We start from the raw sequence: 71,145 nt of genomic DNA, 5'->3' as shown, positions 1-71,145 counted from the left end.
CCCCAACGCAGACTTCAAAATCGATGTACCTGTGGAAATCCGCTTCGCAAATATACATGCAAGTAGGGGTTATTTTTGTTCCCACCTTCCCTAACACGGACTTCAAAATCAATGTGCCTGGGGGAATCCGCTTTGTCAAAACATGTAAGTCGGGGAATTTTTTCCCCCCGAGTTGTGTTTCGCTAACACGGACTTCAAAATTGATGTGCCTGGGGGAATCAATACAATGATCGTTTGGAATTGTTCCGTTCACATATTTTGGTAGTCCTAGGCATCATCTCATACGTACTAGGACGTTCATCAAATTTATTTGTAACGAAGAACATAATCTATTACAAAACTTCGATTCATTCTGAAATAATATTCTAAGTGGTAAACAAGTGGAATGCATAATATAATTGCGTAGTTCTACGTCGAAAATATGCGGTCGTGTCCTAGATACAACCCCTTACAATTTTTTGACATAAGACTATAAGACTTTTTCATGAAATAGTTTTAACGTTGATAATTATTTTAGTTCTGGAGACGAATGAACTGAAAAAGTTTAAAGCCTTCAGCCAAAAGAAGAAGATTTTAGCTCTGAACGAATTTTGATGGCATGTGTTCCAATAGGATCGGTAATTCTCTGAAAATTGTCGGTACGTTATACATTACGCCGTATTCTATTGTTAATAAACAAGCCATTCGTGATTTAAAATTACAGTATTCACAATTCATCAATCACCTAGCGACCAAACAGTGAGAAAGTACCTGGCGAACATGGACATACATGTCAGGAAGTGGAAGTCCCGTCCACTGGTCTCGGAGCTGCAAGCAATGACGCAGCGGCTGAATAGGATGAACCTATCTCACCCTAGATGGCAACGGCAGGCAGGGCACTTCGTATTTTACTTCCCCTACGAAGGAAGTGAGCTTCGAAGCGTAGTTTATTTCACACACCAAGTTCCCCAAGAAGGTGCTGCTGTGGCTGAAAATCAGCGAGAAGGAGATGCTCTTCTTTTGCTCCGGACTGCCGTGAACGAGGAAATTTATAGTACGAAGTGCCTGCCGGAAGTTGCGTCGTTCATCAAGAAATATTACCCTCCTTTTCTTCCTTTGCTTTGTCCCCTTGCTATAAATAGTAGAATAAGTTGAAATGTAAATACACTACAGATATACGAATAGATTTAAGAATTGAGTTACAATTTCCTTATATTCCATCCTTCTCCTAAAATATGTCACCCTTCTATATATATATATATATATATATATATATATATATATATATATATTAGGCTGTTAAAAAAATCCTGCGGTATTTCGAGGTGTCGTTGTAAGCGCGTAGTTCTTGTTGTATTCATTGAGTCATACTATAGCTTGTTGGAAAGGTATTTTTGCGCGCTATAATATAGTCCTTGACAGTGTTTTGTTTGGTTAAGTCGTTCGTGAGTTATAGTGTCGCTAATATGGAGCAAAATAAAGAGAAAATCCGACATATTTTACAGTACTACTATGACAAAGGCAAAAATGCATCTCAAGCTGCCAATAAAATTTGTGCAGTTTATGGACCCGATACAGTTTCCATTTCCACCGCACAACGATGGTTTCAACGTTTTCGTTCTGGTGTAGAGGTCGTCGAAGATGCGCCACGCTCCGGAAGGCCTGTCGTCGAAAATTGCGACAAAATCGCAATTAGCCGAGAAAGACCGGCATAGTAGCTGCCGTAGCATCGGCCAAGTTGACGCAAAAAAACATCTCTGACCGTATCGACGCATGTGAATCGCTGCTGAATCGCAACAAAATCGACCCGTTTCTGAAGCGGATGGTGAGTGGCGATGAAAAGTGGGTCACTTACGACAACGTGAAGCGCAAACGGTCCTGGTCGAAGCCTGCTGAAGCGGCCCAGACGGTGGCCAAGCCCTCATTAACGGACAGGAAGGTTCTGCTGTGTGTTTGGTGGAATTGTCAAGGAATAATCTATTATGAGCTGCTTCCCTATGACCAAACGCTCAATTCGGACCTGTACTGCCAACAACTGGACCGCTTGAAGAAGAGGCTCATGAAGAAGAGGCCATCTTTGATAAACAGAGGCCGCATTGTCTTTCATCAGGACAACGCCAGGCCACACACTTCTTTGGTGACGCGCCAGAAGCTCCGGGAGCTCGGATGGGAGGTTCTTTTGCATCCGCCGTATAGTCCGGACCTTGCACCAAGTGACTACCACCTGTTTTTGTCCATGGCGAACGAGCAAAGTAGTCAGAAGTTAGCCACAAAAGAGGCCTGTGAAAATTGGCTATCCTTGTTTTTTGCCAATAAGGAAGCGAGCTTCTATAACAGGGGTATTATGAAGTTGGCATCTCGTTGGGAACAAGTCATCGAACAAAACGGCGCATATTTGACTTAAAACAGAACTAATTTTATGAACAAATGAAAATTCAAAAAAAAATACCGCAGGACTTTTATATATATATATATATATATATATATATATATATATATATATATATATATATATATATATATATATATATATATATATATATATAGTTTTAAAATTATATTTAAGAATTCGGCTCCTTTAAACTTAAGTAACAGAGCCTGTAAACGTAAACCTGTAAACGAATTATTAAAGAAAATCAAGAAATACCATAAGGGTGAAGACGCGGTGTTCTGGCCGGATCTGGCGTCGGCCCACTACTCGAAGCGATCGTTAGAGTAGATGGAGCGGCTGAATATCGACGTGGTACCCAAGTCGGTGAATCCGCCCAACGTCCCCCAGCTGCGTCCCATCTAGAATTTCTGGGCAAACCTGAAGCGTAAGATCTACTCTAACAATTTTGTCGCGAAAACTGAGAAGGAATTGATAAATAAAATGAAGAAAGAACTCGAAAATATGTCTACACGTATGTTTTCGTCCGCCATATCGAATGTTCCGGTTAACTGCCGGAAGGCCGTTCGCAAGGGCGTAGATTCTTTTGCAAGTAAGCTAATATACGAGGGTCGTTCAAAAAATAAGTTTCGGTGTCTTTGAAATCGCGGAAAAATAAAGTTAGGACAAACAACAAGGTGATTTTCGTAATCTAGGTTTTATTTTTTATTTTTCTACATAATTGCCGTAACGTTCGAGGCATTTTTCATAGCGTAGCACGAGTTTTTCTATTCCGAGTGCGAAGTGCGTAGTGCAACTTTTCGAAGTACGATGTAACTGCGTCACGAATTTCTTCAGTGTTATCGAATCGTTGACCGCCGAACGCCTGTTTCATCGCCGGGAATAAGTGATAGGCGATAGGCTAGGGGCGAGGTCTGGGGAGTAAGGAGGATGCTCGAACACAGTCCATGTGAATGTTGTAAATGGCTCTTGAGTTACGCGAGCGGAATGGGGCCGCGCATTATCGTGGATGAGGAACACTTCTTTCGTCAATAAACCTGGCCTTTTGTCCTTAATCGGTCCAAAACTTCACAATAGTACGGTGATGAAATAGGCGTTCGGCGGTCAACGATTCGATAACACTGAAGAAATTGGTGACGCGGTTACATAGTACTTCAAAAAGTTGGACGCTACGCACTTCGTACTTGGAATAGAAAAACTCGTGCCACGCTATAAAAAATGCCTCGAACGACGATTATGTAGAAAAATAGAAAATAAAACGTAGATTACAAATTCACCTTGCTTTTTGTCTTAACTTTATTTTTCCGCAGTTTCTGAGGCACTGAAACTTATTTTTCGAACGACCCTCGTAAATACCTTCCATGGGAAATTTATCAAATTCAATTATCTGTCTTAGTTTTTTTAACACTATCCGAAAAAAGTCCATTTTTTAATGCAAACGTTACAAAATCTTCTTAAAGTTCTACGTCAAATTTCCGTCCGTGCCTCTAGGCTCAAACCCTTCTTTTTTATTACAGGTGAACGCCCCCATTCGTGTCCACATTGTCCCAAAGCATTTATAAATTCCTCACTGCTTCGAAGACACATTCGATCTCATACGGGTTGGTTAATTTGTTCCACTGTAATGAATCATTCATTAGGATTTTTTTCAGGTGAACGTCCCTTTCCTTGTCCACATTGTTCGAAAGCGTTTATGGATCCTGCAACGCTAAAGCGGCACACTCGACTTCATACGGGTTGGTAAACATGTTTCACTGCAGTGAACCATTCCCCAGTTTTTTTTTTGCAGGACGTCCCTTTGCGTGTCCACTTTGTCCCAAAGCATATGCGCATTCTTGGCCGCTTCAAAAGCACATTCGAACTCATACGGGTTGGAAAATTTGTTTTACTGTAATGAATCATTCACCACGATTTTGTTTTCAGGTGAACGACCATTTCCTTGTCCACATTGCTCAATCGCGTTTACGGATACTTACACGCTAAAGCGGCACATTCGAGTTCATACGGGTTGGTAAAAATGTTACCTTACAATGATTAGTTCAATAGGATAATTCCTCCGCAGGTGAACGGCCCTATCCGTGTCCACATTGTCCCAAAGCATTCAAGAATTCTTCGGGGCAAAGAAGACACATAAATACACACGGTAGTGATACAAGCGGCTTGGAGCAGGAATCGGAGGTGATCGTGAAGGAAGAAATAACTGCTGATGCTGAAGAATCCATGTCGTCGCAAGCGAATGAAAAATAAACTGAGTGAATTAGTGCATAGGATGAATTCAGAAATTTACCAAAAATGGTTGAAATAACAAAAAAGAAAGCAAATAGTTCGGGGTGTTCACATGCTTCTGATATGGAGATCTCTGACTCTGATATAAATGACACTCCATTAGTTGTTCAAACGGGAGCTGGAAAATCGCTCAAGCGCATCTCTACTTCGGAGATTTTTCTTCCGAAGAAGAGTCATCCCATCAAAACCCCTATAAAAAACCGCAAACATCTCTTTTCAACACCCCTAACCATCCACTTTAACGCAAGCCTCGATCCCGTATTCATCATCTGTTGCTTTCGATCTCTTCGTTTCCGCACCATGCTCTCATCATTCAATATTCGTCCTCGTCTTTCTCCACCGTCGCTTCCGCCCCACGTGTCGACGTCTATCCTGCACCTGGAACTAACTCGTGGGTTGTATTCCTTAGACCAAAACCAAATGGTAAAGCATTAAGAGTCATGCAGATCATGATAGTTCTGGACTGATATACCTCCGTAACTGAAATTTCGAAGCCTCAACTGAAGGTAGGTTTAGAATTCCCGTAAACGTGAACGCGGATAAACACTTTTTTGTTAATAATTCATCAGTCCATATATAAAACGCGAGGAAAACACCTTGAAACGAAGGGAATAAACATTTTCTAGTTGAAAAACATGATTAAACACAATTCATATTGATAAAAGTGGATTCATTCAATATTTCACAACGATTCTGAATTTCCACCGTGGAATCGAGATGGTGAACTCACCATAGTTCACCGACTTCGGTGAACGTGAACGTGAAAACAGTGGTGAATATAGACGTCAAAATATTTCCCCGTTCATGTTCACGTTCGAATGTCCCAAGGCAATCTGAAAATTATTTCACCATGAACTGTAAAAGGATATGTTTAGCAATTTTAAGTTTTCAATGAAAATTTAGATATGGATGCAATTTCATTCAATCGGATCTCTGCGCAGGTTGAAAAATTTCGTTGCTTTGGGTTTATTCGTGAACAACTGTATATTTTATCCGAATTACTTTATTGAAGATCGATGTTTATTTACTCATGTTTACAGCCGAACTTTTAATATGAACGTGAACAGGAGCAAAATCATTCTATTCACCACGATTTTTTGAGTTGTTTGTTCGCAATGTAGTTCACCGTGAAATAATCGTACTATTCCACCACCTGTTCAAGTTCACGTTCACGGGAACTCTAAACCAGGCTTAAACAAACTGTGAGTTGTCGCGGCTGAATGGAAGCACGTAAACGAGATTGTTGTCGACCAGAAATTTAACCTAGAAAACCGTGTGTATGGGTTGGTAAATGACTCGACTAAGCATACCATCGGTACTTCGCGTACCTGCGGGCATTAAATTCGTGGTTCTTAGCTTCCTGTCCAGTAACTCCTATCCCTACCTCCCTTTGGTGCCGTACGGGTAACCATAGTGAAGATGACAGGGAAGGGGGCCTATCCGAGCGTCTGTTCACCATGGAGGTGCGGCTCAAAAACGTCTGATCCCCATGTCAGGGGCGGCTGTGTACGCCGGTCCTCCGATGAGACAGGGGGTTTGTGCAGGACTTGCAAGCCATCCGTAAAAATGAAACGCACAAGAAAATTCCCAAAGAAATTCGAGTCAGGACAATCGGACTAGACCCACGCAAAGAACACGGATTAGAGATTGGAAACTCGGAACATGGAACTGCAAGTCTCTCAATTTTCTTGCGAGTACCCGAATTCTTTCGAAAATATTGAGAGCTCGCAATTTCAACATCGTAGCGCTGCAGGAGGTGTGCAGGAAAGGTTCGATGGCCCGATCGTTCCAATGTGAGTATACCAGAAATGCAGTAGATGCAAGAACGGTTGATTGGCCGGTGGCCGATCAACGAAAGAATGTGCAGATTGAGGATGCGGGGCCACTTCTTCAATATCAGCATTGTTAACGTCCGCAGCCCTCATCTAGCTCCCGTGCTCCCGTGGCCGATTGGTTAGCGTCATGCCTAATATGCCGGGGGTCCGGGTTCGATTCCCGTTCTGGTCGAGGGAACTTTTCGTCAACAAAATTTCTTCCAACTTGCACTGTGGTCACGACTATTCTAGAGCTTGCCACTCAGAATGCATTTAAGGCGTGATATTTGGCATATAAATCTCAACTAAGTACTAATGAAAAATACTCAAGTAATACTATGTTGAGACGGCGAAGTTAGTGCCATTTAAGAAGAAGAAGAAGAAGCCCTCATCTAGCTAGCACTGATGACGTCAAGGAAGAATTTTACGCCCAGCTAGAGCGTGAATACGATCGCTGCCCAAAACATGACATCAAAATCGTCATCGGTGATTTGAACGCTCAGGTTAGCCAAGAGGAGAAGTACAGATCGGTAATTGGTAGGTTCAGCGCCCATCAGAGAACCAACGAAAACGGCCTAAGACTTATCGACTTCGCTGCCTTCAAGAACATGGCCATAGGTAGCACGTTCTTCCAGCATAGCCTCCAATACCGTTACACCTGGAGATCACCACAGCAAACAGAAACACAAATTAACCCGTTGTGATCGACGGTCGGCACTTCTCAGGTATAATCGACGTCAGAACCTATCGTGGTGCTAACATCGATTCAGACCACTACCTAGTGATGGTCAAACTGCGTTCTAAACTTTCAGTCGTCAATAACATAAGACACCAGCGCTCACCACGGTACCACCTACGACGACTATAGGAGCCGAACGTGGCTGCAACATACTCGCAGCGTCTTGAAGCTGCGTTACCGAGGGTAGACGAACTGGATGCAGCTCCCCTCGATGAATGCTGGAACACTTTAAAAGCAGCAATTAGCAACACAGCAGATATCGTCATCGGGTATGCACAACGAGGACAACGGAACGAATGGTTTGACGACGAGTGCCGAGTGCTTCTGATCGAGAAGGATGCAGCACAAAACATGGACGATGCTTGAAGAGGACTCACAAGCGCTTGGTGTTTTCGAACATCAAGTGCTCAGAACAATATACGGTTGTATACAGGAAAACGGAGTTTGGAGAAGGAGAATGAACCACGAACTGGCGCAACTCTACGGCGAACCCAGCATCCAAAAAGTCACCAAGGCTGGACGAGTGCGATGGGCAGGGCATGTTCTGAAATTTCCGGACAGCAGCCGTGCAAAGATGGTGTTCGCATCGAATCCGGTAGGAACAAGAAGAAGAGGAGCCCAGCGAGCGAGGTGGTTGGACCTGGTAGAGCAGGACTTGGCAAGAATTGGTGCAGCCGGGAGTTGGAGAACTGCAGCCATGTATCGTGTTTATTGGCGAAAAGTTGTGAATCATTTTTTTTTCTCTATTATGTGACTTTCAACTCATTTCGGATGGTTCGTCACTTTTACTTTCATTTTTTTGGAAGAATGTCGGGAGTGAGAATTGAACTCGTGATCTCTGCGTGAAAGGTATGGATGTTACCACTACGCCAGATCGCCTCCGGGTTGTGAATCAGATCTGTTCTCTGAATGGGATGTTGAATCATCGTAAATAAATAAAAATCGTGTTTACGTTCCTCTCGCGAATTTAAAATTGAGGGTGTAATTTCTTAAATTGGACTGACGATGGGCTGCCTGCCGGAAAAAAACAAACTGTCTAGTTGTGTCGTACAGTTGCAAAATCGGCCATCTCAAAAAAAAAAAATACAGGAAAGACGATTTCCTGTAGCGTCATACCAGAATGTGGTAGAAAATGAATAGGATTTGACCGATTTAGTAGCGTATTATGATTTCGAACGCGTGTTTTGTAGACAATCGCCAATAAGCCAATAAGTGGAAGAATGGGCCCTATTATAGGAACCGTGTCGACAAAAATTTTGCTCGTTAGCTCTATTTTACTTTTATAGATACCGAGACTAGTCGATAGCTTCAACCGAGTGAAAGATATCGATGCAACCATATTTTTTCGAATTGTTTGGTTTGCTTGTTGCATATCTTTAGAAAATCACAGTGGAACCCCGATTATCCGCTAGCGGATGATCCGCGGTGCGATTTATTCGCGATAGCAAGTTTCATAGTAAATCTATAGACCTTCTCGGAATTTGTCACTGAGTGGTAGACTCATGCTCTTTTGTTTTGGTCATGGCTTTCACATTATCTGATCACTGGGGTACACGACCTTACAGATGGGTAGTTTAATGATTTCAGTATTGATAAAACATAGTTTTCAGGCTGAAATATCTTTTTTAGCGCTTGCACCACATTTTTAGTCTTTGATGGCATTCGTGATTTTTGTTGTTCGTGGTAATCTTGTCAGACTGTTCCGCGGATAATCGGGTTCTACTGTATTATGTTTTGATTTACGTCCCTATTTTCCTTTCGGAAACATTTTAGAAACGCCTGAATGTACACAATTTGCAACACATGAAATTATAGCTCGGTAAGAGATTATCTTGAATTACAAAATACGAAATTTTGCTTGATGTGATTGTATTGAATTCTCGATTCGATTCATAAAGTAGAGTTCAATGTATCTAAATTTGATCAGTCTCTGGAGAAACTCACGTCGTTTTTGCAGTGTTGGTAAGTGGATCAGTGCGCAGCGTTTTTCATATTAGGTCAGATAATGGTCGCTGCGCCACGGAAAATGACGAAGTGCTCATCGGACGAAAGTTTTCTTCGTACGTTTCAGACGAGCGATGTGAATAGCGTGATATGGCGCCCAAATAGTGACTCCGTATTCCAATATACTGTAATTTTGAGCAGTTGCCAACTTATGTACGAAGTTCAAAAAAAGTAGAAGGGTCTGAGCCTAGGGGCACGAACGTAAGTTTGTAAGTTGTGGGACTGTGAATGTTAGGAACAATTGTTTTTTTATGTAATGTAAATTTACAACCAGATGGCGCATGGAGTAAAATGATGATGTTTGTTTTTTTGACGTAGTACTACGTCTTTCATTTCTATACCGGGGTGTAAAATCAAAGTTTCGAAAACGAAAGCGTTACGCCGGAGACCGAGATTTTGAGCGTTAATAGCTCCTAAACAACTGAACGAAATGGTATGATAAACACTTCATTCGAAAGATAAAATGTCTACGCATTATATACTTGTTACTTTTTCATCCAAAAACTTGTTTCAATAGTCTTAAAATTGCTTTCAAAACAGGCTATTGAAATCACCAATCGGTATATAAGCGAGCGCCGCTCGTTTTGTGATTTTTCAATCAATCGCAATTGACAGGAAAGCTTCTGAATATTATTTTCCCCATCAGTAGATAATTTGGAGTCGAATCTAAGGAGAGCGTGCTATATTAGCTTAGCATATAATCAACGGCCCTTTTCAGGGTTCCAAATTTGATGTATTAGAGTTCAGAAAAGTTTTTTACAGGCCAAACTGGAAGGAGTATGTTCGTTTGGATACCATTCAGCATCGAGAAAATTCCGGAAAGATCTAATCGTTGCTGAAAAATAATCTGCCAGTTCCCTGGGAATTGAAAAATACATTCATGTGAAAGGGTCTATTTTAATGTTTTCTAACCTATAACACTGCGACCAAATATTTTTTTATCAAATGCTATTAACAGGTGGTTATCGAATTAGTATTAACCAATGGTGGACTTCGAGTATGGAGGAAAATCTGGAAAGAACTAATCGTTGCTGGAAAATAATCTGCCAGTTCCCTGGGAATTGAAAAATACATTCATGCGAAAGAGTTTATTTTAATGTTTTCTATCCATGTAACACTGTGACCAAATATTTTTCAATCAAGTGCTATTAACAGGTGGTTATCGAGTTAGCATTAACCACTGGTGGGCTTCGAGTATCGAGGAAAATCTGGAAGGAACTAATCGTTGCTGAAAAATACTCTGTCAGTTCCCCTGGGAATTGAAAAATACATTGATGCGAAAGAGTTTATTCTAATGTTTTCTATCCATATAACACTGCAACCAAATACATTTGGTTTTGTGATTTTTCAATCAATCGGAATTAACAGGAAAGCTTCTGAAAATTATTCTTCCTCATCGATAGAAAATTTTCGTATCCAATATTGTATGCCGCCGCTACGGAAAATGTTTCGTATCGCGAAAATTATATAATTTTCAATCGATTGCTCAGTCGCTGAAAGTTTCAAACTCAGAGAGTTCATTCCCCTCTAGTTTGCCTTCCAAATTGCCATCGTAAACCACACCTTCTCTCGATTCAATCACGTACAAAAAGCATACTTAAGCGATATTCTGGTGGTGAAACGCATTCATTTTTCGTGAGGACATCGACAAGACAACATCGTTACTGAGCGAGCTGAACGAGGGCGAGGGCGAGGGATCGAGGGATTCATTACCTGGTCTGACTTGACCTGAAACGCATTCATTCATTCCCTTAGAATTGAAAATTTCGTTCAAGCGAAATAGTTTATTATGTTTTCTATCCATATAATACTGCGACCAAATTCATTTGGTTTTGTGATTTTTCAATCAAGTGCGATCAACGTAAGACCACGTCTTTCGGCAATTTATTAGAGGTGCAATGAATCCTAAAAAGGAATTCCCGTTCTACGCGCACTGGCAAACGATGTTTGCTCAAAAATTTCTCAAACGAGAAATTTGAAAACAATTTCTCGCAAAAAATATGTAGACTGATTTGATGCAACAGTTATTCTGTCTATTGGAAATGGAATACAAATCATATCACAATACAAGCAATGTATTATGTATTAGACAACTTTCGTGTGATTGCTTTTTTTGCTGAATATTGTGCCTTCAACATAACGCTCTCGTTTTCGAAGTCCCCCAGATATTCATATATTCATTCATCCAGAATTGATTCAGAAGCAACTAAAAACGAATGATCACTAAATCAAAGATAGTCCTACGTCACCCTTGCGGTTATACCACAGATATAACCCACTTTCTGTTTTTGGTTTGAAATTCGCTTGATTTTTTTAGAAAAATCAGATTTTTCTTCAAACATCCCGGTTTCAAGTATCCTTTCTAATTCAGGGAAAATAACACCTCCCACTTTTATCACACTTGATCTATAGTACAATTTTGCCGGAAACAATAATCATCTATACGGCTAGAATTATGTAGCCTCCATATCCCCCGTGGTGGCCAACGTTACACTGAATGATTTTGGTATCACCATTTTTATATCTTTTTTTATTTATCATATAACATAATGAAATAAAAAGTACACCTTGTGAAAATCAATGTGATTGTGGAAAACATCCTAAAGATCTATGCTGACACAATGAAATGCTTATTATTATTATTATTATGTTTGGTCTCTCGAAGAGTAAATGGTTTTACAAATACAGTTACATGAGACAGTGGAAAACGAACATCACATCAATACTTTCGAATTTAAAAATCAGTATGAAACGAAATCTCTCATGATAGGGCTCGGGGACGGGCAGCGCTCTTGCAGCACTTCTTGCACTTCCTCGTAGCCGTATTTTTCCAATAAAAATATATCAGTCCGACGTATGTGACGTTGCTAGAGAGTAGCAAAGGAACAGTATGTGTGTTCATTACGAGGATTAAGATGATACTCACACGGACTGTACTCAGGCTCACCGCAGCACCTGCCGCCGGAGGCTCATCAGTTGAAGTCGGGACCTCTCCGGACAGGGATGCTACAGGGAAGGTACTCATTTAAATTTCCCAGAACAAACCGGCATCCTTCAAAAACGACAGAAGAACCTCCTCACGAACAGAGTCATTGCTGAGGACATCCCTTATTGATGTTGAAAGCTGATAATGTTCTCGCAGGTCATGATATTCCAGGCAATTGATTAACATATGTTCGACTGTTAGGCTAGGCGCAAATTGAGAAGCGTATAGCGCTCGTAAGCGAACGCGAGACTACCAACACGACTCATACGTGCCACAAACGTAGCGTGGTGGAGCGCATATTAAGTCGCAGTTTGGTGTAAATAGCATGCCACTCGCATACAATGACTGATTAACACAGAGTTGCGCGATATATTTATTTACTAACACAATCACCCGACCAGTACAGCCATACAGTGTCAAACCCACGGCGCTATATGATTGTTCACCAACACAACTACCACAACCGGCATGACCAGCACGAGAAACTGTGGTTCAGCCACAGCGTCGCGCTAGTCGTGTCTCACGAGCGCTCCACCATCTCGCGTCATCTGGCCAATTTGCGCCGTTCTATCTGTTTCATTAGCCACAAAAACAGGCGCTATATCGCGCCAAGTTACTCGCGCTATATGCGTCTCAATTTGCGCCTTGCCTTAATCTGGTGTCGCATGTTGTGCAAATTGGTGGATCACATCTGGTGATCGTGTGAGCATGGGTCACCCTTGTGTGTCTGGCACGCAACCTGGACAGGACCCTTTGTTCCCGTCTGTTGTCCCTATCGTTCCATCGAGTCAAATCGCCTTTAACTTTACTTAACAACCCGGTGGAGCTTCTCCAGTGTCGCGTAAAGTGAACGATAGCTTCGTTTTTAAAGTTTTTGAAGATGTCAGCCGCAGGAACGGTGTCCGTCGCGAATGCCTGTGCCGACCTACCAGCTGCCGCCAGCGTGTCCGCCCGCTCGTTGCCATGAATATTGCTGTGACCGGGGACCCAACACAAAGTTGTCATCGGTGTGCAGTTTATTTCTATTGCCTGAATGAATGGGTGCCGTGATTTTCCCGCTTCCAGAGCTGAGAGCACCGAAAGCGAGTCGGCAAAAACGACCACTGGAATATGGGCTGGGACACGGCAAACAGCATGTGCTATGGCCGTGGCTTCCGCCAAAAAAACCGAGCACAATTTCGGCATTTTAAGACATAAGCCCCTTCCGATGCCGCTGACTCCAATGCCGACTGAATCGTTGCACTTGGATCCGTCGGTGAACACTCGCATGTGGTGGAGGAATCTTGTGTTCACCAGTTCCGCGAACTTCGCTGTTGCCACGCTAGAGCTGGGGTTTGCTCCTAGTGTTGATGCCAAGCTGGTGTCGATATTGATTCTTCTCTCGAACCACACGCGGTGTAACCGGGCAAGCTTCGGAAAATCAGTTCCAACGAAACTGCGATAAATCTCTTTAGTCACCTGGAGCAACACACAATCGTTCCCTGTGGTTTTTTCAAGATAACTGAGAGCACGTTTGATGATGGTAACTGCAACGATCCAGCGGAAAGGGAGAACCCCTGCCTCCACACAAGCATCTGTTGCCGGGGTACCGGGCAAAAGATTTGAGCAGAGCCTCACCGATCTGTTGTAGAGTGGAGCAAGTACACTTATCAAGCCGCTTCTATTGGTGCACGTTGCTTCCACCCCGTAGAATATGCGGCTATTGATGAGAGCTCTGCTGATATTCAGCCCGGTATGCCTGTTCCATCTGGGATGACGCGAGCTGATGGTGCGTAGTAGTCTTAGGCGGCTTTCGCATTCTTGTTTAGTTCTGCGGAAGTGCGGTGCGAAGGAGAATTTCCGGTCGATGGTCACACCAAGTATCTTAGGTTCACGCCTGAACGGAATGTTGACGCTTCCCAGTTTCACCGGAACACCAGTTGCCACATGGTGTGAGTTGCAACAGTGCGTTATCGCGCACTTCTCTGCAGCAATTGAGAAACCGACTGATTCAGCCCAGCGTCCAATCGCGTTTACCGCGGTTTGTATTTTCCTACGGACTAGACGAATGCTTCTTCCAGACACAGCAATGACGATATCATCCGCATACACAAAGACGTACACATCCCTTGGTAGACAATGGAACACGGAGTTGACACTAACCAGGAACAGTGTAACAGCAAGCGCTGAGCCCTGAGGAACACCATTCACTTCCACAAACTCGTCGGATTGACATCCTCCAATCCCTACTCTGAACTTGCGGTCAGCTAGGTAATCCTGCAGAAAAAGCCCAAGTCTACCTTTAATGCCCCAATCGCGTAGCTGACGAAGGACTCCCGCACGCCAGACGGAATTGTACGCCTTTGCAATATCCAGGATGGCAATGTCGACGTGCTGGCCTGAATCGATGGCGCACCAGATCGTGTCGCTAAGTGATCCAAGATAAACACTAGTACCAAAACCCTGCCGAAAAGCAAACTGCCGATTGTCTAAATATTTGCCGTCTTCCAGGAACTGCATCAGTCTACGATTCACCATACGCTCCATAATTTCTCCTACACAAGGTAGTAGACTAATGGGGCGGAAATCGCTTGGAGACCTTGTCTGCGTTTTCTTGGGAATGGGAATGACTAATGCCGTTTTCCACGTCGTTGGAATTATACCGTTGTTCCAAATTTGGTTGTACAGGTCCAGAAGCACCCTCTTTCCTTCAATCGGTAGATGTTTTAATAGGTGTTAGCTGACGTTGTCCATCCCCGGTGAACTGCCTTTGGCCGTCGAAAGGGCGTAATGAAGTTCAGCTCCAGCAAACGGCCTGTTGTGATGGGAAACTGTCGTTCTACGCTTTGTTTACGTGCTATAAAGCGCGCAGGGAGTGCTGTGTCGGCTGATAGCGAAGCAAAAAATACTGCCATCCGGTTAGCAATTTCAATCGGGTTTGTGATGGCGACATTCCACGGTTTTCCACGATGGTGAATCCAGTGCTCCTCCTTTTCCCGGATAGTGCATTCACTCTTCTCCAGAGCTCAGCGGTCGGTGATTCTGGGGAAATTCCGTCGAGAAATGATCCCCAGCTATTCTTTTTTGCCACTTGGATGGCCGTCCTAGGCAGGTTTCTCAGTCTGCGAAACTCTTCCAATTTAACTGTGTGATCACGATGGTTCGTCGGGATCTTGCGAAGAGCTCGGAGTGCCTTACGACGAGATTTGATGGCTATTTCCACCTCTGGACACCACCAGTGGACAGCTCTCTTCGGGGGGGAACCACTTGTGCGAGGAATATGGTTGCTCGCAACACGAACGATGATGCTCTCGAACTCATCGGATAAAATCCCTCGATCCATCTCACTCAGGTTCAGCTTACTTGCTATTTCACTTTCATAGCCATCCCAGTTGGCCTTTTCGAATATCCATCTACGTCTCCGGCTGGTGGCTGGCGGGCATCTGCCGTATCTCACCATTATGGGATAGTGATCACTGTGGCACTTATCTGAAAACGTTGACCAACTAAGTGAATCAACCAGTTGGTGGGAGGAGATGGAGAGGTCAATGGCTGACGTTGATCGACCCCGTGAGAAGGTGATGCTACCGTCGTTCAGAATTATCGCGTTCCGGTTCTCTACAATATTCGCGATTTCTAACCCCCTACGGCTATCTCTAGAGGATCCCCATAGCGTATGGTGTGCATTGAAGTCACCCAGGAGCAGGAATGGTGTGTCGATCTGATCTATCAAATGGTCAAGCATGGCGCAGAAATTGGGCTGGTTTTGCGGTACATAGATAGATACAACCGTAATGGCTGCCGGAAACAACATCTTCCTGGCAATTGCAATCAGTTCGGTGTCCAGTTGTACAGGTGTGGACGGGATATCAGAACGGACTGCAATACCAACAGACTGAAAAATGTTCTCCCCGATTGCCGCCTCCCATGAATAGCGGTTACCAAACCAACTCGACGGATTCGTATCGCCACGAATATGGGTCTCTTGCAGGGCCAGGCACAGTGGATCTGTACGTGCAATAATGCACTGCAAGTCTCCCAGGTTATTACGGAGGCCATTCAGGTTCCACTGAATGGCGAGCGTGATGTTGGCACTGGATGACGTTGACGAGGGTTCTGGAGAAACGTGAGTAGAGGCAGTGGATGTGTTCAAGTTATATAAACATGAGGAACTTAGCCGGGAACAACCCGGGTTCCCCGCAGCATCTGCCGCCGGAGGCTCATCATTAGTACACGGTACTTCTCCGGACAGGGATGCTGCGAAGGTGGGTGTTGTATGTATTTCGTTGTTCGTTACATTTATGATTTTCTCTCTGCTACAGTGGATCGACGGGTGAAAATGAAGCGGGTAGTGAGGATTGACGAGTGGAATCGGTAAGTTTGCTGGTATTGACTCTGTTGCACTGGCGTTTTCTGCTGCTTGTGGAGGTACTGAAAGCAAACAGACAAGGCCACCAGTCGTGTTCGTGGAGGAATGAATAGGTGAACTTACCCGGGGGCAACCCAGGTTCCCCGCAGCATCTGCCGCCGGAGGTTCATCGTTAGAAGTCGGAACTTCCCCGGGCAGGGATGCTACGGGGACTGGTGTTATGCTGACTACATTCGATGTTTCTTTCTGAGTTGAAATAATTGATGATTCGTACGTTGGGTCAAAATTTACTTTGGTTGTTCTGAATTGCGTTGTTGTTTGTTGTTGTGCGCTAGCTGGATATTCTGATATTCTACTGCCGGCCGCAGAGGAGGCTTCACCATCAACGGGTTGAAGCAAGACGTCCCGGACGGATTCACCTTCCTGCTGCGCTTCTTTACGAAGTGAGGATGGTACTTCAAATTCCCATTCCTCAAACCGGTTGCTGATGTTGTTATGTTGCGTGCTGTTGTTGTTTATAATGTGAGACTTGGGGTTTGGCGTAGGCTTATGACTATTTCGATTTTGCATTATTGGGTCGAACAGGTGATTTGAACAAATCTTGGCTGGTTTCGGAATCGGTTAGATCAACTTCTTCCACGGCAATGTGGTTAGCTGCTTGTCTGGTCATGTTTGGGCTTCTTGAATTATTCGATACTTTTTTCGGAGGTGGTGACATGCCTGATGTTTGTTGTTTTGAATGAGAATGTTGCTGAATTGTGCCTCGTTTTGATTTTTTCCTTATTCCTTCGTGTTCTGGTTCACTGGTCTGTGAGTTCGACCGTGATCTACCATGAAGCGACGTGTCGATGATTTTTTTCATTTTTTGGCTTTGTAGTTCAAGTTTTTCGATTTTCGTGTCTCTGTCTCGGATTAGTTCTAGTAATTCATTAATTTTGTCATCCTTCTCCTTGTTTTGTTCGATGATGGTGTTCATTTTCTCTTCCATCGCTTGTCTTTGTTCTAGTTACTTTTCGAGTTTTGAGATTTCCACTTGTTTTTCTTTAACTTGGTTTGAGAGAGCGTTCAGTCTGGCGTGATCAAGTCGGGGTTGCGCAGCTACCTGTGCGTAGGTACTATTTCCAGCCGCTACACGTTTTCTCGCATCCACATACGAGAGGTTGTAATCTATTTTCGTACGGATCACTGCGACTTCAGTTCTATAAATTTCACACTGACGACTGCTAGGTCGGTGACTACCTTTACAGTTTCGGCAGAATGGTTGTTCTTCGCACGTTTCTCTATCTTCATGTTCGCTGGAACAATTGTAGCATCGTTTTATATCTTTAGGGCAGTTCAATCGTGGGTGGCCGTACTCGCAGCACTTAGAGCACAACATTGGGTTCGGATAATAGGGACGAGTTCTTACGCGAAGAACTCCTACTTTCACTGTCTCCGGGTAAATCGACTTATTGAATGTTAGAATGATGGCTGGGGTATTCTCTTTATTGCTTTTTAATATTCTCCTCGCTTTTAAAAAATTGATGGAGACACTTGTTGTTTATCACACACTAATTTTTAATTTTTAAATTCAATGGAGACGCAAAACACTAGGTAGCTCTCTTCTGTCCTTGGACCCTGTTACTTCAGTATGTGAAGTAAGACGGTAGCAATAACTTCACTCAAGTTTACGTCGCAATGATTCCATATAAGGTCTCGCCGGGTGGCGGAGCACTAACTTTAATTATCTCGGGTGGCTGAGGCCGACTTTTGAATTCAAATCGATGTACACTTTGGATTAAGAGCAGTTTAGCAGAACGACCGTTTGGTATGGAGGCTCTACATGAACTGAATGAAATGCTTCAATTTTGTATACATTGTGTTTGATTGTACCACATGTTCAGGGTGGCCGTCATACCCCGTTCTCCCCTACTTGTACTTGTACGATTTAGCGTAAGGCTGATGTCACATTAGGCGGATTCGCCGCCGCGGATATTGGGACGGTTTTTTTCTCGATATGAATTCGCTTCCAAAACCGCCCCGCTCTGTGTGACATGGCTAATTCACAATACACTGTAGATCCTCCGCTGCGGTTTCACTCGCGGAATCCGTGGCGGCGAATCCGCCTAATGTGACATCAGCCTAAGAACACACTGGACGGCTCTCCCGCGCGGATTTTGCAAAGACAGACCTCCGCGGGACCTCGATAATGAAGTGTGAATGCGATAAAACATATACGGGGAGGCGGGTGTGTGCAGTTCCAAAATCACTGTTGTACGGTTCCTTGTCGCTGCGGTGGCCCGATGAAGATGATGCGCCGCAACGGCTTTGCGAGAGTGTTAGCTGGTGTTAGTGTTTATGCGTGTTTATTTCAGACGTTTGTGATCAACTTCTCTCTCCCTCTCGTTCAGGTAAACATCCACTCTTCCGTTTTTCTCAATTCTGTCTTTATATACCACCCTTCTAATCCGCTTACTGTCCCAATAGTTGTACCTTGTACCATATATTCGTCTTGCATTCGTCTATGAAAATATAATAATGGAAGATAGTGAAACCGTCGGAAGCCGCTGAATGTGTTTTACATGAAGCTCCTGCTGCGACTTGTCATTGCAAAAATCGCGCGGTAGAGCCGTCTAGTGTGTTTCCACGCTTATTTGATATGGATCCCATGAGCAGGATTATTATGCGGGCGCTACACGATTCGTCCAACGTTTCATTCGAATGTTGAACTCAAACGTTTAACTCGATGAATCGACAAATGTTCTGACGAATGTGCTGCTACACGGTGAAGTGAATGTTTGATTCAATGCAATCGGTCCAAACAATCGGCGAGTATTTGGATAGAATGTTTATTGTTTTTATTTACCATCAAAACATTAGGGAACTGGATGACGATGCGAGTATTGAAATTGCTGCCGTAGCAATTGTACTGATATCGGGCTGTAAATTTAAAATGCTTGAAATCAACATTATTAAAGTGCAATATTTTGCCGAATATTTGGAGTTTTATAAATCAATTTCATTGTTCCTTCATCTAAAACTTGTAAACAAACCAATCTGTCAAAGATAGATTCGGACAAATCGTGTAGCGGTGTATTGAATTTCATCGAGTGTCGAATCAACGGATGACAAAAATCCTTTGACTCGTGCCACTCGCGTTGGAAGGTAATCCACAACGAACGGATTACCTTCCAACGCGAATATTCGACACTCGACATTGGAGGTTCGTAGCTCGTTAGTCGACTACACGATCCGTCGAATCATCGAGCGTCCAGCATTCGAGGGTGTTCGTAGCATCGTGTAGCGCTGGCTTTAGTTGGAGCAGATGGCAGAATTTGCGAGCGTAGTGTGCATCAAGACGGGTCTATGGTACTTGGTGAGGCCGTTGCGTCACTAAGTTGGTTAGAGGAGCGGTATATGAAAACACTACGGAAGAAAGCAGAAGGGGATTTATTTGCTTGTAGCGTGAAAGAGACAGACTGATCACGAGCGAGCTTCGGCACTAGCGTATTGTGTTTTGTTTACAAACAAAACACAGTAAACTTCCAAGATGGCTGAAGAGTGGTTTTAGCAAGTTGGCCCACCTTAGGATATACTTCTAGGCGCCTTGGTGTGCATGATAGCATGCAATGCCATAACTACTTTTCATATTGTGACGTCAATATTTGTGTTTACACTCAGTTGCCTTCCACATCCATGTTAAACGCTTTTTTTCGGAAAGTTTCTTATCAATTTGTTACGTCACGTTGTGAGTGGTGGCCGTGATATAATCTAAAGTGACCAGATGGTCAGAGGTCTAACGCGGGACACAAAAAATAAAACGTTATGTATATACGTTATGTGAACATAAACCATAGTTTAGCGAGTCTAAACTGATCAGTATTATTTCTTTCTGAGTATCGGCACTCAGTTGTGATTTTTCGGTGGTTTAGATTTCATTTACGCCCAAAAATCACTCGTTCAGTCAGAGCATTTACGCCTGGCAAGCACGATTCAAATTCTACAATTTTCTTCAAATTACCGAATGGAATGCTCGAAAATTCCAGTTAATTTTTCATCGATTTTAGTGTTAACGTATGCATTCAAAAAAATGAACTAATTTCGGATGGCGATGAAAGATAATTTATAGGAACAAATTTTCTTTAAATCTTACGTTTATTAAGTCTACAATAAAAATGATTCAAGGCTATTGATTCGCTGCAGCAGCACTGTCAAGCAACTTGATGATTTCTCCATACTGCAAGCTCCACCCCACAACGAAAGAGTTGGACACCCTGAGGCACTTTGTGTAAATCAGATATAGCCGATCTGGTATTAACAATATCATCTCTTTGCCGCTCCTTAAGCCGGGAGATTGAAGCAACCGGTCGAACGGTGGAGAAGAATCTGGCCAAAATGAACATTTTTATGCGGAAGCGTCAGACGAGACCGGCCGTATCCGAGCAGCAGGCAATCACCTTGAAGTGCTGATGAAAAACTTCTTTCCGGCGAAAGAAGTGAAAAACTTCTTTTCATACTCATAATGAAAGACGAGACGTACTTGATGCTAGAATTCAACGAATGGCAGGAAACCGGGTACTTTACGTTCTGATTTCGAATATATCATTCACATCAAGTCCTCGAAGAAGGTCCTTCTCTGACAGACGTGAAGGGAATGTCCAAGCCACTCTTCTCTCGAGTCATATGGTGAACGGGGAGATATATGGTACGAAGTGCTTGCCGGAGTCGGGAAGGTGATGTGGTCTTTATGCCAAACCTGGGATCAGCCCATTATGCCAAAAGATCACTGGAGGATGGATCGGCTGGAGATAAACATTGTCGCAAAGACCACCAACCTTCCCAACATTCCCCAGCTGCGCCCGATAGAAAACTTTTGGGCGAATGGCCAAAATAGAGAGACAGACGACCACCAAAACCACGAAAAGGTAAAACAACACGCCGATATACATCTTTTCATCGGCCATGATTCAAGTTCCGGCCAACTTCCGTAAGACCGCTCGGCGCTTTATTTACGATAATTCATCAAACAACTCTGCCTCTTCCTGTCGAGTATACACTAGTTCTTCCGGCTTATTCAAAACGCTAAGTCCTGACCGAGCTAGGGGACCAAAGATGAACTTTTCGTCTGACTCACATTGGTCCCTGCGGATCAATAAGGGACTTTTATAAAAATCATTTTCCAATTTTGTTGCTGTCGCTTCTCTAAACAAAAAGCCCAATGTCGGTGCCATGAAACCAGCTCAATGTAATAATCTTTGGATGCATTAGAAGCGCTCTTGAACAGTCTGTCAAATAAAAGTTTTTTTTCAGGTTCATCCATTTAAGAAAATCAACATGATCTAATTGTGATATTGAAATATATTTATATCGCGGGACATTTTCGTTTCTTTTGCCAAATGCGGGACGTTTCGCGGGACGGAATCTTACGCGGGACATTTTGTTGAAATGCGGGACTGTCCCGCGTAACGCCTGGTCAGTTTAATATAATCACATCGAGAGGAAATAAAAAACGTGATCGTAAACGTACTAACTCTTTACTAAAAACCCGCGTTATACATATTACAATAGGCACATATCTGAATAGCCGATCACTACTGACTCGGCTTCCGGTTTAGCTTCTGACGTCTATCGTGTGGCAGCATGTAACTGTCACCGATGAGCCCAGCAAGAAAGTGATGGGGCTGCACGCAGTACTCCCAGCACTTCTGTTCCATTGCCGCAACACAATTAAAAACAGATCTTTTCGTGGAGTTCCCGCTGAATATACATAGAATGTTACAGTGTGCAGTGGATATTTGTGAAATGATGTCGGAAAAGATGAATAAAAGTTATGTTCTTGTGTGTCATTTTCAATCTCTCACTTTCATAGAAACAAACAAATTTTCGTTATTTTCGCGATGATATGATGATATTTTGAAGGTGTATATGATTTGAGAAAAATAGTTTACAATTAAGCAGTGTTTGCCAAATGATCCACTCATTGAAAAAATCGCTTTCGTTCGTTCAAATATGATCTTTCAGGAAACATTTCCCCCAGCGGTATTCTATTGTTGTTATGTGCTGCAAATCACGACACAAAAGAGAACGAGACAATTCTGCATCGGCTCGCACTTCATTGCACACCAGCATGCAACCAAAGCTATCATATACGCTTTCGGTGCAGAAAGCTTATTTTCTTCTTTGCCTCTAACATATGCATACCGACCCCTCCATGCATCATGAAACAGCAGGATCGTACGGACAACGCAAAGCGAAAGATTCATATTCAACTAATGTAGCAGATCCTGATTTTTAAGTCTCAGAGAGTGCAAACTATATGATTATTTAGCTCGATAGAGGCTAAGGAAAGGGTAGTCAGATTATATTTTCCATTTTCAACGCCTCTATCCCTTGAAATGTGTATATTCATATAGACCGCATAGTTTTACTAGCAACACCGCTCTCTTTCCCCATTTGTTGCTCTCCGCAAATGGTGACCGAATGATGACGTAATTTTTCTTGTATCATTTATTGCTTTGCACTTGCCTGTGCAGTGGGTTTCGCTATAGTAGAGCGGGACGTTATATGCGGTTCAAACTTGTATGCAGGCTTCGAAAATGGTATGCGATGTTTGATACAGATCGGATATGCAATCAACAGTCTTCGTTCCTCTCTCAGTTTAATCACTAAATATTACACAAGTGATTGCTGACATTCATACAAGTATCTGAATGATCCTCTCATATTTGGTTATATGTTCGTGAGAGTTTTCTTGCATGACACATTGTGTATCATTCGATTTTGATCGAAATCCAAACACTGCAATTAAGCAACATCATTGAAAATTCTGCTATTTCCGAGGACTAAGAATACGACTGTTCTCTGGACTGTTCTACTCCTTAACCCCTTCCCGTATTATTTAATACGTCACACATCAAGCGATCTCACTACTCTGCTGAGTGTTCTAGCGCCCTATGTTATGCAAGTATCCACGAGTGAGACTCGATGTTGTACGGGAAAGGGTTAAATGATGGAAGTAAGTCACAATACAATTATCATCTATTAAAAAGCAATCAGTTACAAGATTTCATGAGCATTTTGGCTCATGACATCATGAAATTATGAGTTATATAAATATTGTTTCGTTTCTTCCATATACATTCCATATTGAATGCTATAATGACGACACAATACTTTGTTTAACAATCATAACTCTGCCTACTGCTCCACCTCATATGTACTCATTGATATGGATCTACAAAAAATATATGGTGGGACAGTTATCAATAGGATATCAACATGGGACAATTGAGCTTGATATTGTTTTTTTAAAAAAACTGGGAACAAACTATAGCTTTTTTGTGTTTTTCAGGAAGACATAAATACATAAACACAGGCATAAATACATTGTTGTATGAAGAAAAGTAAAAATTGTCGAAAAGTAACATGGGACAACTATACGTAGAACGGTAGTACATTTGTGTGTAGTGTATTCCAAGATGCTAAACTATAGGTGCTTCGTTCTTGACACTTTCAGGACAATACGTGAGACGAGTAGCGAGACGTAGCTTTCTGAATTATTTACTTTTTGTTTGGTTGTGTGGTTATGGTTTCATATCAACTCGCTGAGGAAAACAACTGAAAGAAGAAATAAACAAATATATATTCGTGAAAAATAGTGTACTATAGCTGCAATAAGGTATTTATATTATATATTATTCAATACTTTTGGGGGACAGTGAGGATTTGATGAGCTTGTGAGTGTGATAAAAGTGCTATAAGTCTAAGAAATCTGTTGTCCAACTCCTCCACAGATAATCGTTCATCTCGCGGTTATCTATCATGCCAAAATTATATTGTGAATATTTTATTTACTTCAGATGCCGTTTTATTGTGCTGTAAAAGGATGTGGAAACAAGGTTCTCATAACGAAAAATAACCCGGACATTGTTTACCACACTTTTCTCCGAGATGGAGATAGACTTCATAAATGGATACTTTTATGTGGCCAATCGAAGGATTGGAAACCTCAGAAAAATCAAGGTATATGCTCACGTCATTTCCATAGCAGCAGCTACGATGACCGACATCAAATGCGCCATGAACTTAATGGTACGAGGAAATATAGGATGTTGAATTCCAGAGTTAAACCTTTTTTCTGCCTTATATGTATCAGCCATTCCATGTCGAACCGATATAGTGATTCTCCGATTTTCGTGGAAAGTGGTAGATTTGTTCTTAATTGTAAAATATTAGACCCGTCTTTTTTTTGTTTTTTTTATTAGGGCTGTGTGGTATACGTTGCAAATCGTGAATATTGTCACTGGATTAAGGGCATTGTAGTGATGTAGAACGTTGAACTTTTGACTAGTCTGAAATCGATCCACCGCCGCAACAATAAGAAATTTCTCACCGTGCAATTTTTCGAAATGTCTGGTATACTCATCGGCAGTGCGGAAATACTCTCGGCATACAAAGCAGCAGCGCAAAGAGGGGTCCAAATTGTGTTTCAGCATACGTTCCACCGTAGTCACATAACGAATTTCCGATAGAAGTCGATTCGCCACTACCATCTCTTAAATTTCCTTCAAAACTTTGTCGTTTTGTATAATTGCATCTAGCATACGCTTGTTTTGCTTTTTGGAAGTAAACTCTGAAAAATCAACAAATATAATCATTCTTTAGCGGAATAAATATATCAAACCGACCTACCAGCGTGATTGTTCTGTTCGTGCTGCTCCAGTAGGTTTGGCAACCGCTCCATGTTGAATTTAAAATTATTTGGTCGATTACCATTGGCATGCTGTTGGATTGGCTCATTACGTGTTATCAAATCGTGGTTCATCAGCACCCAGCCCAGCTCGTCCATTTTGACACGAGTGTTGCGGCGCAGTTTTATCTCTCCGAAAAGTTTCTCGCGTAGTTTCCGTTTGATGATGCCTCCGTCCTTGATCAGATTGTGCCGATAAATGCGTACCACGTACGATTCTATTTCATGCTTTTGTCCTGGTGATAAAACAAAAAAAAATTAACACTCTTTTAAATGCTCAATAAAACCACACACGATTAAAACGCTGCTTGCTTGGAAAGAAAAGCATTGATTGCGCGGCTAGAAGGTAAAATATACTCAAAACATCCTTCTGCAATGTTTTTAATTCGACCGCTGATTGTAGATATCTGAAAAAGTAGAGAGATGAGAAATATGTTATACGAAAGAAAATTACCGGCCTACAGTAAAGCACACGCAGCTATTTTGCCAACGAATGCATTTGTCACCAAAAGATATGATTTATTATGTAAACAAATTTGTTTTTTCACGAGCAATGGCCGAACAGCAATTTTGACATTGCCGTCCACCTATAGTATAACGCCTTGGTGTATTCTAAATTCGACTCTGTTTCAATCTCTTCAACACGGCTTACAGTGACAAGGTTAGTTCTTTAGCGAGTAAACATTTTTTTTGATTACGTCATCCGAGTCGTCAATGTAAACAGTCGCCAGTTGTAATTTGTTTTCCGACTTACGCGTAAATGTTCCTGAAATGAAAAATCGAAAATGGTTCAATGCGCTGTGAGCGGGTGTATAAATTATGAAAATGACATTATCGGGCTAAAAAAGAGATTCTTTCGCTTTCCGAAAAACCGAGAATTATGTTCTTTGTGGATAAATGTTTTATCAAATTATTCATGGTGTTAAATATAATCAACTATATTATCAACGCACAAACTTACAAAGCACGAAAAATAAAAAATAAGAACACATTGTTTACTTCAACGACTCAGATGACGTCACTAAAAAATGACTGATACGGAGTAGCTAGCCTTGTCTCTGTAATGGGCACCTTACACGATCAAACTGATTGACAATAAGTGTCTTCAATATCGTGACAGCTAGGCTTTCGACATCCGATCTAACCTCAATCAATATTTTGCCACCTTACACGGTCAATATCGCCCTCAATCCGAGACAACGAAAATATCCGCGATGGCTAGTGGCGACATTCGTGTTTGGGATCCAAACTATTCTCCATCAGATTAGAAGGCTAAAAGGCAATTTTCAATTGGTAAAATTTGAATGAAAATATCTACTTGGTATTATTTAATTAGTTGAAGCGCGTAGTCCTAACTCTAACTTAACCTATTTTCTATGAATTTTCAGATATTCCTACTAAAATTTATTATTATTATATAACGTCAGTTTCAGATACAATTTTTGTATGAGATTTTCTCACCACTTGCAGAAAAAAAGTGATTTGCATTCACATAGAATACTAATTTGATTTGGAAAAGTTAATTTTCATTAATAATTTACACTTTAAAACTCGTTTTTCCTTCTCAAAAACACATCATAATACTCGCTTCACAAATACAGACTGATCCTTTCAGTTTCAGGGATGCCAGATTATTTTAGATTGCGAAAATATAAAATATATTATCTGCAAGCAAATGTTTTTATTCGATAAATAAGACTATGACAGTAGAACCCTGATTATCTGTATCTGTATCTGTACCTCGATTATCTGTATCTGTATCTATTTCTGTATTTATAAAATATAGTTTCTATGTTTAAACATCATCCCGACTATTCGTGGATAATCGGGATTCTACTGTAACTTCAATTAACACGAGATTTTTTTTCACCTGTGATTTTCCCAGATCTTCTCATTCTCCAAATTTTATAGCGGAGTGTGAAGAAACACACAACTTAGACCCCGCTCGCTAGCGCAAAAAATGACATTCACTCTCTCACCATCACATTGTCAGTTTACTTTGAGGTTTCGATTTGTATCGCGAAAAGTACTGTATTTTGCTATTTTAGGTACAGTAATTTACATTTAATGCGACATTTTTCTAATTGGGCAGACCTGTATGCGACACGTTTAGTTAGACATTTTTGTAAACATCGAGTTCGGGCCCAAATTATGGCCCCACATTGAAATTCGCCGCCAGACGTCGACGCTGTACCACTCTCATCTTCAATGTCCAATTACAGGTCAAATCGCCTCGAATGCGACACTGAGTGGTTCCGCGGCATGTCGCATTAAATGTAAATTACTGTATCAGTTTTCCAAACCAAAAGGTTTCATTTATGATTCCTACAATTTCAGAAGTTTATGAATTTTAATTGCAATCGCAAAAAAGACTAACAAACATTAAATGTCCGCTTGCAAATCTGGCAACTCAGTCTGGAAGTCCGTGAGGTAAAACGTCATCATCATTTATCCATATGAAATGTCACGATATTGATGCCCGAAAATCAGAAAATCCGGATTTCTGCGTTGTCGGCCATGTTCAGCTGTCATTATGCTCTCAAATGTCATCATATTGTCAATAAATTTGACCGTGTAAGGTCCGCTTAAGCCGTGCTCTTCAACAAATGTCAAAAACAATTCTCGCGTAACTTTTGAAAAGGTCCTATGTAACAAATGTAAACAAATCGAGTTAATGGATGCACGCTATTAGTTTTCAATCATTGAATGCATTACAAAAACAATTGTTCACGTATCTATCTTCTTCATCTTTTTATCGCCGATGCAAAAAATATCCAATGTACAGAATCGGATTTGAAGCGCCCGGCTGTTACTTCAGACGCCTCTTTCCTCCGACGCCCGAAACGTCCGAAGTAACAAAGCAGTCAAAACAATACGAAGTCGTACTTCGGTCGTTTTGAGTTTTTGTTTCTTACAGCTGTTGTTACCGATTTCAATGCAATTCGACGAGTGATAACAATAATAATTCGTCTTTAGAGTGAAATGCTGTTATTTGGATTGTTGCTTAGAAGTTAGTTTCAAATTTTTGTTGTGCAACATAATATGTCCAATGTGCAAATGCGGGTAGACAAAACGTCCAATGTAACATTTTTCACTCCTAGTCTTCAACTTTAATCTTAAATCACAGAACAACAGTTACGATTGGTTTTTCAGAGTTATTCTTGACTGCTAGTGGTGAAAGTAGCGATAAAGATCGGAATATTTTAAGACAATTCGCGGAATAATGTTTGGGTCTTCAACTTCGTTTTTCTCGAGTTGACGAAAATGTTACATTGGACCTTTTCAAAAGTTATGCAAGAATTCTCTACTTCGGTTCGCGTTGACGGTGGAATTGTGTCGACATCTGGATACGTTATTAGTTTGTATGAGACCAACTATTCTCTATCAGATTAGTCAGCTCTGAGGCAGTTTAAAATTGCTAAAATTTGTATGAAAATTTTCCCTTGCCGTTATTCTGAAACTTCTTGCCGTGTTTTGAAACTAATTTAAACTATTTTCTATGAACTTTCAGTCATTCTCACCAAAACTTGCCATTATAATATAAAATTATCTTTAGATACAATTTTAGCAAAGTGACTTGCAAGCAAAAGTGATTTTCAATTACATAGAGTACTAATTTGATTTGGGAAAAATAATTTTCATTCATAATTTTTATTTGAAAAGTGTGTTCATTTCTTCTGCAAACACATATTGTCATGCCTACTTCCCATTTCGTAATACGAAGCTCAATGCCGTCAACGCGGATTCGACTTTCTTTTCATTCATGCGAGCAATTTCATTTTAGTCGTTTAGTCATTTACCATACACATGCACTAGATACCGAATATTATTCTGGGCTTCGATGAGGCCACAGTGTGGGTAAACTACATGACATACCCCGGAATAAAATTGTGTTTGTGTGCTTATCCGGCAGAAGTCAAACAGCAGAGAAAATTCACTCATCGTTGTTTGTCTAGTATGACTATCGTAGCAATTAGCATCAGCCGGGCGTAGTTTTTTGTCCAATATTTAATTTGGATGTGCGGTACGTCTTGAGGTCAAGTTCGCTCCTATTGAGGAACTTTGAGTATTTTTGAACTTTTATTGTATCAGCCTGGCTTGATGATCATGGGACAGCGCGTATCCAGGACCGATTTCGAGTGGACTTACACAGAGGAGCCTCACGCGAGCCGACGGAAGATTATTCTGCAGAAATATCCTCAGATAAAAAAGCTTTTTGGATACGATCCCCAATTCAAATGGGTTGCCAGTGCTATGGTGCTCTCGCAGTTCGCAATGCTATTCGTGATGAAGGATCAGTCGTGGAAAATGATTTTCCTAGTGGCGTATTTGTTCGGTGGTGTCATCAATCATTCCCTGATGTTGGCTTGTCATGAAATCGCCCACAATTTAGCGTTTGGTCACTCTAGGCCGATGGCCAATCGATTGTTTGGATTTTTCTGCAATCTTCCCATCGGATTGCCAATGTCGGTGAGCTTCAAGAAGTACCATCTGGAGCACCATCGATACCAGGGAGATGAAGTGATCGACACCGATTTGCCTACGCTAATAGAGGCGAAATTGTTCTGTAACACATTCGGAAAGTTTATCTGGGTGTGCTTGCAGCCACTATTTTACATTTTCCGGCCCTTGATCGTGAACCCTAAACCACCCCAGAGGCTGGAGCTGGTGAACGGCGTTATTCAGCTGATATTCAACACAATCGTCGTATATTTCTTTGGCTGGAAAGTTATGGTTTATTTAGTAATTGGGTCGCTGCTGGCTATGGGATTGCATCCAGTCGCGGGACACTTCATCTCCGAACACTACATGTTTGCTAAGGGCTTCGAGACCTACTCCTACTATGGACCGCTGAATTGGATAACCTTCAACGTGGGCTATCACAATGAACATCATGATTTCCCGGCTGTCCCGGGCCGTTTACTGCCGGAGGTTAAACGAATCGCTCCGGAGTTTTACGATACCATCCCGCAGCATACCTCCTGGACGAGGGTCCTATACGACTTCATCACGGACCCTGCCATCGGACCGTACGCCAGGATCAAGCGAAAGGCACGAGGACTTGAATCTTGATTTTGAAACAGGTAAATATGCAATTTATCTTTAGCTTTTCCTTTGCGATATGCTTCTAAATTGTTGAGACTAATTCGTATGATACCGACTCGCGGTTAAAAGATAACGCCATGCAATCGGGGGCGTGCAGTTGTGTTGGTATACTAGAAAAATCCAGTTTGTTTCATGAACGTGATGTTATGATATCATGAATTCATCAGAGATTGAAAAATGGAAATCTGATATCTATACTGCCGAAATCTTACAAAGTGACGTAAGCGCCAAAGTTGAAGTTTTTCTTTTTTTTTTTGTTAGAGAAATAGTCTCAAAAAACTGCGAGGTTTTGCAAAAATGTAAAAAATTACCCCGTAAAAGCTTGAAAACGGTATACTAGTTTTCTATGGTGACTCTATCCGGCCGGATACCGGATATTGAAAAAATTTTTTTATTAACTTAAGATAAATTATAACACAATAGCATATACACATCATTCACATGTGTTTGAAAATAATCACTGACATGTCAAAATTATTATCAACTCGTATAATCAAAGTTTCATTCAGCTCCATCGCTTTCGTTTCGTTTAACGTTTCGTTGAAGACGGCAATGAGTTGTTATTCTCAGAAGATTCGTATCAAGAATTTTTTGTGAGATGACATTGGTTTAAATGCATTTTGACTGTTTGTTAACGTTCGAGAACACCTAAATGGTCTGACCCGAAACTCGGGTCTAAAAGGGTTGCAGTCAGATAATTTTGATCATCCTCTTTTAAGTAGTTGAAACGAACTCTCCAGCGCTTAAATTTGTTGTCATACGAAGTAAGTTCGGTGTTCTCTGTGCAGTCACGTCCTTATCCAAATACTTTTTTGATGCAGGAATCACCTCGAAGATATAAAAGCCCAACGCATTTCTCCACCAAGCGTAACAGTTGTCGAGTCTTCAAATTAATGAATTTGTCGCCAATCATAATAATTTCGATTTTTGGTGAAGTAAGTGTATCCCCTCTCAGATTACCATTCCTGAAGACAGTTTTAAGTTAGTTCTCAATTTCAATGAAAATAATTGATTGCTGATTGCATGTAACTCTTACTTTTACTCGGCCAGTATTCGAAATATCTCGATACACTCACAAAAACCCATTTATAATAATATAAAGCCATTATCAGAATAAAACTGTTCTAAATTCCTTGTAGAAAACATGATACACTATTAAATAGGATTGAGTACTTATTCTAAACGAAAATTCCATACTCGTTCAAAATTTTTATTCAAAATGTGTTTATTTCTTTCTTACATTTAACACTTTATTTACTCCATTTCCACATGCCTTTTCTCTCAATTTTGTATTTGCTAACCGGTCTCGAAGCTGCCCGGATATCCGGTATCCTTTTAATCACTAGTCTTTTATCTTCAAGCATCAAGGGTCAATGCTTCTTGACGATGTTTACTTTAGGCCATGTTGTGTGTCAATGTGTGTTTTTGAATGAAAGAATGAAAATTGGTTTATTTTTCAATATTCCAACATCGTTGGAGGTATCCGGCTAGCAGCTCGGGGGGGTGAAAAACCTAATAAATTAAAAAAAAACAAAAAAAAATATGTCACTACTACAAACAAACATATGCTAGAGAGAAGTGGAGAAGTACAAATATTGCAGGCGTGAAGTGTTTTCGTTTGCACGCCAGCCACACGTCAAAACCACGCTCACGACACGTCAGCTTGGTGTGAACACATCGGTAAGAACACACACGATTAATCGTAAGCATTACACACGCCCCGCCCAAGTCACGCTGACGCCCCGCTGCAGTGCGAACAAGGCCTTACTCGTCTGCTCAATTCCAGTTTCGGATGAATTGTAACTGAGTGTTGATTAAAGCATAAATGTCGGATTTGGTGAACAGCTGCACTCTTTTAAATTCTCCATCGAAACGCATCCTGTAACAAAACACAAAACATCCCCGAGTAAACTGTTTTACATCGGATAATTTCGGACGGCATTATCTTATTCAACACGAGTGGTTCCAGTAAGCTTCATCCGAATTCGTGGAACAATTTACTCTTTATCTTATTTATTGGTAGACCCGAAAACAATTTTAAATTGCTAAAATTCAAATGAGAATTGCTACTCGATGTCCTTTCAATATATGAAAGACATACTCCTCATCCTAACTTCACTTTTTGACGTAGAACTACGTCTTTCAGGGAGGGTGCCAAATCAGAAAACAGGTCACGTTTTTATTAAATAAATTTAACGTTAATAACTATTTTCACTGTGAACGAATTCTCAGGATTTGCATACATATCAAATCGGAAATTCTTTAAGACTTGTTTGATATGTTATACATTACATCAGAAAGATGTTTGCATCAATTGATAGGAAATATACGCGTCTACCACAATTAATAACATGTTATTTTTCATGAGATGAACAATTGAATAACTGTAAAATGTCAAGCGTTATATAAACGCTCTAACTGCCAAGTTTTGATTGGTCCGATTTACGGTTTCCTTAACACAGACTTCAAAATCGATGTACCTATGGAAATCCGCTTTGCAAATATACATGCAAGTAGGGGTTATTTTTGTTCCCACCTTCCCTAACACGGACTTCAAAATCAATGTGCCTGGGGGAATTCGCTTTGTCAAAACATGCAAGTCGAAGGGAATTTTTTCCCACTGAGCTGTGTTTCCTGTGTTTCACACTGTAATATCATGTCAATACATTGCGTTTTGACCCGACAATAGCAAAGGCTGTGTCGGCTTTGCTCATGATAGCGTCTCGCAAGTGAATGTATGCTTCCTCGCGCCGATCCTGTTTATCGTAAAAATGGCGCGAGTAATACTACGATGAGAAGGCGAACGTTAGGAATATTATCATATAGAGTTTACTATTTCTTTTGCTCGGAATGCATGTCTTTTTAATGAATTAATTCTATATATATATATATATATATATATATATATATATATATATATATATACAACATTGTTAATTTTTTTTCGAGGCTTTGTTGTAAGGAACTAGTTTTGCATTTATGGACATTTATTGTTAGTACTTTTTGTAGATGGCTAAAACCCGTATGACAGCCGTGGATAATGGCGAACAAACCTAAACTAAAATTTTCGTTTATCATCTCCATAACAGACTCAAAAAAACTTGCTAGCAGTCAGTGGGGGAGGCGCGGGTAAGACGGAAATGGGGGGTTAGATGGACAGATGGTTGATTTGTATAGTTACATAAGGAATTCAAATTTCTGTTAATGAGAACTCCTTCTTCATGCTATTCTATGATATTTACACCACCCTATGACAATGAAAACTGATCAAAGGTGGAGAAGGGACACAAAAACCGAAAATCAAACATGATTCCGCGTGTAGATGTAATTTTTGCGGCTTCGAAATTAAGCATTTGGAGTGGTTTAATTTCAAAATTCAATTCGTCGATGGTTATATTTCAATTTGTGAGTTAACAGAGAAGCCATATTAGGTATGTACGGAAAAGTAAATTCATTAGTGAGCAAATTATTGAAATAATTGTACTGGTGGGGTGAAACGGACAATTGCCAGTAGGAGTGAGATGGACTGCGAAAAAGCTGTTTATTCTATTCTTAAGGAATGCCCTGCGTCTATAAATGGAAATCAAATCGCCGAAGGTGGACTGTCTAGAAGCTTATTGGAACCAGAAGCAAAATAGTTGAGGCTCTGTCCGTTTATACTGCTGAAAAGCATAATATCACTTCTAGGTGGATTAACACGATTTCTTCATCATTTCACGGACATTCGTGATGAGGTCCGATCTTGGTTGAATAAAATTATTCCTCTCACGAGCAATAAACTCCTACGCTCCATATATTACAAACATGTCCATACTCCCCCCACTATACAGTTTCGGACAATAGAATAGGACCACAGCTCAATCCAAAACAGAAAGTGACAAAACTTTGAGAAAAAAAATTCCATTTAAGTGCATCAAACCATTTACAAATTGTAAATTCCATTCTTCGAAGAAATCAAAATCATCCGTAGTTAAACCAATTGTCCTTTATTTAAAAATGCGTTTTAAGCATACTTACTGACTAAAATAACGCGACATAAAATAGGACCGCTTTAGAATTCATGGTAAAAAAAATTAAAAAAAAAGGAAATTCATACCGTGATCGATTTGCAGGGTTAGTACTTGGTGGTATAACCCTTATTACGCATCACTTCTCGCACCCGGTTCGGCATCGACTCCACCAGCTTTTGGCACGTTCTCAGCGGGATAGCGTACCACACCGCCTGGATTCTCTCCCACAGCTGCTGCTTGTTTTTTGATTTTTCGGTGTACACCTTACGTTTAACTATTTCCCATAGGTTCTCTATGGGATTGAGATCAGGGGACTGTGCTGGCCACTCCATAACGTCTACCTTATTATCCTGGAACCACTTTTTAACCGTTTTAGCGGTATGTTTGGGGTCGTTGTCCTGCTGGAACTGCCACTTTAGGGGCATCTCCCACTCGGCGTGTGGCAGCATTACTTCCCGAAGTATCTGGGCGTAGAGATGCTGGTCCATAATCCGGGCGATGGACCCGGAAAAGGAGAAACTATGGAGAAATGTGCTGTGGTCGGATGAGACCAAAGTGAACCTCATCGGCTCGGACGGAAAGAGTTGGGTCCATCGCCCACTCGGCTGTGCGTATATGCCCCAGTATACAAATAAAACATTCAAACATGGAGGAGGTAACATCATGGTGTGTGGGTGCTTTTCTTGGTACGGGGTGGGTCCCTTGTACTGGATAGACCGGATTATGGACCAGCATCTCTACGCCCAGATACTTCGGGAAGTAATGCTGCCACACGCCGAGTGGGAGATGCCCCTAAAGTGGCAGTTCCAGCAGGACAACGACCCCAAACATACCGCTAAAACGGTTAAAAAGTGGTTCCAGGATAATAAGGTAGACGTTATGGAGTGGCCAGCACAGTCCCCTGATCTCAATCCCATAGAGAACCTATGGGAAATAGTTAAACGTAAGGTGTACACCGAAAAATCAAAAAACAAGCAGCAGCTGTGGGAGAGAATCCAGGCGGTGTGGTACGCTATCCCGCTGAGAACGTGCCAAAAGCTGGTGGAGTCGATGCCGAACCGGGTGCGAGAAGTGATGCGTAATAAGGGTTATACCACCAAGTACTAACCCTGCAAATCGATCACGGTATGAATTTCCTTTCTTTTAAATTTTTTTTATCATGAATTCTAAAGCGGTCCTATTTTATGTCGCGTTATTTTAGTCAGTAAGTATGCTTAAAACGCATTTTTAAATAAAGGACAATTGGTTTAACTACGGATGATTTTAATTTCTTCGAAGAATGGAATTTACAATTTGTAAATGGTTTGATGATCTTAAATGGAATTTTTTTTCTCAAAGTTTTGTCACTTTCTGTTTTGGATTGAGCTGTGGTCCTATTCTGTTGTCCGACACTGTATGTCCATATCACTCGCATCGAAAAAAAGTTCAACTTTTTGGTCTGTTTTAATTTCAGTAAAAAAAAAACATTTGACCGATATTTCAAAAAATAGTTTATTGAATTGTAAGAAACTGCTTTCAAGTTTTGGGAAACATGAGTTTCCAAAGATACAATTGAAGATTTTCTTTAAATGTCTGTCTTACCCTCACTTCCCCTATATGTTCATTCATATAAAAACAATACAGTAAGATTCCTGCATTTTTGTTCGGCCTAGTCAATCGACCATAGTTTGGGGATTGAGCTGGACAGCACATGACATTAATCTTGTTATCAGATGATAGAAGAAAAAGGAGAGAAAAGAGAGAGAAGAGAGAAAAAGAAGAAAAAGAGAGAGATAGAGAAAAGTGAAAGAGAAGAAAAAAGTGAAGATGAAAAAGAAGGCAGAAAGAGAGGAGAGAGGGAAAGGAAAGGAGAGGGAGAGAGAGAGAGGGAAAGGAAAGGAGAGGGAGAGAGAGAGAGAGAGTGAGAGAAGATAGAGAAAGAGAGAGAGAGAGAGAGAGAGAGGGAGAGAAGATAGAGAAAGAGAGAGAGTGAGAGAAGATAGTGAGAGAGAATAGAGACAAGAGAGACAGCCCAACAATCACAGGGCAGATGGAATGTGTAACTATGAGGAAAGAAAATTATTTGGATGAGTCCTGAAAGATATAGGAGATACACAAAACAAGTTGAATATAAAATGAATTCAAAGAAACATAAAAGTACATTCACCAGTCCAAGTTTCCAGGGAAAACGTTATCATACAAATAATATAGATTAGTAATTTGTCGTTCAAAAGTTTTTAAAAGAAATCCACACTTTTGGTTGGTGACTCGTTGATGTCTCATGTGAACAGCTTAAAACTCATGAGATAGCCGCTATCTTTATTGCCTTTCGGTATTGAAGAATGAAGTGCCAACGATTTCATTTATCTATCGGTTGGCGGCGGACAGTTTGTATATTTCACTGATTCATCCAGCGAAACAATACATCCGTGCTTGTCGGTTGTGAATCAGTTTAACTGCCCTATGCTGGATTGTATTTGTGTCTCAACTGATAGCGCATCAGAAACTCAATCAATCGGTAGCAATAACTTTCGTAAATGACACGCAAACCAACCATTTCAAATTGTTTGAATGAAACAAGGCGGAATACAACAGCGAGAATGAAAGTACACAGCCCGCATGCTAATCAGATCCAACTACGTGTGGAAGAAGGAAAAATGCTGTCGTGACATAGTCCCATTAAGTTTTGATACGTGGGAATGACACAGAACATCGAATGGTCATTGATTACGATTATTACTAATGATTGACAATGTTAATTCTAATTCATCAGATCATTTCTTCTAATTGTTTTGCACATAATTTCATATCAACACAGCCTACATCACGGATTGATTATTTTTTCGAATTTTTTATACTTTCAGACCACATACCTCGCGCGTTATAGTCAACGGCACCCGTGTAAGTAAGATTTCTATGTTCAAACAAACCATACACCAATGAGGACAGTGATGGCATATTTTGTTTAGATGGAATTTGAAGTCACAATCAAGCGCGGTTAGTAAAATGTTAGAATATACTGTTTGTTTTGAGCGTTGATCGGCGCCATCGTTAGAAAACGATCCCACGGGAAGCGTTTTTGTGTAACTATTAGTATTTAATTTCATAGCATTACGGCGGCTTACGGTTCCAGCATGTTCTGTTGTTGTCCATTCGTTGTATAAAACACAGCAGCTGTTGTTACCTTTGCGCACGAACAGTTTGATAAGTCTTCGCAAATATTGCCGACCGAATTGAAATAGACGAGGAAACACTAAATGTAGATTTCTCGTTGTGGAGAATCTAGCTGTTGAGTCCTATGAAGTGAACTTGATGTTAACCAAAACCGGAACTGAACTAACGATTTAAGATTGATGTAATAAGAAAACCAAACAAGTCGTTGCTTAATAGATATCTATATTCGAAATTAAATGGACAGATGTAACAAATATACATCGGAGGACCGATTGATTGATTTGCACGAACGAAAAAGAAATCCTTCACTCAGTTATGGCAGTCGTCTCGGGAGTATTGTTTCCGGTGGTTTTGGATGATTTCGTATTCGCGGAAGCTTTTCTGGATGTTGGCGTAATCCCTCGGTGGGTTTTCATGTGAGTACGAAGATTGTCTTTCCGGCTAAAAGCCCGACTGCATATCTCACAGCTGAACGGTTTTTCGTCCAAATGTTTGGTGAAATGTTTTCGAAGATCCGCACTGCGAAAGAAAGAAGCAATACTGTTAATATTCTAGGACTTTTGAATGAACAAATATACTTCGTCATGAACATTTTATCGCAGGCAGAACATTTAATTTTAGGTTCCTCATAATGGGTTCGTTTATGTCTAGCCAAACCGGTTGGCTGGTAGTATGCCTTCCCACATACAGGACATACGTATATACGTTCCTTGAAGTGCGTTATTCGGTGTTGCTTCAGGCTGTTGAGCATTGCATATTGCTTATCACAGAGATCACATTTATACATTTTAGCACGAGTGTGGATGTTTACGTGGGAATTATAATTGGAAGTACTTACAAACGCCTTCGAGCAGTACGGACACTGGTGCCTATAAAACAGATCATTGAATGTTTTTTGGGTCGTATTATAAATATATAACGCTATCGGAATACCTTTTTTCATTATTGTGTATTCTCATGTGCTCAGTCATATTTTTAATACATTTCCCACAAATAGTACAGACCTCAGCACGTTTTGCATTTCTTATTGCTTCCTTGGGTCTACCTCGTTTCTTGCTTACTTTTACTGGGCTGATTCGGATTCTACTCGAAACTTTTTTGGCAACTATTTCCTGTGATTTATCAAGCGTTGGAGCTTCTTGATTCAAGCCAGGAATATCAGTATCTTTTGTGTTTTTCGTTTGAATTCTGGAACCACCGCGTTTTTTCAGTGGTATTATTTCGAGTGTAGTATTTATCTTGTTCACTTTGTTCCGTGTTGAAAATACAGTGCTCTTCACTACATACTCGTCGTCGCTGGAACTGTCTGACACTTCATCGAATTCAATCTCTTCAAAATCAGGACAATCATCGTCGTCATCGTTATCCATTTGTTTGTCGTCCGATTTGTCAATCTCATAGTTATCATCACAGCAACTGTTCGAAAGTTGTTCATCTTTATAATGCATCTGCTCAAAATCTGCGTCATCGTTCTCTGCTGGTTTGGCGTCGATGTAGCTAGGTTCGTTTTTCAATATCACAGCCCTGCTATCTTCATCAGTGAGGGTGGTTTTGTCGAACGTTGCGCTGCTCGTGATCGAGCGTGAAATAACTCGCTGATAAACTTCATCATTCCTCATACATGACTCACGGAACGTATGCCATTCTTCTACCGACATTCGACAGGAGCAGCATATCATGGCATTTGCGGTGGATTCATGTTTTACGATCTGCAAAGAGGTTGAAAGTGATCACAATTAAGTAGGAAATGTAGTTTTTATGCCTTTGATATAGGACTCTGTCCTTGATTTCTTAGAATCGTTGTAAGTCTGTTGAAGATCTTCATTACTTGCATAACTTTCAATTCCGTTGAATTACCCCCTATATCAAAATTCTATATAAGGGGTCAGTCTACGGAATTGAAAGTTATGCAAGTAATGAAGAACTTCATCAGACTTACATCGATTTTGTGTAATATATGTTACGCAAAATCGTTGTTTGTTTATTTAGTCAACAGGTAAAATTGTGCCCCAATGATGATAATAGAACAAATAGAGTGGCATAAATTAACAAAAAACACGTGTAAATCTATATACAGTGGAACCTCGATTATCCGCGAGCGGATGATCCGCGGTGGGGATTATCCGCGGTGGGGATTATCCGCGAAAGCAAGTTCCATAGTAGTTCTATAAAGCTTCCCAAAATTTATCAGTGAGACGTAGGTGCTTGTTCTTTTGGTTTGGTCATAGCTTTCATATTATCTGACCACTGGTGCGCACGACCTTGCAGATGAATATTTTAATGTTTTCTGTATTGATAAAACATAGTTTTCATGCTGAAATATCTTTATTTCGTGTTTACACCTAATTTTTAGTCATATATCGCGTTATCCTCGATTATCGTTATTCGCGGTGACCTAGCCAGACTATTTCGCGGATAATCGGGGTTCTACTGTATATTTGTTTCATGCGACATATTTAAATTGAAGACGTGGTAACACCTATTGAAAAAACGAGACATATTCTGCATTGGTTCATTTGAACCATAAGTAGGAGTAGGAGTAGGAGTTCTAGCAGTATTAGCATGCAACGGCTCTTATGGCAGATTAAATGGGTTTGCTCATCTCAGATGAAATTACGCATTCCAGATGACCGACGAATTTAACAGTACAGAGCTTTTAGGTATATATATATATATATATATATATATATATATATATATATATATATATATATATATATATATATATATATATATATATATATTAGGGTGGCAGCGAAAATGGTCATGTCAAATTTCAAAAACCGACCATGTACATTAGAGTGCCAATGAAAATAACCATCTCGAATTTTCAAAGCGAATTTGATTAAAAATGTTGATTCTCACGAAAAACTACCCTATGCAAAATATCAACTCAATCGGACTTCATTTACTAGTGTCGCACAGCGGTCAAAGTTGGAGTTTTGACGTAGAACTACGTCTTTCATTAAGGGTGCCAAATCAGAAAACAGGTCACGTTTTTATGAAATAAAGTTAACGTTAATAACTATTTTTGCCGCGAACGGATTTTAGCGATTTACATGCCAAACGAATCGGAAATTCCCTAAAGGTGGCCGTACACTGTTTGCCCGGAGGTCAAATATTTGTTATTTTTTGACAGATAAGGTTTGATTTGATATTTGTACAAACACTATTTTGTTTGCCACTCTTCAATTTTCAACAGTAGTAAACAACATCAAACACCGACCATGGAAAAAATCAACTGAAATATTCAAGGTAACCTAACCATGTACCGATAGGTTCGAAGAACAGACTGAAAAAATATTTTAGGCATCCAATAATTTAATATTTGCTTGTCGAGTTTTGTGTAGAATATATTTGATCTGTACACGTTGACCAAATTCTATCTGTCAAAAAGAGTCAAATATTTGGCTTCGGTCAAACAGTGTATGAGCACCCTAAGATTTGTTTAATATGCTATACATTAGAATCCCCTGGTTTGTAAATGGTTAAAATTCATGGAAACTTTGGGCGTTTCCATTTTTCCATACATTTGTTCTGTCCATTTGTGTGCTTTCCCAAACAGAGCTGTCTATAACGAGCAACTTATCGACGACCAACGAAGGGGAAATCGTAGGATTTGAAGTCGCCGTGAACAAAGGAAAAGTAGAAGAATGAAGGGGAATATTTGCCTTGAGTATAAACAGTGGATCTCGCTGAGGCAAACTTTCATTCGGCATCGGACTGTTGAGCAATCCAGTTCACTTTGCTTTCGCTGCGCTTCGATCTAAGATTGGACCCCACCAGTGGTAATCCAACTTGGATATCGTCGTTTGCTTTTTCTGTTCGTTTTTCGCGCGTTATTCGTATGGTGTGTTTTTCTTTCCGCGTCATAAATTGGACGCTTCACGTAGTGTGTGATGAGCAAGAAGAAGAGGAAGACAGGTCGAGCCCTGCGAAAAACGAACGCATTGCCAGGGGCAATAAAATTTCGAGGCAAGCGTCATTTAATGATGCACGCGATGCTGGTGCAGTGAGTGCCTTCGCGAGTGTGACACCGCATCGAACCACAGCGAAGTAGGCGATTTCGGCGCGTCGGTCGAAAATGTAAACGCTGTTACCCAGGCAGCAACCAAAATCAAGCTCTCCTCGCTCTTGACAAACACATCAGCGAATTCGCATCGATGGGTGTTACAGCAGAGTACAAGCTGTGTGGCATAATTCAGGCTTTTTCCAAGCAGTTAACATTGTTTGTTTTCCGTCACCATAAGGGCTTCGTTGGTGCCTTTGGTGCACCAAAAAATTATTTGGGGAATACCAAGCATCTTGAATGTCTTACTGGAATGTTATAAGTTATTTGGGTTCGCGTGCCAGTCGCAAAACTGCCTTCAACTAGGATTGCATTTGCGCTAATATTGATCATAATGAAGCATTGCTACTGTTTTCGAGGTTGTTATTAACAAAAAGAGTTTATTTCGCTTGTATAGTCACCAAGAAAGAATATGTCGTTCTGGAATTTTGTATGTGATTAGGTTTCGCTTGCCAGTAACAAAACTTCCTCCACTTAGGGTGACAGCTGCGCTTCTCTCGAGCATGAGAAAGTAATGCAACTTTTTTTCGAGGCCACCAATATAAACAGGAGCGTTTCTTTTGAGAATAGCGCAAACTGATGAGAAGTGTTTTATATTCCTAGTAGTTTCAAGCCACCAATGTATGGCTCTGTATGCATGCTATGGCGAATGCTTGTTTGGCGCTTGGTTTACCTTTTTACGAACGATGCCTAGAAGTGCGATTCCTTTGAAGCAATGCTAAATAACATGTAGCATGATATTTGATACTTGCAAGTATTGTCATTGTTGTTGTTTCCATGTGGTGGCAAAGATATATTGATGTAGTTATGAGATGTGGAATAATGGTGCTGGTGTAACATGTATATAATCGACTGTAGCCGAGTCTATGTCAATTGCGAAAAAGGCCACCGGAATAGCGTTCGAGGTAAATTTCCAATGCATTGCCATGAAATAAATTGCGACATACGATCAGCTAGTGTATTGTTTTGCGAGGGCAAGAATGAATCATGAATCAATTATCCTCAACTGATTCTACAACGAAAAAACCACTTCAGAGATTATTCTACTAAGCAGTTGTTTCTAAAATTTCACAGCATTATAGAATAATATCCCAAGGTATAAACGAGCGACTTATATAAAATAACAGCGTAGTTCTACGTCAACAATGCGGTCGTATCTTGGACACAACCTCCTATATATTTTTTGAAAACCGAAAAATAACCCAAGGGGGGAGGATGCCAAATGTCTTCAAATTGCATGAAACGTCGAGATCTACTGTCATCTCAAAAAAAAATTTTTGTCAAAAAATCCACGCTCTGGGACGTTGTCGTTTTTCGCAATACGAGGCAAAACGTATGATTTAGGGTGCCGATGAAAATCGTCATATCGATTTTCCATACAGGACTCCATGCGAAATGTTAATTTGCACGATAAAATACCCGTTGCATATATTAGTTTATTCGGACTTTATTTACTATTGTCGCCGATGTAAAAATTTAAGTTTTCTGAAAACCGAAAAATCAACCAAGGAGTAAAGGAAATCGGGCTTTTCAAAACAAATTTTTTGATGCCAAATGTCTTAGAATTGCCCGAATTGCTCGAAAAAATTTTTTTTGTCGAAAATTGACTTTTCGGCGCATGGTCGTTTTTGTCTGAAAAGTCGATTTTTGACGAAAATTTTTTTTTTCGATGTAATAGTAAATCTCGACGTTTCATGCGATTCTAAGACATTTGGCATCAACTTTTTTTTTTTTGAAAACCCCCATTTCCCCCCTTGGGTGATTTTCGGTTTTCAGAAAACTTGAATCTGCGACAATAGTAAATGAAGTCCGAATGGACTAATACTTTGCAGAGGGTATTTTATCGTGCAAATTAACATTTCGCAGGGAGTCCCGTATGAAAAATCGATATTATGATTTTCATTGGCACCCTGAACCATACGTTTTGCCTCGTATTCCAAAAAACGACAAAGTCCAAGAACGTCGATTTTTTGACAAAAAAAAATTGAGATGACAGTAGATCTCGATGTTTCATGCAATTTGAAGACATTTGGCATCAAATTTTTTTTTCGAAAACCCCGATTTGCTTTGATTTTGATTGGGTGATTTTTCGGTTTTCAAAAAACTCAAACTTTGACCGCCGTGCGACACTAGTAAATGAAGGGGTCAGGGTCACTTTTTCCCATACATCCATTGGCACTGTAATGTACATTTTGTTTATTGGTCCAAAAAAATGATCTGTGCAAAGTTTCAGCTCGATCGGACATGACCGCCGTGCGACACTAGTAAATGAAGGGGTCAGGGTCACTTTTTCCCATACATCCATTGGCACTGTAATGTACATTTTGTTTATTGGTCCAAAAAATGATCTGTGCAAAGTTTCAGCTCGATCGGACATGATTTAGGGGTGCCTCAAAGCGCTCAAAGTTTTGATTTATTGATCCTTGAAAATCTTCCAAGGAAATTTGAAAAATCGATTTTTTTTTCGATGCCAAATAACTTAAAAATTCATGAAACGTCGATATCTGATGTCCTCTCGAAAACAAATTTTTGGCCGAAAATCGAAATGAGAGGCAATGAAGGTATGGAAAAAAAATAATTATCGAATTTAAAGAACCGACCATGTACATTTTGTCCAAAAAAATGACATGTGCAAAATTTCAGCTCAATCGGACATGATTCAGGGGTGCATCAAAGCATTAAAGTTTTGATTATTTCATCCTCGAAAATCTAAGTAAAGAAAATTTAGAAAATCGTTTTTTTTTTCGATGCCAAATGACTACTTTGAGTGCTTTGAGGCACCCTAAATCATGTCCGATCGAGCTGAAACTTTGCACAGATAATTTTTTTGGACCAATAAACAAAATGCACATGGTCGGTTTTTGAAATTCGACGATGAGATTTTTCTCATACATCCATTGCCACCCTAATATATATATTAGGGTGGCAGCGAAAATGGTCGTGTCAAATTTCAAAAACCGACCATGTGCATTTTGTTTATTGGCCCTGAAAATGACCTGTGCAAAATTTCAACTTAATCGGGCATGATTTAGGGGTGCCTCAAAACGCTCAAAGTTTTGATTTTTGACCCTCGAAAATCTGAAAAGAAATCGGGACTTAAAAGAAATATTTTTATGCCAAATTTCTTCAAAATGCATGAAACGTCGAGATCTGGTGGTGTTGGTGGATTTAAAAAAAAAAAAGTTGATGCCAAATGTCTTAAAATTGCATTACTCGTCGAGATTTACTGTTATCTCGAAAAAAAAATGTAAAAAAAAAAAATTTCGGCACTTAGTCGTTTTTCCATCTGAAAAGTCAATTTTTGACAATTGTGTTTTTAAATAACGTGTTTTTAAATAACTGTAAATCTCGACGTGTCATGCAATTTTAAGACATTTGGCATCAAAAAAAATTGTAAACCCCCGTTTTCCGGTGATTTTTCGGTTTTCAAAAAACTCAAATTTTAACGTCTGTGACACTAATGAATGATGTTCGAATGAGCTAATATTTTGCATAGGGTATATTATCGTGCAAATCAACATTTCGCAGCAATTTCCGAATAAAAATCTAGATTTTTTTTTTATCCCATTTATTTATTTAAGGCTCATTAGCATTTTAGCTGTAACAGAGCCGAATTTTAATCGTGTACATGTCACATGGTTATCATATCTATAATTAGCACATTACACAGTTGCCATTCGCCAGTATTCCTTCTATACCATTACATATGGTACATTCACACAGTAGCCATTTAGGCGTAAGGGTATTCTTTTCTGTTCTTCCATTATCCAGTTGGACCACCGGACAGCGGAGACAGTTGTTTGATCATTGTTGAGTTATTTATAGAACAGTAGCCCGATGTGTCTGGCAGAGCAGAGCAGTTGTATGGATGAATCGATCTTATTTCGACCGTGGATCGATCTCCATCGCTGATGATTGTTGCGTGGACGTAGCTATTCTGTAACAACACAAAGATGGTCAATGAGGGCCCTGAGTTTTGAACTCACGATCGATCGCTTACTAAGCGAACGCGCAACCAATGTGGCTACGGAGACCCCCCTAAAAAAAAAATCTAGATAACTATTTTTATTGGTACCCAAAAACATACGTTTCGTCTCGTATTCCGAAAAAAACTAAGTCCCAGAGTGTCGATTTTCGACAAAAGAAAAAATTTGAAATGACACTAAACCTCGACGCTCCATGCAATTTCAAGACATTTGGCATCAACATTTTTTTTCGAAAACCCCGATTTCCTTTATTCCCCCCTTGGGTGATTTTTCTATTTTCAAAAAACTCAAACTTTGACCGCTTTGCGTCACTCTTCCTCAAGTCCGATTGAGCTGATATTTGGCATAGCGTGTTTTTTCGAGGACGTGAACATTTTGTATAGGGTAAATTTTTGAAATTTTAGGGTCGATTTTTTTCCCATACATTCATTCGCACTCATTGTACACTCTCAAAACTATAACTATGCGAAAAATTGGCAACCAAGTGCTATTAGTTACGCCTCACTGTATAAATTTCAGCCAATATCGTTCGTCGCATTCGATAAGTTATAACCAAAATGAACATGGCTGGAACAAGGATACGCATATTTCTACTTGTTTCTTATTCCACCCAACAGATCTCATTTGCTATATTGTGATGAATAAAACAAACGCTGGTCAGAAACGTATGCAATAGGATAGGTCGAAAATAGCAGACGCTGTGGAAATGTTGAGAACCGGATTTCCCGTGCGAAAATCAACGCTGCGCGAGAAGGTCTTGGGAAAGTATTCCAGATCACGTCCTGGAAAAGCAACCGTTCCCGATGGAGGACGAATAGTTGAATGGCTGTTAGCAAAAGGAAAAGCTGAATTTCCCGTGGGAATAAAGAGATTACTGTTAAGAGTAGCGTAGCGTAGAAAATCAGTTCGTTTCAATCCATTGAAAAAGGGTAAATGGTTCATGAAACGTCATCCAAGAATATTAAAATGGGGACCAAGCGTAAGCATCGTGCAGTTGTTTTCAAGCAACAAATCAGGAGCTTATTTCACGAAATTCATGAGTATTTAGAGGAAGAAGCGCTGTCCAATGTGTTGAAATTTCCGGAACAGAACAGATAGCTGGTTCCGGCCAAAAAAAAACCTCCAGACAAAAGTAATTAACACCGATCGTGAACGATATCGAGAATTATTGTGGAAACACAACCGTGCAGTTGGCGGCAACATTGATGCTATATCCGCACAAATCCTGGATTCCAAAAAAGATCTGGCAGAGATTGGCCGAAAATTGGGCCGCAGCAAGAACGGAATCGGGTTGGATGTTTCGGATTGTTCCTGTTTTTTAAGGATGTTTTTCACCCTCGGCTTGTCCAGCAGAAAATATCGTTCCCTATTACTCTCTTTCAAAATGGACATAAGTCACATGTCTCTTATGAAAAGATGCTGCTATGCACGAAAAAAAACATAATACTGGTTTGTCTTCCACAAAATTCCACTTCCCCTAGAGGCGAATGAACTGAAAAGTTTAAACCCTCTTAAAGCCAAAAAGAAGAAGAAGAAGAAAATTCCACTTAAATCACTTAGCTGCTGGACGTCGGCTATTTCCGACCACTAAAAAGTCACAGACTCAAAATAGAATGACGAACATACAATCGACATTGATCAAAAGTTTCCGGTGATGTTGATTATATCCGTTAGATCCTGATGCTGTTAATTAATCGGGTCTTATTGAGAAATCCAGTGAAGCATCAAATCTATTATTCAAAACGATTCATTATTATAACAATTTGATTATTGGAATTAGGAACACCAATCAACGGAATTAGGAAAATTATGTTTTTGCCGGTTGGAATTAGGACCAAAAGGTGCAAAATATTGTTCATCATCATAGGTGGTATGGATACAGCAACGCTCTCATCCGTATGTTTATAAGTAGTGGAACGAATACTAAACAAGTAGCACATTCAAGAACATTATATGCGCGTGAGCAGTAATTCTTAGAGTACAAAAACGTTCAATATTGTCTTAGCTGAGCGGTATATGGATACTTCACGGTATCCCGAAATCAAAATTTTAGCCGAAAATCGACCTTTCGGGACTTAGCCTGAGCGGCCAAAAAATCAAAACTTTGAGTGCTTTGCGGCGCCCATAAATCATGTCCGATTTAGCTAAAATCTTGCACAGGCCATTTTTTTGGGCCAATAAACAAAATGTACATGGTTGGCATCGATAATTATTTATTTCCATACCTTTATTGCCACTCAGGCTAAGCCACAAGAGGTCGATTTTTGGCCAATTATTTTCGAGATGACACCAGATCTCGACGTTTCATGCATTTTGAAGTTATTTGGCACCGAAAAAAATTTCGATTGTAAAAATATCAATTTCTGTAGTTAAAAAGGTCATTCATTAAAAAATGCATTTGAAGCATACTTAACAACTAAAATGACGCTACAAAATTTAGGACCAATTCCTCGTTTCGGCTTTTTCGAGTGTTGTTTCGATCGATTTTTGTATTTTGTAGACCTGGGACGAACTGAATTTGTCCGTGAGTTCCCGGAGCAGGGGCTAGGCGATAAAGCCCCCGGAAGTCCCGATGCTGACTCCGATGGATCTGAATATGCGGCTGAAGTTCGCGAAAGACCACTTAGATTGGATCGGTCCGTAGAAGGAAAAGCAGTGGCGAAATATACTGCGGTCGGATGAGACGAAGGTAAACCTCATCGGCTCGGACGGAAAAACTTGGGTCCATCGCCCAATTGGCTGCGCTTACATGCCACAGTATACGTGCGATGCAATGCGATGTGGAGCGATGAATTGGAGCTCATCGCGTGCTATGACATACTGATCGCGTCAGATCGCGCGTTTTTTGATGTGTTAGGCTGATGTCACATTAGGCGGATTCACCGCCGCGGATTCCGCGAGTAAGGCTGATATCACATTAGGCGGATTCGCCGCCGCGGATATCGCGACGGTTTTTTTCTCGATATGAATTCGCTTTCAAAACCGCCCCGCTCTGTGTGACATGGCTCATTCACAATACACTGTAGATCCTCCGCTGCGGTTTTACTCGCGGAATCCGCCTAATGTGACATCAACCTTCAGCGAACATCAGCGACATCAGCGAATAGCTGATTTTCAGTCGGAATGAACGTTTTCAAAATTAAAATTATGAATGAAAATTAGCTTTTCCATATCAAATTAGTATTCTATTTGAATTAAAAACATTTTTGTTTGCAGGTGATGAACAAGTCTCATACGAAAATTGTTTATGAAGACAATTTTATATTATAATGAAAAAAATCAGCAACAATTTTGGAATTGTATAGTCATATGGTTGAATGCAAGTCAGAAATACGTGTTTCAAGTAGTTAAATAACATGATGCGAAAATTTTCATTCAAATTTTAAAATTTAAAAACCGGCTTCGTGAATTTGAAGTCGCCACCAGACGTCGACACCATCGCGAATTACCAATTTACCACCATCTGACATATCGTGATGTCGATGATGAACTTTCATAGCAGAGGGATAGTGAGATATGCGATGACGGTAGGTAGAGTGAGATAGCGATAATCGTGCCATACACCTGGTGTATTGTGAATGAGCCATGTCACACAGAGCGGAATGGTTTTGAAAACGAATTTATATCAAGAAAAAAAGCCCGTCGCGATATCCGCGGCGGCGAATCCGCCTAATGTGACATCAGCCTATGTCATGTCCGGGCGGTTTGCATTTGATTTCCGCATTCGTGAACGAAAGAGCTTTCCCGCAAACGAGCCCGCATCGCATCGTGCTCATTATGTCCTCGGCCTAAGACTCCACCGACGAAAGACAAACATTTCGTTTTGAAAACAATTTGAATATCTGCTCCTTCTTTTATTAACAGATGCCCACTAACTACGTTTGCCAGTGTAACCACATATCATGGACGAATCAGCAGGGCGTTTTTAAAAACGTAATCCGAATGCCGGAAGCTATTTTAGACATGAAAAAATGAGAAAAATTAGAGGCCCTTCTAGGTGATTATAGTCTAACCTTTTTGTTAGATTATTTTTAAGGCATATTTGAAGACCTCCAAAACTTATCGAGTACATTCACTTGAATTTTCAATTAATGTCCATCTTTCCCACCCCCGGCGTCCATCTATCCCGCCTAGTGTCCGTCTCTTCCCGACTCAATCTTGTTTTTTCAAAGATGCCGGGCACATTCATTCTTCAAAAATTCTGCCTCAAAAACAAATCTATATATACGAAGTTTGCTGGGTCAGCTTCTTCTTCTTCTTCTTCAATGGCACTAACGTTCCTAGAGGAACTTCGCCGTTTCAACGTAGTATTACTTGCGTCATTTTTATTAGTACTTAGTTGAGATTTCTATGCCAAATAACACGCCTTGAATGCATTCTGAATGGCAAGCTCTAGAATACGCGTGATCACAGTGCAAGTCGGAGGAAATTTCTTTGACGAAAAATTTCCCCGACCAGAACGGGAATCGAACCCGAACACCCGGCATGTTAGTTATAACGCTAACCACTCGGCCACGGGAGCACACTGCTGGGTCAGCTATTGTTATTATAAAAAGAGACCTAGACTATCAATTTGTGGAGAGATTCCTATACATATATTTTTTTGGGAAATTCACGAAAGTCAACATTTACTTAGGGTGTACGTCCTTATTACCCTTCCCCTATCACGTCCAATTTCGTTCCACCCAACTTCGGAAACCATACAAAGTCGGAAAGGTAACACAATTGAAATAGAATCTTTTGTTTTGATACCCGCATCTGTCGTGATTAGAAAATGAAGCAAGAGAGGCTGGTTTATGGTGACGGTCAATTCTCATTAAAGCTACTGAGAGCCTAAACAAGTAAAAATTTTCCGATGCGTTCGTGAGAATGAGATCCATCATTTATCTGTTGAAGTTAAAGATTTGTTTCAAACGAGATAAATCTGTTCGTCTTTGATCCATGGACAATTTGAAAAATCAGTGGACAGTTCTGTTCAAGAGAGTTAAGGATACATAAACTAAGTCTCATTTACACAATGAAATCACTGATAGCAACCAATGGGCTAAATATTTAATTTGTATCATGTTGAAAAGAATCTTAGTATGAACTCACCCGAATGGATAGATATCGGAGTATGAGCTGGACCAAACAATCAGCTGCATTTGTATCATCTTCATTGCCACTAGCCGTATCATCTCCTAAGATTCCCAAGTCGGGACCGTCCTGCAGACACAATCTGCACATTTGCTTCATAATCGATGTTATAATTTTACAAACAAAAATTAGATACCGCAATACAATTGTTTACAAACGGAAGGTGACATCTCTGTAGTGAGCATCTGTCTGGAAATTAAACAGTCAACGTAGTGATCCCCGATTATCATTCGATTAATCGATTAATCGAATACTTCCTACAGAAATCGATTATTAATCGAACGAATACTGCGCAACCAATAATCGAAGCGAATGAATAATTCACATCGATTATAGTGAAAAAAACAAACGGCAGTTTTATCCTGAAATTCGATCATTATCTTTGACGCTCCCCTAAAAACGCAAGTGAAGCTCAATGCAGTCAACGCGAATTAAGCTTCGTTTACGGGTTTAGGGGAGCGTAAAAGATAATAATTGATTTTCAGACGGAATGAATACTTTTTTTGATTCCAGTTGACTTTCTAGCAAATGAAAATATTAGTCTAACTAATTATTTCTCTCAGTTTGACGATTACTCGATTATTTGGGGTGATTAATCGTATCGAATAACAAACTGCTGAAAAGTATTCGATCAGCTGATAAACGATTAATTTCAAAAATCGGGAATCACTAAGTGAACGTCATTCGGAGTGAATTTTCAATCCTGGTTTCAAGAAGTGAACAGCGTTCTAGAATTAAAATTCATTTTAGAGGTGGGCAAAACGGTTCACTTTAATGAACCGTTCAGTGACCAACCGTTCACTTAAGTGAACTAGTTCTTTTGAGCAGATCACTCACTCTTTTGTACAGTGGCGGGATATGTCGGGATATATTTGTTAGAAATAACTTAGCACAATAGAAAATCAAACTTTGATTTTGAAATTTTAATTTTGTTTGAGTCGTTATTCATTATTTTCAGCATAAACTAGCATCGTGCTGCTTTGCTTACGATGTATTGCAATAAATGCTATAGCAAAACTGTACCCAAACCGCGAACGTCCATCTCAAAATTATCGAGCACAATATGATATAATATAAAACATATTTCATATTAGCGACGCGAATTTTACTGTTTAACAAGACTGTTTAAATCAACTTTCAGCTTTCAACTATATTTTATAAGTGAGGTAGATTGGCAAAACAACTTACTGAAATATTTACCCTGAACTCCAAAGTATGAAATTTGATAAATAATTTAACAATCCAATTTAAAACCATCGTATCCTGAACGCAACATAAAAAAACGCAACAAGCGTTTTTTATGAAGCGACAATACCGACATATTATTTTTGTTGTTTCATGGGGCTATCGTTTGTTTTCATTCGTTAATTTGAGAACTATTTACCTTGCAGCACCATTCATCTATCACTCGTTCGTTTTCTTTCCTCTTACGCACCGCTTACCGTACACAGTTCGTTCTGAACTGCATGCACAGTTCTGCCAGCGGTCAGTTCGTTCTGAACTGTATTATCCAGCCTGAGGGCATCCGTATACTAGCACATAGGATTTGACAGCGTCAAACATGTCCGGGTCGCAAATGCAATTTGCGACCACTGTCACTCGCGAGAACTGCCAAACTCTCAAGCTGGTGTAAAACAAGGCACTTAACATACTACCAGGTGGGTCAAAACGTGAAGTGGTTTTCTGCAGCCATTTAAAAAATACACAAAAGTAAATTAAGACGATTGAGCACAATTTGTGGAATATACTGATACTTTATGAAATACTCATTGCTATATTCATTATATTCATTACGTTTTACGCTGCAAGCGTTTCATTTATTGTCTTTGCGTTGAAGGCACCATAATGATTTGCGCCATTTGGAAAACGAAATTAAGGACGAAATTAACACACTTCTAGAACAAAAAATAATGAATGAAAATTTACTTTTCTGTATTCAATATGTATTCTATGTAATAGAGTAATACGTTTCCTCGAAAATTGTGAAATAATATGAAACTGAAATTGTGTTTGATGCTGATTTTATATTATAATGGTGAGTTTTTGTGATTATTGTGTTGTAAAATATTTGGCAAACGCTTCATTTTTTCCGCACGCAAAACGCAAATTTTCGAATAAAGCATGAGCAGCAGCTAAATACAACTGAAATTATTGAAATAATGCAGAATTCATTCAAACCCTTTTATTTCACTTAAATTCTTTCAATTTCTTAAGTTGGTTTACATTATAATATAATACTACATTTCAAGTGATCAACCTAGGGTTCTACGTTTTATATTATCATTCAGACCCTTGTGATCATCATGATCATTACATTTCACATAAATTTTTTTTTCAAAAAACAATTCTTTTTTTAGTTAGCGAATGGGCGCACCTTGTTCCATAGATTTGCCTTGAGTTCGCCGAGTAATTTGATAGGTTTGGCAATGACAGCTAAATTTGTAGCACATCTTGACTCGCGGATCATATCCCCTTGCCCGGGGCTTGGTATTATCAGTTCATCATTCACCGTACACAGTTCGTTCTGAACTGGGTATACAGTTCATATGAACTGTTGCCCAGCAAAAAAAGAACGGCAGTTCGTTCACTCTTTTGGGTAAACTCGTTCATTTGATCAGTTCATGAACGGTTTGCCCATCTCTAATTCATTTACGATTCTCCCGCGCTCTTCAAATTGTTAAAAGGCGGTTGGATGTAATTTTTTAGCAAACGATAGTTTTAACATGATTTAGAACAATGTAGTCAGTCATCATGAATTGTTATTTTTAAATAAATATAGAATAGATTTCTGAAAATCCTCCTTCGAATTCCCCTATTTGCTGTATCACAAAAAGTTGACTCTCATAAAGATCACAATTCACAACATTAATGGAATGAATGTCATGGTTACGTTATCAGAGCAGCTGATTTTGACAGCTGCTCAATTTACCAACACCACTCTCGATTTCGCAACAAATTTCGCGTTGTTTATCAATGAAAATTCTTTTTTTAATGTGCGAAAATGTTCCTCAATCGAATTTGCTGTCTCAGAAGTGTTACCCGGTGCAAACCCTTGTGGTCGTACAGTGCATGTGTTACAAAAAGTAGGCCAATTTCCGCTTCCGTTCGTTTTCCTTCGTTGGCTCAGCAGCATCCGATCGGATCCCGAGTTGATGAAGGGTTTCAAATATCGGATGAGCATATCCAGAAGTACCTGGAGAACATTCGTTTGGAGTACTATTCATTGAAGGTGTCGGACCAGCTGAACAAGAATGATATCAAGAGGATGGCACTGTTATCGCACGTGGTGGAGATGTACGAGCAGCGAAAAATAATTGTGGACAATCTCAAATCGTTGCAGGAAATGGGAGCAGAGAAGGACGAGGATATGCTGCAACTAATGAAGGAAGAGAATGAGGTAATCTATACTTCCGAGAATCTTTTCGAACCAGAGCAAAACGGGAAAATTCCAGATCCGGATGCAAGACGATTCTATTTGGAATGAAACTAATTGGAACAAAATTTACAGGCTTATTCCAACATTCTGCGGAAGCTGGACGGTGAAATTATGGACGGCATTTTAGCTATGGATGAAGAGGAAGATTTTGGTTCACTCGTGTTGGAGGTAGCTGCCGGTGTTGGCGGCCAGGAAGCCATGCTTTTTGCACGAGAACTGTTCGATATGTACTATGGGTTCATCGATTCCAAAGGATGGGACATACAGATGATTCAAACCGAGGATACCGAGTTGGGTGGTATTCGTCATGGATCCATTATCATTAGCGGTAGGGAGGCATATCGCTATTTAAAATTTGAAGCTGGCGTACATCGAGTGCAGCGTGTTCCAAGCACGGAAAAATCCGCCAGAATTCATACAAGTACTGCAACTATTTCTGTCATTCCCAAACCGGATGACTTCAAAATTGAGCTCCATGAGAAAGACTTGAAGATTGAAACCAAACGTGCAAGCGGAGCCGGTGGACAGCATGTGAACACAACCGATAGTGCTGTTAGAATTGTACACATTCCAACAGGGATTGCCGTTGAATGTCAGACGGAACGCTCTCAGTTGAAAAATAAGGAGATTGCTAAGCAGAAACTGTTGGCTAGGATGATGCAGCAGGAATTAGAAACTAAGTTTAACAGTAACCAATCGTTAAAGAAATCCCAAATAGGTTCCAGTTTGCGAAATGAAAAGGTACGTACTTATAATTACAACCAAGACCGTATCACGGATCACCGCATTGAAGGTGGGACTGTTCACAACTTGAAGGCATTTATGGAAGGAGGGCATCAGCTGAACGATATGATATTGAAATTACAATCTGCTCATCGTAAAGAGCAACTGATGGCAATTATCAACAGTTCTGTAGACAACAATTAGGCAATATAGATTGAACAGTAACATGGTATTATCATTCAATATATCTCAATATTAAACAAAACATTGTTTACATCCCAAAAATGGTTTTATTTGCCAACGCTCCCCCAGTCTCCGGCTTGTCCTAGATGAATCACATGCTCTCTAACAGCTCTATCTATAATTTTTTGTACTTCTCGACAACCTTGTAAGGCAGTCTCGATGACATTTGGCAGATGATCCAAATGGAATCGTTGAGACATCTCCATAAATGCAATCATTCCGCTGCTTGGCAACGATGCGACCGTAAGAGTTGGTCCTCCACTCATTTCCTCCAAATTTGACACATCCATCAATGGTACTTTGCCAGCCAATGAGGCCGTGCAGGCACAAACATACTCCTTCAAACAGATGCCGGCATCGATGAGGGCCAAGGTGGCTGCATTTACCGAGGCACAGTAGTTTCCTCCGTCCGCCATTAGCACTTCTATGTATACATCTATTTGAGATTTCGGATATAGTTCCGTCTTGATCGCAGCACTTAAAGCCTGTTGCAGATGAATAGTCATCTCTTGGCTCTTCCTGTCTCCCCGGGGCCTTTTCTTCCGTTCTCCCGTGGAGAATGTAGCCATACTGTACTGGCAGTTGACAATAACTTCCTCGTGGTTGCTTTTCTTCCCTGGTGCCTGATGTGGACCATACACCGCCGCCAGAACCTTGGTGTTGCCTTGCTCAATGTATGCGCTACCGTCCGGCTGGCTGAAAACTCCCAATTTGCACTGAATTCGGCGCAATTCGTTGGGTCTGCGACCATCCATTCGTAGGCCTTCGTTCGAGAGGAGTTCCATTTGAAGTGCTACAAATTGCTATGAATAAAATGAAGGGGAATACACAAGAGAGCATCAACTGAGATGCCCGAACAACAACACGCGTTTTTTTTTTGTTTACGAATCGAATGAACACAATTGACAATGGGTCAAGTGCAGTAGAGGCTGCGAATGCGATGTCATGATTTGATTTCCAAACTATGGTCTATGGTGGTCACAGATATGTCAAGACTAGTTACTTATTTTCCTTTCGCCAATTGAAATATTGAAAATTCCCAAAACACTGAGGTATTTGCGGTATTTGTGAAATGGGTACCCATAGAAATGCGAATAACAAACTAAGGACAAAGGACACTTCAAAAACGAGTTTATACGTGGTAATTGGGGTGACATCCACTCAAAAACACATTTTCGATGAATAATTAACAACAAACGATAAGGCCGATGAAGGAGGTGAAGTATTTCTATACTCTTCGACAGGAAAGACTGAAGATTTAAAAAAAATATTATTTTGAACCGTGAGATGAGGCACAAATTGAGAAGCATACACTGGGTTCTTTTTTACGAGATTTTTTTCCGTGATTTGATTTTCCGCGATTTTCTTGAAATTACGCGATCTGCCTTTCGTCGCCTCATTGAAAAGAGAAATTCTGTGAGTTTACCGCTCATAAAACCGCTTATAAAAAACCCGGCGCAAAATTTTAAAAAAAATATTACTGGTGACAATTTAAACGCTTCTGGTGGCAGGTATCTGCAAGTAAATCTGGATTTGGCGATTTGATTTCCGTTTATAGATGCGCGATATTCTTTAGTAATAGAAAAAAAACAGACTGTCCGTCTCATTAATTATTTTGATAATTTTAATATAAAATAAAGAAATGAGTTTACTTTTTGGAACATGCCTATCATCGATTCGAACTTACATACCCGAATATAGCTACCAGTGAACTGGATTTTAAAATGAAAACACTCAATATTATTATTATTATTATATAGAGTTATGGCACTTCTCAGCATTGAGCTGGAATATTCACCTACCCCGGGCTTCTTAAATGCCAAAGGGGGATTAGGCTCTGTGGTATCTTTTTTTTTCTCTTTATAATAGTGTCTGCACAATCATCGTGTTCTAATTATGGTGATTCAGGAACCGTCGCACTATGTTACACGTTCCAAGAATCACCGCTTTCTGCATAACCGCAAGCTGCTCTGTTACTTGCAGCTCCTCCAATGACTGCGTGAGAGAGTGTGGAACTAAACCAGTAGCAGAGATCACTACTGGTATAATACGGATGCCATTCAAATGCCACATTTGTTTTAGTTCTTCTGCCAAGTCGTGATACTTGGTTATCTTGGCAGCAAACGTAGATTGTAGATTGTGGTCTAACGGTATTGCAATGTCTATTATCAGCACTTCTTTCTTATTTTTATCGTAGACCACAATATCAGGGCGATTAGCTGGTATTCGGACATCTGTAATAATCTCGCGATCCCAGTACAACTTGTAGCAGCTATTTTCCAAAACAAGATCCGAAATATACTTGTAGTAGGGTACCAACTGATTTACCAAGTTGCGTTTTGATGCTAGCTGTTGATGAACAATCTTGGCAACCGAGTTGTGACGATTGAGATGAGCTGATTCGGCTAGCGCTCCACAGCCGGCTATGACGTGTTCAATCGTCTCTCCTACTTTATTGCACTTTCTGCAACAGTCAACAACGTTTTCGTGCAAGATGTACTTCCGGTAGTTTTTAGTCGCTATTATGCGGTCCTGGATGGCTACCATAAACCCTTCTGTTTCAGAAAAGAGTTCACCTCGCACGAGCCACGTGTTCGATAATACTTTGTCGATATGCGCTTGCTCTAAACGATGGGGGTGCGTTCCATGAAGTTCCTTTTGCTTCCATGATGTTATTTTTTCTTCTATGGTCTGCAAATTGCAGCTAAGTTCGTACTGCTCCTGCGCCAGATGCAGGGCACTGAATCCACGGTCCGCTTCACAGACAGCGCGATATATATCGTGACGGGTCTGACTTTCCACGAAGTAACTCCGCAACTGCTGGATCCGGGAACTGCAAAGCGCTCTAATGTCAGTGACACCTTTTCCTCCTTCAACACGTGGCAAGGTGAATCTTTCTATGGACGACTTTGGATGGTGCATACGGTGCTTTGTGAACGTCACTCTCATTGCTCTTTCTATTGTTTCTAAATCGGTTTTCGTCCACTTCAGCACCCCGAAACTGTACGTGAGTAAAGGAACGGCTAACGTATTTTTTTTCCCAAAATATATATTTTTATCAAGGCTTATATGGCGTTAGCCTCACGAGGCCGGGAGTTCAATACTTTGACAATTTTTCTTATTATCTATGTTAGTAATATGTAACCGATTACTCGCGGTTGGCTCGAGGTTAGTATTACAAGTGTTTTCGTAATTGGGATGTTGTTGTCTCCAATGCTCTGTACGTGTGCCCGACACGGGATACTTCCTATTGGGATGCAGCTGACCATTAATCAGCAACGCCCCCCTAGTCTGTCACCCATATCTAGCGTGGTGCATCTTTCTCGACTCGAGGAATCCAGGATAGAATGGTCACTAGCCGGCGCAATCATCAGTATTGACGTATGGACGGCTTTGATTTTTTTTGCCGCCGCAGAGGTTTGTTTTCAAAACCTGGTTGATTCTGATCAAGAATTGTTCCTGGAGTTCCTTCTTGATTTTTGTGTGACAAATCCCTTTCAGTTGCAGAAATCCCAGGTACTTATAGGATTCGCCTTTCACCAAATCTTGAATTACTTCACTCTCGTTAATGCGGAATCCTTCAGTCTCCACCAATCGTCCACGGTGGAGCTGTACTGCCTTACACTTTTCGATTCCGAGTTCCACACTTGTGGTAAGGACCTTTCCACGAGATTGATCATTGTGTGTAAAATTTCTCACCAAAAAATCAATTAATTTCATCAGCACTGACATTGGTTGATTCTCCAAGGGTTGTGTTTTTTTAAAATCCCAACGAACGAAGGCGAAACCAAACATCTTTACTTGCAGTCGCATTCGCAAATGTTTCATTGAAATATTCTTTCTTGGCATCATTTATTATTTTGTTACTCTATTTCTTAAGATTTTGAACATGATATTGGGTTGGGGAAAAAGAAATGTCGTATATTGTCAATATATGGCAACACTTAAACATATCTTGTGTTGTACTTATCGCATCGGATCATACTATACAGCTATTTAAAGACGACATTCTGTGCTACGAGTGTTTCGTTTTGACAGTGTTGTGATTGTCATTTTCAGTCTCAAATTATTGCGCGTCAAAGATGGAGTCCACCAAGCAAGAAATTCGCCATATTTTACGTTTTTACTACCTGCGAGGTAAAACTGCAACGAAGGCGGCCGAAAAAATTCGTGTATTTATGGACCCGATACTGTAACGATTCGCACAGCACAGCGTTGGTTTGATCGATTTCGTTCTGGTGTAGTGGATGTCGAAAATACACCCCGTACTGGTAGGCCAATCGTCGTGGAAACCGATAAAATCGTTGAAATCATCCAAGTAGACCGGCATGTGAGCACTCGCTCGATTGGCCAGGAACTGGGTATAGACCATAAACCGTTTGGAACCATTTGCAGAAGATTGGATTCCAAAAAAAAGCTGGATGTATGGGTGCCACACGAGTTGACGCAAAAAAATCATTTAGACCGAATCAACGCCTGCCATGCACTGCTGAAACGGAACGAACTCGACCCATTTTTGAAGAAGATGGTGACTGGTTATGAAAAGTGGATCACGTACGACAACCTAAAGCGAAAAAAGTCGTGATTGAAGCGCGGTGAGCCGGCCCAAACCATCGCCAAGCCCGGATTGACGGCCAGGAAGGTTTTGCTGTGTGTTTGGTGGGATTGAAAAGGGAATCATCCACTATGAGCTGCTCAACTATGGTCAGACCCTCAACTCGGTTCTCTACTATGAGCAGCTTGACCGTTTGAAGCAGGCGATTGACCAGAAGCGGCCAGAAATGATCAATAGGAATGGTGTTGTTTTTCACCAGGACAACGCTCGGCCTAACACATCTTTGATGACCCACCAGAAGCTACGGGAGCTCGGATAGGATGTCCTATTGCACCCACCGTATAGTCCGGACCTGGCTCCAAGTGATTGTCATCTCTTCCGGTTCATGCAAAACGCTCTTGGTGATAATAAGTTGGCCTCAAAGAAGACTTGCGAAAACTGGCTGTCTGAGTTTTTTGCAAATAAGGAGGGGGTTTTTTTAAGGGGGGATAATGAAGTTGCCTTCTAAATGGCAACAAGTTTGCGAACAAAACGGCGCATATTTGACTTAAATTGGATAATTTTAAGTATGTTAAATATAGCGTCACATTTTGGTCAGAAATACGACATTTCTTTTTCCCCAACCCTGTATGATCTTCTACTCACATTGATCTCTTCTATGTACGATATGCTAAATCACGATCTCCCATTGATCTCGAACCGATAAAGCCGATTATATCTACTTTTGGAATGTGAGCAATATTTCTTAATTCATCAAGGTTGTTAGCGCAAATACTTTGACTATTCATACAGCATATCGACAATTTATTTGAAAATAGAGCGGACTTCATCACAACACCCGCTATACACAAATTTGAAGAGGCATTACGACCAGATCCACTTCTAAAAATTATACAAAAACTCAAACAGCAAGAACCACAAAAATCTACATAACTACAATCTATAAAAACAAATACTGATAATGTACAGCTACCACATATTTACCACAAATTCAATATTGGAACTTTAACAAATGACGCATTAAAAACTAAGAATTCTAGCACAATGAAAAAAAATCAAGTCTTCAGAAATTCGGATGAAATAACGGTATTTTGTTCGGGTAGGGTTCACTGATTTTATTTTCGTAGTAGCACATCAAATCCTCATCTTGAGTATAAGGAACACCACTGATCATTACATCATTGTAGAGTTGTGTTCTTGCAATTACATTTGTGTTGTTTATAACATCCCGCTTAACTTGCGATAATTTCGTGCTGATGTTCAGTTCGAATGTTTTCCAGGCCTCTATTTAATTCTTCTCGTAGCTCAGTACCCAATTGGCTGATTTGGTCCTAAGTACCTTTGTTTTGCGCAGCCATCAATCTTGCTAACTCATTGTTCGAAATTTCCTGGTGAAGCGAATCGGACGAGATATCGGTTTTGTTCCGCTTGTCTGCATTAGACGAATCTTGCTTCACCGACATATTGATTGTTTTGCTCCGCAGACACAGTTGATTCATCGACGAACCAAGAACAATAGACAGAGTATTGGACAGATAGCGTAGATATTAGCAACTTGATGACCAATAAAGAAATACGTTTTTGTCGAACAAGTCGTCTCTGGATCGGTTGAATAACGACAATTGTGGTAGAGCAGTTGATGATCTCACGATTCGAACAGGATAACAATTTTTTCCGAGCTAGTTTTAGTTTTGTTCTAGTTTTAGTTTTCAATGCACCTGACAGACAAATCACGTCCACTTCATTTCTACCATGAGATGCTCTCACAAGAGCGTTGGACGGCACTGACATCTACGTCCGGATGCAATTCCGGATCTTCGTGGTCAGCTGCTTGGTATCCGTGGCCCGCCAATTATTCTTGTACACTAGAGCACTGAGGGAGTCGAAAAAATCCTCGATCGGACGGCACTGGGGCAAGTTGGTCGGGTTCCGTTCCTTGGGGGTATGTACGGTATCTGTTTTTCCTTGTCAGGGCAAAAGACGTACATCCCATCAGAATGATGCTCTTTTAAAAACGGAACCAGAATCTTCTTCAGGCACTCTTAATGGTACACCTTCTGGTTGATGGCAAGTCCGTTCAACTTGTTAAACCAGGGCTTTGAAATCCCTTTGTCGGAGATAGCAATATACAGCATACCTTTCTTCTCAAAATTATGCTTGTATTTCTACTTCACCCCGGGGTTGTGGACGCCTTGTCTGTTCGTTCGTGTACTCTGGAGACCTAGTATACTTTCGACAGACGATGCCCTGCTGCTTGAAGGTGCTCACCGACACATTTTCGTTCCGAAAGTGGTCAGTAAACTTTTTTTTTTGACTTTACGCGTTTCGAAGATGCTTGTTGTTTTCACGCCATCTTTGATCGAACTGATAGCACCCGAGCGAAAGGAAACGAGCAACCCGTTTCTAGGGAGCCCAGAGAGCAATCGGTGAGAAAAAAATATATAATATGAGGGGCTTAGGGCATCCGCACCAATGCGTTACTATTCAAGGCTTTTAGTCTCGAGTTTTAGCCGTTGCCAATTTATTAATTCGTCGATTAGCGCACCCGTTGTTGCTATCGCGGTTACTATAGTATCACTTCTTTTTCGCATCGCAGGTGTCTAAATACGATTGCTATCACTAGAAGAAATGACAAGTGTCAGTTGATTCTCTTTTCGTCGCGTTAATTTTTTGGTAGATAAATGTAATATATAACACTTCCGAAATAATACTTCAGAGCAAAATCACAAAAAACGAACACAAGACGAATGAAACAGATGTTTGGCATTTGTTGAAAATAGCAACACATGGCTCGGTTGCTATCGCGTTGTTAAATTTGTTAACTCACTATTCACCGAGAGGCAGATTACAGAGCATAACTTATAAACAACTCCATTCTAATTTGGTATGCACATTATGAACATTAAAGGTGCATAAAATTGAATTGATCATGTCCAAACATACCACTCGTTGTCACAGTATTCTTTGCTTTCGTTTCGTTTCTTTTCATGCACGGAAAAAAAATTCCTCCTACAACATTTTTTTGTAGAGCACTTTTTCACAGAAACTAAGGGGCTATCCACATACCACGTGCACAGAAAAAGCATGATTTTAGACACCCCCCTCCTCCTCCGTGGGCAATCGTGGACATTCCTTATACCCCTCCCTCTGTTGTCCACGTGGACATTTCTCCATTATATTAATTTTCGAGGGGTGAAAAATTTTCAAGGAAGGTTATGTCTAAAAATGATTTTATATTATAATAATCAGTATTAGCTGTAATATTATAGTAGTTCAGTCGAGGTCAGGACTACGGGTTTCAAGAAATCAAATAACACCAATTTTACATCTGTTAACTTTAACGTTTCGGATCGAAATAAAAAGAACTTTTCAGGTTGAGTGTTGAACGTCAATAGAGGAAGACCTGCTCCCAGTTTATTTGTTTTATTTCGTTGACATGCGTTATGAGCGTTATGCTTTTTCAACACTAATATTACACTAATAAAAATATCTGTCATTTGACAGCCGTTATTGTACACTACAACTCTTCCCCCTTAATTTGAGTGAGAGCATTCAAACCGAAGACATTTATCTTCCAAGTTTAAAACTAAAATTTACAGACTACAGATCACAATTATAATTTCTTTAATAAATCAATCACAATTCATTTCTTTTTAATTTCAGTATACACATAATTTTCATCTGCCTTTGCAGTTCTCTTCCTTTTCGAACGCCTTATATAATCTGGCCTCTGCCATTCCATTTTCCGTTTCCTTCTGATCGGCTCCTTAGGTAAACCTTCGAGTTCATCTTCTTCGATGCTGGGGACTATTTCCTGCGTAGTTACCGTCACATTATGTTTGTTGCTCGAAGTTGTGTCCTTTGACACCCTCAATTGTGATCTATGAGCTGCGATTTGTACGTTTCCAGTTTCCACCTGGAAGATATTTTTGGACATTCTCTTAATAAATTTTGTTTTGAAACAGCGGAAATTATTATGCGGATTATTATTGAGATACCATACAGTATCTCCCGCCATCAGGTTATCCAATAAATCATATGATTTATCCGCGGTACCTTCACAATTTGTTTGTGCTTTCACATCATTAGGCGTTGGAAGATGTAGAAATTTTTTATATTCTTTCTTTGGATTCAATAGATCCAAAAGAATTTTAGGTTTAAATGAGAATATTCTCTCAGATGGAAATTTACCATCACCCGTCAAGCAACTATTTCTATAGTTAAACAAAAATAAATTAATCTGATCCTCCAACTTTAATTCAACCATTTCAGGATCTAATAGAAACTTCTTTAAACCTTCTTTCACTGTTCTAACAAGTCGTTCAGCTTGGCCATTGCTCGAAGGATTATAAGGAGGACTTTTGAGTACTTTTACTCCTTGCCTCTCTAGAAAGTCTATAAACATAAACGAATTAAATGGAGGACCACCATCCGATACCAGAACATCTGGTAAACCAAAACGAGCAAAAAATGATACCAGTTTACTGAGGACTTTTCCTCCATCAGTACCTTTCTTCATCCATTCTACTTCTATCCATTTGGAATAACTATCGACTAGTAGTAGGAATGTGTGGTGCATAAAATGGAAAAAATCAATATGAATCCTGCTAAATGGTCTAGTAGTAGGCGTCCATTCAGAAAACACCCTTTTTCTTGGAACTACTGCCATACTGTTGCAAACATCACAACTTGATATAAATTTTTCTATATCCGAATTAATCCCGAACCAATACACTGTTCGTCTAGCCATTTGTTTCATTTTTACCATTCCTATATGGTTGCCATGCAAAAGTTTTAAAATCCTGCTTTGCATTAGCTGCGGTATTATAACTCTGTCCTGATACAACAAGCACTCGTCCACCATTTCCAATTCATGCTGATTTGCGAAAATGTTAACAAAGCGTTTGTCAATTCTTTTAGGCCAACCATTTGTCATGAAGGATATGATATCCTGCAGAAATTTATCATTCGCTGTCATTTTGGCTATTTCGACGAAATCTATCGGAAAATCTTTAGAAAAATTTATGCTTCTAATGTGTTCCCTCATTCGTCTTCGTGAAGTCGAGGCCGCCGGGTGTATTTTCTCCCGTCTGGTGATACCGTTATCTTGTGATACTGTTGTGATACCGTTACTTTCGCTGCTGGTGAAATAATTGTTTCACCCAAACGGGATTTTTGGACAGCAATAGTGTGAAGCAAACAAAGCGGAAGGAAGAAGACCTGCATCGCGGGCGCTGTGTGCTGGCGTGTTTATCGCCATATCATCGTCATCGAAATCATCATCGCACTGTGGAGCCATACACCGTTGCAGCTGTGCTGTACGCGGTTCGCTGGGAACCGTTCTAATTCAACCGCACGGGTGTGCGATATAAGTATATTTTTTATTAGATTAAGGTTTTTAGTTTAAGAAATAATCAGAAAAAAAGATTGAGAAATCACTGAAAAACTGTACATCTGCCACTTTATATGGCAGAATGCGGAGAACCCGTTGACATGGAGATTGAATCCACTGTCTATCCCTCCACATCTACGGGAGGTGGGAAGTCGCTTAAACGCGTTCCCCCTTCAGAAGAAGTCTTTTCGGGGGAGGAATTAACCCACCTAAACAAGCCCCCCTCAAGAAAATTTGCAAACCTCTCCTCTTCACCCCCTCAGTCTCCTGCTACCGTTCCTCCTCTCGCTCCCGTTCTCGCTCTCCTTCTCGCTCCCACTCCCGTTCTCGCTCCCCCTCACGCTCCCGCTCCCACTGAACTCCCGATCACGCCATCCAACCCTGCTGTTTCCGCTTCCGCTCAACAATCGACCCCACTTTCCTCTCCTGTTGTGTCTCCACCCCGTGTCAAGGTTTATCCAGAAAATGCAACTGGAACTGGCCCATGGGTTGTTTTCTTCCGACCTAAACCTAAAGGAAAATCTCTGAATGTCATTCAGATCATGAAAGATTTGACAAAAAATTATTCCTCCGTGGTCGAAATTTCCAAGGTTCGCCCGAACAAACTGCGTGTTGTCGTGGCTGATCGGAAGCAAGCTAACGAGATTGTTGTCGACAAGCGGTTCATTTTAGAATATCGCGCATACGTGCCCTGCCATAACGTAGAAATTGCGGGAGTGATTACAGAAACGGGTCTGACGTGTGAATTTATTAAAAAAGGAAATGGAAAGTTCAAGAAGCTCCCCTCGATGGAAGTCGAGATCTTGGACTGTCGCCAATTAGGCAAAGTCTCCCAGGAAGGGGGAGAAACTAAATTCACGCCGTCCGACTCGTTTCGAGTAACTTTTGCTGGTTCCGCTCTCCCTGACTACGTTATGGTGGATAAATTGAGACTACCGGTGCGACTCTTTGTGCCAAAGCCCATGACTTGCAACAAATGCAAGTCAGTTGGTCACACTTCAGATTATTGTGCCAACAAGGAGCGCTGTGCAACTTGCGGAGAGCAACATGTGGGGGAATCCTGCAGTGCGACTGAGCATAAATGTCCATATTGCGGGGGAACTCCACACGCGCTCTCAGCTTGTGAAACTTATAAGAGTCGCTGGGAGAAACAGAAGCGCTCTTTAAAGGAACGCTCGAAGCGCACATTTGCGGAAATTTTAAAGGGCGCTTCTCCACTGACTCAACAACAACAACAACCAATCTCAACACACAATACTTTTTCCTCGTTGCCAGTTGATGAAATGGAAGCGGACACAGCTAGCGGGGACACACCGTTTATTTCCAAAGGGAATCCCCGGCGCAAGAATGTGACCACTCCCAAAGTTCAAGAACAAGTCCCCCCGGTGATACCCCCTGTTAGCTTGCCTAAAAAATCGAGTGCCGCGGACAAGCTAAATCAGGTTCCTCCTGGCTTCCGTGGGAATAGTTCACCTTCGAACGACCCAGCACTCGAGGGAACATCAAAAACCCCAACTGTCCCTATTTTTTCGTCCAGTTCAACTTCCCAATCGGGATTTATAAAGTTGTCTGACCTTCTGGATCAAATCTTCAAGTGTTTTAATGTTTCCGACTCCATCAGAACCATTGTCATCTCAATGCTTCCAGTATTAAAGACAATTTTGCAACAATTGATGCAAACATGGCCCCTCCTTGCAATGATTATCTCTCTTGATGTCTAATTTAAATAGAGAGGTCGGAGATATCACTGTTTTACAGTGGAATTGTCGTAGTCTCATCCCTAAATTGGATACATTCAAATTTTTAACTCATAAATTCAATTGTGATGTTTTTGCTCTGTCCGAAACTTGGCTTTCTTCGCGAGATGATCTCTCTTTCCATGATTTCAATATTATACGCTTGGACCGTGATGACAGATACGGAGGGGTGCTATTGGGGATCAATAAGTGCCACTCATTTTTTCGAATTGACCTTCCACCTATTGGAGGGATTGAAGCTGTTGCTTGTCATGCAAACATCAGAGGAAAAGACCTCTGTATTGTCAGCTTGTATTGGCCTCCGAGAGCTGCGGTTAGCCGCAAGCAACTTGTTGACATGTGCTCACTTCTTCCTGAGCCACGATTGATCTTGGGAGACTTCAACTCTCACGGAACTGCCTGGGGGGAACAGTACGACGACTATCGTTCATCGTTGATATATGACCTTTGTAACAGCTTCAATATGACCGTTTTGAATACTGGGGAAACAACACGTGTTCCTAAACCTCCTGCTAACCCAAGTGCTCTTGACCTCTCGCTTTGCTCGAATTCACTATCGTTAGATTGCAAGTGGAATGTAATCCAGGACCCCAACGGTAGTGATCACTTGCCAATCAAAATTTCCATCACCATTGGGTCGAATTCTTCTGAATCTATAAACATGGCATATGACCTCACAAGACACATTGACTGGAAAAAATATGCGGACGCGATTGCTCTAGCCATCAATTCCAGAGATGGTTTACCTCCATTGGAGGAGTATAACTTCCTTTCTCGTTTGATCTATGACAGCGCAGTTCGCGCTCAAACGAAACCCATTCCAGGTTCCACCATTTCCCGAAGGCCTCCCAATCTATGGTGGGATAGCCAATGTTCCAAGCTTTATATAGAAAAATCGAATGCATTTAAAGCTTTTCGGAAACGTGGAACTCCTGAAAATTTTCAAACGTATTTAGCCCTTGAGAATCAGTTCAAAAATTTGATCAAAGGGAAAAAACGTGCTTATTGGCGAAATTTCGTGGGAGGTTTGTCACGAGAAACGTCAATGAAAAAATTATGGAAAGTGGCTCGAAACATGAGAAATCGCTCTTCAACGAATGAAAGCGAAGAATATTCACATCGATGGATTTTTAATTTTGCACGAAAGGTTTGTCCCGATTCCGCTCCCGTGCAAAAAATTGTTCGAAATATACCACAAGATAGGTGCGATCTTGATTATGAGTTTTCGATGGTAGAATTCTCTCTTGCTCTCCTTTCATGTAACAATTCTGCTCCGGGATCGGATCGAATTAAGTTCAACTTGTTGAAAAACCTCCCTGATGTGGCGAAACATCGCTTGTTGAATTTATTCAATCGATTTCTGGAACATAATATTGTTCCAGATGATTGGAGACAAGTACGAGTTATAGCTATTCAAAAACCCGGAAAACCCGCGTCCGACTTCAATTCGTACCGCCCAATAGCAATGCTGTCTTGTATACGGAAATTGTTGGAGAAAATGATCTTGTTTCGCCTTGATCGATGGGTTGAAACGAATGGCCTACTCTCAGATACACAATATGGGTTCCGCAGGGGCAAGGGGACGAATGATTGTCTTGCATTGCTTTCTTCAGAAATTCAAATGGCTTACGCCGAAAAAAAACAAATGGCTTCAGTATTCTTGGACATAAAGGGGGCCTTTGATTCTGTTTCAATAGAGGTTTTGTCAGACAAATTACACTCTCGGGGTTTGCCGCCTCTATTGAATAATATGTTATATAACTTGCTTTGTGAGAAACATTTGAATTTTTCTCACGGGGATTCGACAGTAAGTCGGGTCTCCTACATGGGACTCCCCCAGGGCTCATGTTTAAGCCCCCTTTTGTACAACATCTATGTAAGCGACATCGACAATTGCCTTACACAAAATTGCAGCCTAAGACAACTTGCAGATGATGGAGTGGTGTCTGTCGTAGGATCAAACGAATCCGACCTGCAAGGACCCTTACAAGATACTTTGAACAATTTTTCAACCTGGGCCATTGGGCTAGGGATCGAATTCTCCACGGAGAAAACAGAGATGGTGGTTTTTTCTAGGAAGCATAGACCAGCAAAACCAAAGCTTCAACTTTTGGGTAAACCGATCACTCATGCTATGTCATTCAAATATCTTGGGGTCTGGTTCGACTCCAAATGTACTTGGGGGGCCCATATTAGGTATCTGAGTAAAAAATGTCAACAAAGAATAAACTTTCTCCGTACAATTACCGGCACCTGGTGGGGAGCCCACCCCGAAGATCTTATAATGTTGTATCGAACAACTATTCTCTCAGTGATGGAGTATGGCAGTTTCTGTTTTCAATCAGCTGCCAAAACACACCTCATTAAACTCGAGCGAATTCAGTATCTTTGTCTCCGTATTGCGTTGGGATGTATGCCCTCAACGCATACCATGAGCCTCGAGGTTTTGGCAGGCGTACTCCCACTAAAAGATCGCTTCAATTTATTATCTCTTCGGTTCCTCATCCGGTGTAAGGTTATGAACCCATTGGTGATCGGAAATTTTGAGCAGCTGATCGAGCTAAATTTTCATTCTGGATTCATGAGCTCATATCATGAATTCGTCTCCATGCAGGTTGATCCTTCTTCGTATATTCCCAACCGTGTTTGTTTTCCTGACTACATCAATTCCTCTGTGCATTTTGATCTGTCCATGAAGCAGGATATCCATGGAATTCCAGATTATCATCGATCGGGGATCGTTCCTACGATTTTCGAAGCAAAGTATGGGCGTGTCAATTGTGATAATATGTACTTTACTGATGGGTCCTCTATGAATGAGTCCACAGGATTTGGAGTGTTCAACAATTTTTTTAGCACCTCACACAGTCTTCAGAATCCTTGCTCAGTGTATATTGCTGAATTGGCAGCAATACACTGGGCGCTGGACAGCGTCGCCTCACGACCTGTTGAACACTATTACATTGTGACGGATAGTCTGAGCTCTGTCGAAGCTATCCGTTCAGTGAGGCCGGAAAAGCACTCGCCGTACTTCCTTGAGAGAATACGAGAAATTTTGAGTGCTTTATCCAGACGCTGTTATGTCATTACCTTTGTCTGGGTCCCTTCACATTGCTCAATTCCGGGTAATGAGAGGGCTGACTCATTAGCAAAGGTAGGTGCAATTGAAGGCGAAATTTATCAGCGTCAAATCGCCTTCAATGAATTTTATTCTTTAGTTCGTAAAAATACCATCGTTAACTGGCAACGCAAATGGAACGAAGATGAATTGGGCCGGTGGCTCCACTCAATTATCCCTAAGGTTAGCCTCAATCCGTGGTTCAAAAGTCTGGACTTGAGTCGGGACTTTATTCGCACCTTCTCCCGACTCATGTCCAATCACTGTTCGTTAGACGCGCTGCTTTTTCGTTTTAATCTTGCCGACAGCAATCTCTGCGGTTGTGGCCATGGTTACCACGACATCGAACACGTTGTTTGGTCGTGCGAGTTGTATCTTGTCGCCAGATCGAATTTAGAAAACTCCCTTCGGGCTGGAGGAAAGCAGTCCAATGTGCCGGTGAGAGATGTGTTGGCTCGGTTAGACCTTGATTACATGTCCCAAATATATGTTTTCCTTAAAGCTATCGATCTTCGAGTGTGATTGTTCATACATCCTTTTCCCCTCCTTTTCGTCCTTCGCGAGCTATCGGTTCCCTTCCTACTAACATTAGAATAAGTTAAATTGTAAACATATATTAAATGTAAGGATAGTTTTAAGAATTGAGTGTGAAGTGTCAGTGTGAATGAGAATGTGAATGTGAATGTGAATGTGAATGTGAGTGCGAGTGTAAACACACATCTCCTTACATCCCATCCTTTTCCTAATGAAAATGTGTCACCCTTCTAAACTCGAGTCGACCGCGAGTAATCGGTTTCCTATTTCATTAACCATAGAATTAAGGAAACAACATGTTGATATATGCTAGTTGAAATATAGTTAAGAGTTTGGCTCCATTAAACTTATGTAACTGAGCCTGTAAAAATAATCGGATTAATAAAAAAAAAAAAAAAATGTGTTCCCTCTCAATTCCCTTTGGAACCGGTTCTTTGAGTGGAAATCGCGAACAGAAATCTGCGTTCCCCATTTTACTTGATTCTCTATATCTTATTTCGAAGTCATATATTGATAATTCCATATTGTATCGTTGTAAACGTGTCACCACTATCGGATTTTTGCCCGCTTTACCGAAAATTCCTACCAAAGGTCTGTGATCTGTATAAACTGTAAACTTTTGACCGTATAAATATTTGTGGAATTTTTTTATGG

At 40.6% G+C, this 71,145-nt stretch overlaps 8 protein-coding genes across 11 annotated transcripts in view; 4 read left to right on the top strand and 4 right to left on the bottom strand.

Annotated features, from left to right (window-relative positions):
• Positions 1–471, top strand: part of LOC129769969 (uncharacterized) — a 4,556-nt gene extending 4,085 nt beyond the window's left edge. The window contains exon 3 of the mRNA XM_055772514.1: positions 1–471. This exon is cut by the window's left edge and continues 3,042 nt beyond it. The gene's annotated coding sequence lies outside the window, so the exon portion shown is untranslated.
• Positions 1–4,636, top strand: part of LOC129769966 (zinc finger protein 501-like) — a 12,653-nt gene extending 8,017 nt beyond the window's left edge. For both annotated transcript variants that reach the window (XM_055772511.1, XM_055772512.1), the window contains exons 8-12: positions 3,886–3,969; positions 4,021–4,104; positions 4,158–4,238; positions 4,292–4,375; positions 4,431–4,636. In XM_055772511.1, the coding sequence (XP_055628486.1) occupies positions 3,886–3,969; positions 4,021–4,104; positions 4,158–4,238; positions 4,292–4,375; positions 4,431–4,615 (518 nt within the window). In that variant the 3' untranslated portion in view covers positions 4,616–4,636. The remainder of the gene's footprint in view (positions 1–3,885; positions 3,970–4,020; positions 4,105–4,157; positions 4,239–4,291; positions 4,376–4,430) is intronic.
• Positions 4,637–12,830: 8,194 nt separating this feature from the next.
• LOC129765891 (uncharacterized) lies at positions 12,831–14,723 on the bottom strand. Its single transcript, XM_055766328.1, has one exon. The coding sequence runs from the start codon at positions 14,721–14,723 to the stop codon at positions 12,831–12,833; it is 1,893 nt and encodes a 630-aa protein (XP_055622303.1).
• A 9,303-nt stretch (positions 14,724–24,026) lies between these two features.
• LOC129771452 (uncharacterized) lies at positions 24,027–25,678 on the bottom strand. 2 transcript variants are annotated; one of them, XR_008742378.1, is made up of 4 exons: positions 25,568–25,678; positions 25,216–25,509; positions 24,917–25,156; positions 24,027–24,141 (listed from the first exon to the last, which is right to left on the bottom strand). XR_008742378.1 is itself a non-coding variant. In XM_055775092.1 (3 exons), exons 1-3 carry the CDS (start codon positions 25,599–25,601, stop codon positions 25,080–25,082), a joined length of 405 nt encoding a protein of 134 aa, XP_055631067.1. In that variant the 5' UTR covers positions 25,602–25,678; the 3' UTR covers positions 24,774–25,079. The 2 variants fall into 2 exon arrangements, 1 of the variants encoding a protein (XP_055631067.1); XM_055775092.1 differs by lacking the exon at positions 24,027–24,141 and having other exon boundaries at positions 24,774–25,156.
• A 3,371-nt stretch (positions 25,679–29,049) lies between these two features.
• LOC129767994 (sphingolipid delta(4)-desaturase DES1) lies at positions 29,050–37,759 on the top strand. The gene is made up of 3 exons (XM_055769335.1): positions 29,050–29,297; positions 29,366–30,357; positions 37,233–37,759. Exon 2 carries the CDS (start codon positions 29,375–29,377, stop codon positions 30,344–30,346), a length of 972 nt encoding a protein of 323 aa, XP_055625310.1. The 5' UTR covers positions 29,050–29,297; positions 29,366–29,374; the 3' UTR covers positions 30,347–30,357; positions 37,233–37,759.
• On the bottom strand, positions 37,745–50,913 carry LOC129767992 (zinc finger protein 189-like). Of its 2 annotated transcripts, XM_055769333.1 has the most exons (5): positions 50,692–50,913; positions 38,476–39,251; positions 38,381–38,411; positions 38,121–38,302; positions 37,745–38,061 (listed from the first exon to the last, which is right to left on the bottom strand). In XM_055769333.1, the coding sequence occupies exons 1-5, from the start codon at positions 50,830–50,832 to the stop codon at positions 37,848–37,850; spliced, it is 1,344 nt and encodes a 447-aa protein (XP_055625308.1). In that variant the 5' UTR covers positions 50,833–50,913; the 3' UTR covers positions 37,745–37,847. The 2 variants fall into 2 exon arrangements, with proteins under 2 accessions (XP_055625308.1, XP_055625307.1); XM_055769332.1 differs by having other exon boundaries at positions 38,121–38,411.
• Positions 50,914–53,596: 2,683 nt separating this feature from the next.
• On the top strand, positions 53,597–55,167 carry LOC129767993 (peptide chain release factor 1-like, mitochondrial). The gene is made up of 2 exons (XM_055769334.1): positions 53,597–54,130; positions 54,242–55,167. The coding sequence occupies exons 1-2, from the start codon at positions 53,735–53,737 to the stop codon at positions 55,094–55,096; spliced, it is 1,251 nt and encodes a 416-aa protein (XP_055625309.1). The 5' UTR covers positions 53,597–53,734; the 3' UTR covers positions 55,097–55,167.
• On the bottom strand, positions 55,160–56,018 carry LOC129767996 (exosome complex component RRP41). Its single transcript, XM_055769336.1, has one exon. It carries the CDS (start codon positions 55,918–55,920, stop codon positions 55,183–55,185), a length of 738 nt encoding a protein of 245 aa, XP_055625311.1. The 5' UTR covers positions 55,921–56,018; the 3' UTR covers positions 55,160–55,182.
• Positions 56,019–71,145: the final 15,127 nt, after the last annotated feature.

This window comes from Toxorhynchites rutilus, chromosome 2, assembly GCF_029784135.1.
Source record: "Toxorhynchites rutilus septentrionalis strain SRP chromosome 2, ASM2978413v1, whole genome shotgun sequence".
Taxonomy (NCBI): domain Eukaryota; kingdom Metazoa; phylum Arthropoda; class Insecta; order Diptera; family Culicidae; genus Toxorhynchites; species Toxorhynchites rutilus.
Note: the sequence above shows the minus strand (reverse complement) of the source record. Positions and strands in the feature narration are given on the sequence as shown.

What these genes read in the sequence shown, in the direction of transcription:
- LOC129767996 (XM_055769336.1), bottom strand. Translation starts at nt 55,920, where the DNA reads ATGGAACTCCTCTCGAACGAAGGCCTACGAATGGATGGTCGCAGACCC.
- LOC129767992 (XM_055769332.1), bottom strand. Translation starts at nt 50,832, where the DNA reads ATGAAGCAAATGTGCAGATTGTGTCTGCAGGACGGTCCCGACTTGGGA. An exon ending in ATACACAATAATGAAAAAAG is followed by an intron (nt 38,412 to 38,475) that starts GTATTCCGATAG and finishes TCTGTTTTATAG; the next exon opens with GCACCAGTGTCCGTACTGCT. An exon ending in GATAAAATGTTCATGACGAA is followed by an intron (nt 38,062 to 38,120) that starts GTATATTTGTTC and finishes TTTCTTTCGCAG; the next exon opens with TGCGGATCTTCGAAAACATT.
- LOC129771452 (XM_055775092.1), bottom strand. Translation starts at nt 25,601, where the DNA reads ATGCTTTTCTTTCCAAGCAAGCAGCGTTTTAATC. An exon ending in AAGCAAGCAGCGTTTTAATC is followed by an intron (nt 25,510 to 25,567) that starts GTGTGTGGTTTT and finishes TTTTATCACCAG; the next exon opens with GACAAAAGCATGAAATAGAA. An exon ending in CGAACAGAACAATCACGCTG is followed by an intron (nt 25,157 to 25,215) that starts GTAGGTCGGTTT and finishes TTGATTTTTCAG; the next exon opens with AGTTTACTTCCAAAAAGCAA.
- LOC129767994 (XM_055769335.1), top strand. Translation starts at nt 29,375, where the DNA reads ATGATCATGGGACAGCGCGTATCCAGGACCGATTTCGAGTGGACTTAC.
- LOC129767993 (XM_055769334.1), top strand. Translation starts at nt 53,735, where the DNA reads ATGTTCCTCAATCGAATTTGCTGTCTCAGAAGTGTTACCCGGTGCAAA. An exon ending in TAATGAAGGAAGAGAATGAG is followed by an intron (nt 54,131 to 54,241) that starts GTAATCTATACT and finishes CAAAATTTACAG; the next exon opens with GCTTATTCCAACATTCTGCG.
- LOC129765891 (XM_055766328.1), bottom strand. Translation starts at nt 14,723, where the DNA reads ATGGAGCGTATGGTGAATCGTAGACTGATGCAGTTCCTGGAAGACGGC.